General features: G+C 40.2%; 4 protein-coding genes and 1 pseudogene across 5 annotated transcripts; 4 read left to right on the forward strand and 1 right to left on the reverse strand.

The window, feature by feature from the left end:
• The first annotated feature begins 1499 nt into the window (after nt 1-1499).
• On the forward strand, nt 1500-3957 carry LOC147856085 (uncharacterized). The gene is made up of 2 exons (XM_087329895.1): nt 1500-1929; nt 2924-3957. The coding sequence occupies exons 1-2, from the start codon at nt 1536-1538 to the stop codon at nt 3802-3804; spliced, it is 1275 nt and encodes a 424-aa protein (XP_087186021.1). The 5' UTR covers nt 1500-1535; the 3' UTR covers nt 3805-3957.
• Nucleotides 3958-6039: 2082 nt separating this feature from the next.
• On the forward strand, nt 6040-10765 carry LOC147856086 (DNA ligase-like protein). The gene is made up of 12 exons (XM_087329752.1): nt 6040-6698; nt 6845-6899; nt 7023-7122; nt 7246-7405; nt 7623-7718; nt 7787-7849; nt 7952-8091; nt 8173-8788; nt 8929-9037; nt 9141-9205; nt 9331-9492; nt 10140-10765. The coding sequence occupies exons 1-12, from the start codon at nt 6111-6113 to the stop codon at nt 10425-10427; spliced, it is 2442 nt and encodes an 813-aa protein (XP_087185878.1). The 5' UTR covers nt 6040-6110; the 3' UTR covers nt 10428-10765.
• Nucleotides 10766-27402: 16637 nt separating this feature from the next.
• USP (UDP-sugar pyrophosphorylase) lies at nt 27403-51131 on the forward strand. Of its 2 annotated transcripts, none has more exons than XM_087329160.1 (18): nt 27403-27502; nt 29286-29340; nt 29462-29566; nt 32195-32311; nt 33308-33448; nt 34079-34178; nt 38006-38133; nt 38285-38356; nt 41774-41838; nt 41942-42002; nt 42517-42634; nt 48463-48587; nt 48659-48735; nt 48980-49085; nt 50117-50176; nt 50265-50345; nt 50453-50692; nt 50789-51131. In XM_087329160.1, the coding sequence occupies exons 2-18, from the start codon at nt 29287-29289 to the stop codon at nt 50957-50959; spliced, it is 1821 nt and encodes a 606-aa protein (XP_087185286.1). In that variant the 5' UTR covers nt 27403-27502; nt 29286; the 3' UTR covers nt 50960-51131. The 2 variants fall into 2 exon arrangements, with proteins under 2 accessions (XP_087185286.1, XP_087185287.1); XM_087329161.1 differs by having other exon boundaries at nt 27440-27502; nt 29267-29340.
• On the reverse strand, nt 34917-37249 carry LOC147856088 (uncharacterized). Its single transcript, XM_087329162.1, has 2 exons — nt 35807-37249; nt 34917-35410 (listed from the first exon to the last, which is right to left on the reverse strand). The coding sequence occupies exons 1-2, from the start codon at nt 36331-36333 to the stop codon at nt 35035-35037; spliced, it is 903 nt and encodes a 300-aa protein (XP_087185288.1). The 5' UTR covers nt 36334-37249; the 3' UTR covers nt 34917-35034.
• A 17201-nt stretch (nt 51132-68332) lies between the features above and the next one.
• On the forward strand, nt 68333-68971 carry LOC147856089 (secreted RxLR effector protein 161 pseudogene; annotated as a pseudogene).
• The last annotated feature ends 3118 nt before the right edge of the window (nt 68972-72089 follow it).

Raw genomic sequence — 72089 nt, forward strand, 5'->3', positions numbered from 1 at the left:
TTTGGAACATAGTTTTAATTTCATTTGATATAATTTCATCATGAACAATGTAAATTTTTTGATCTGGATTTTGACCTCTATAAAAAAACACAATTAATAGAATGGCCCACTTAAGTGGGTACCCACTTAACCAAATGGTTACCGTATTACAAAGAGGAGGAGAAGGTGCTTATGTAGTGAGTTTTGATGATTGGAAAAACACCTAATTTTTGTTGTAAACCAATTGTCTCATGGGCCAAATTTGGCCTTAGAAGACATTAATATTTCTTTCTTTCTTTCTTTCTATGTTCTCTCACTACAACCACCACTTGGAAAAGAGGTGGAGACTTAACTACGTACTAAATATGCATCATAGGACTTAACTTCTATGACACTCAGTTTATGATACAAGGAGATGGGATGTTCACACACTTGAGTATTCTTGAGTTGTGTTCCCACACTAGGGAGGTTGAGTTTAATCCTCAACAATAACCTATTGTATTTTATCGTCTAACAACATGTTAGTCATTATAGTGTCGAGAAACAAATGTTATATACCCCTCATACTTCTTGAGATAGGATCACTTCCCATTGAGATCATGGCCATTGCATGGATTTTTAAGTACAATAAGGTTCAAACATGTCCTCATATCACAAACTTTCTATAATCGCGTAGGAAGCAAGAAAATTGATAAAAAAGACACATAAAAGATAATATTTGTGAGTGCAAGATATGAAAAAATGGTTTGGATGATGAGAGGCAACACACTTCATGATGCATCAATAGATTCCTTTGTGAACGAAACTTTTTTGGAACACTAATGTATCATGACATGGGGAAAATGTGGAGGCTCACATTTAACACATTTTGCATGACTATAAAACCATGTTCTTTGCCGAAAGGGGAAACTACGCCCTAATACATGTTAGAGCCCATTCGACTATATGACATCCGAGCCATTGCTTCCATACAACTTTGTTCAACTCACTTTCATGTGACATGAGACATTAGGGCACGAGTAACGAAAGTCGTCAACTATGCACATTTTCTCCTAAAACAAGTTTGGGAGTTTGTGTGTGTATCATATTTCAATACAATGCTCCACCTTTGATCACATTCAGACTATGCTTTCCACACATCTTCAAGACAACCCAATCCTAACATGAATTTATCTCACAATCATAGTATACACCTCAATCGTGACATTCATGAATAAAGTTCATGAACATCGATCGAGGGTCACAAGTTCTCACATTTGATATGTATTATGTGAAAACATTGTATTATATTTCTTTTCCATTTTTGGGCTCCCCAAGACGATAACGAAATCTATATAATATATATATGTATATGTATATGTATACATGTACATATATCTCTTCCTAAAGCAATCGACAATGTAAACAGTCTTTAGTTAGGGGACCCTACAGCAATGGGCAAGGGTAATTACTTGTAAATAAACCCTAAACCCTACGAGAATGGTGTAAATTAACCCTAAACCCTCGCCTCTCTCACACACACCCACAAACCAAATAGAACTAACAGAGAGGGAATCATGTTGTTCCTGTTCCGACAAGGTGTGCACAGAACCATTGGTACCCCTAGGGTTAGGGTTAGGGTTAGGGTTAGGGTCAACCGTAGCATCCGTCATCATTCCTCCTCATCAGGAAGAGCAGGAGGAGGACGAGATAGGGAAGATGCTGATGCTCATGGCGATGGCGATGGCGATGTGAGCGATGTGGCTGTGTTCTGGGACTTTGAGAATTGCCCCGTGCCATCGAACCTGGATCCTTTCCTTGTGCGCCGCAACATTGAGAGAGCTCTGCGGAAAGATGGTCTATTCGGTCCCATCTCGCTCAGAGGATATGGAAACATCCAAAACATCTCTAGGGCTCACGTCCTCGAAGCTCTCTCAGAAACTGGAGTTGGCCTCCATCATGTGCCATACGGTATACATTCTTTCTCTGATCTCTCCATTTACATAGATTATCATAACTTTTAGCTCTTCTTAGTTTGTGCTTCATGAGGTTTTGTTCTTGTATGCGTGAGAAAACGTACATTGTAACATTTTTGGGTCTCTAGAGGAAGTTAGTGTATATTCTCTTTCTCTTTCATGCAATGAAGCTTCGTAGAGAAATCTATGGCTATGATTTGCTTATTGGAACGAAGCTTTCGTTTGTGCATTGTTTGTAAATTGTAATTTGTGAGGTCATTGTCTTGACGTCATTTCCCAGGAGTAAATTTGTTGATGTGAACCAATTAAATTGGTGGTATCCTTGATCTCGACCTGATTTTTCATTTTATATGAACAAATCATGAAGACACTCTTTTGGGAGCCAATGGTTTGTCTGCACAATCTTAAACTTGTATAAACGAATGCAATGACAGATTCATTGATTTATACTTCAATCCATTGTTGTGTAAAGTCTCTTATATGACGTGTAAAGAGAGCAGTAACTTTTTCGATCTATTTTTCTTACGTACAATGTGTGAAGGAATTTCTCTCACATTAGGCTAGTTTAGGTTGTTTCTTTTGAAGTCATCTTCTAATGAATATGAGAATGGATTAATTATATGTACTGTGAACTCAATCCATCTACAGTTCTTTCATATCGTAAGATCAATCTTATTGCCTATTTATGTTCATTGGAGTTACAGACATATAAACAGTATGCTACTTTCTATTTGTTTTTTGTGTGTGAATAAGTGTGTAATCATTGAAATATAATGGAAAGACAAGTGCTGGAATTTCCTCCCAACATCCACAAGGGTGATGTTCCACATGGAACATTCATCTGCATAGGCTTTGCCCAAGTCCAAAACGACTTGGAACCACATGATTCGTGTAAGAAAACAAAGGAAAAAATGTGTCCACTGGAGTTCTTGAAAGCAAGTATGGGGGTTTGGTTGAGTCTTGATCACATGAGTCTTTTTATTTTGCAGGTGGCAAAAACTCGAGCGATCGTGCGTTGCTGATTGACATGTTACTTTGGACAATCAAGCATTCACCTCCTGCTCATGTGCTTCTCATATCAGGAGATAGTGACTTCTCGATACTTCTTCATAAAATGCGAATGCTAAGCTATGATGTTCTCTTGGCAGCTCCCAACAAAACTGCAATGTCTACTGCTCTTGTAAATGCTGCTAATAGAGTGTGGGTGTGGCCTGATATAGCCATAGGCCATAACGGACAGTCAAGTCGTTCTTATTCTCAGGACACTACTATTGGTGATACTAATAAAAACAAGGGAAATATTAAACAGTGTAATGATAGTAATTTTGTTGAAATATATGGCTCGGAAACTAGTTCTAAAGCTGGATGTGAGGATATGGGTAAAGAATGTGTCTCTAAATTGTCTGAGGCACAATGCCTTCCTTCCATTATTGTTAACAAGATCATTAATATTGTAGAAGAAAGACCAGGGATTTCATTGGGCAGTATAACCAAAGAGTTGAGGCATTTGAACCTCAACCCTCGCTCATTTGGGTTTACTAGTTTTTACCACCTCTTAATATCAATGAAACAGCTGCAAACTAGCTTTGTTGATGGATTGGGCATGAAGGACAGAGTTACATTCTATTTGACCAATGATTCAAACAATGGTGTTTGTGAATCTGCACTGAACATGGAATGTGTAGATGTAGAAGCATCAGAGTCGAAAATTAAAGACCTTTTTGACCCAAAACCCGACGTTAACAAAGCTTCTGGAGCCTCCTGTGAGAAGAGTCCATTGAAGGAGGGTACAGATAAAGGACAGGTTGCCGATCCCAGAAGCACTGGTTCTTGGAGATCTTGGTTGGCTAGTTTGTTTAGAAATGCTTGAACATTGCTTCCGAGTTGTTTAGAAAAATATTGCATTGGTCTCCAAAGTCCTTATCATGGTGAATGTACTTATATTGATCACTTTTAATCCTTGTTATATGAATCCCCTCTTGAACCCATTGTTCGTATGCTACATGGAAGGGTTTTGGTTTTTCATTGAGCACTTCTACACATGCATACATTCACAAAAATGCCCTAAAGTATTAATCTCTCTGAGTGTTTATAATGTGTCTCTCCTCAAACACTAAATGAGTGGAGCTCAAATTTAAAGTCACTTCATAAATACAAAAACATTTGGTGAGCTGTAATATTTTGCTAATAAAAGAACTAGAACATCTTTCTTTCTTTTTTGACAAATTTCTATGATTGAATGGATCTTGTGGTGATAGAAGGGTTGTTTTTGTTTAGAGTTTTGATTGGGAGGTAAAACCCTTTCAAACAAGTATGGAATCAATACATGGTGTGCAAATGTGATGCCCATATTGTTGTGCTTGTTTATGGTTTCATAGTTCAGGATTTTTGAATTACCATATCAGCAACTTTGATGGACTTTTAATGGCATTCTTGTCTAGCAAAGTGGAGAAGGTACAAGTATACATGCAAGAGCGGTCAGGAGGGTTAAATGAATGCGAGGAGAGGGAGAACCTATATAGATAGTTGGTTGGCTAGGTGTTATTGACATCTCATGAATTAGGGAGCTTAAAGTTGATTGTTTTAGCACACATGGGGCAACATATATGGACTTTCACTTGACTCGTGATAGTTTTAGCAACCCTTTCTAGGATTGGGTATGAGCTATGGATAGTGATTGAGGGACAGAAAGGCATGATAGTTATGTTAGTGAGAACATTTGTATACATTTTTTAGATGGTATGCCATATTTTTAGATGGACTTAAGCATGGAAATATGTCTTTTATTGTGTCTTTAAATTAACATCTTGATTTTTGCCTAGCCTTATGGTTACAACTTCAATAAAATAAATACATGTAATTCTATCCTTTTTCAATTAAGAAGTGAGACCACATGTTTTTTACGTCATCTATTTATCATCTCCCAAAACTTCACCATTTTTCTGAAAATGGCATGTGTGATGTCCGATCAACAACTTGATTGATTGGTTGGGAGCTTTGATTTTAGTTGAAGTGCGTTTAGGATGATCCCTCGTGGAAAGAAATGGGTGATGCTAGATGATAGAAGTACCAATCGAATGAATTTATCCAAATGAGCTCATGGTTCTCGAGAATAACTTGAATTACATAAATTACAATGTTGGAACAACTTTTTATGCAATTGTCAAAGTTGAAAAAAGTTGAAGTCCTTCTACTTCCAATAATGTTAATCACCAAGATTTAGATGAGCATATCCAAGTGTAATGCTTGTATGATTTTTGGGTCTCATCGACACGATATGTATGTAAACATCAATAAATGGCATATTACACACAAATGGCAACTTTATTTTGAACGTTGAGTTGGAAATGGCAACAAACGAGCAAAAAATATAGAAGTCGAGGGTTTGACAAAAACCTTGGGGGTAGCTACCAAGTTTTACACAAATTCTAGCTGAACGTTGAGTTGGAAATGGCGACAAACGAGCAAAATATAGAAGTTGAGTTCAACAAAAACCTTGGGGGTAGCTACCAAGTTTTACACAATTTTCAGTTGCAATGTTCTATATGTACATCAAAGTTCAAAGAGAAAAAATTCAAAAAGTTCACACGCACATGGAGATGAAACAAAGATAAGGAGTGAAATAGGGAAGCCAACTTGAACAGTGAAGTGGCACAAGTTGACGTGTTAGATGAGGCCTCAATAGATGGAGGAGCAGATGACAGGACAAACACACATTCGCAGTAATAGCTGCCACACCAACGTAAGCAGGTCACGAAGGAATATATTTGTCCGCATGTGAATGACAAACCAAAGCCATCGGGAATGTGTTAATTGACGGGTAATTTATTTGCTCCGGGAAGGACAGAAGCAAAAGGTGATATATGTAGTATAAATATGACCGTTTTTGGTGAAGCTTAGTTTTGGTCGGAGTTTGTGTGTTCCCCCCTCCAACACACACACACAAAAAGAAGAAGAAGAAAAACACAAGAAGAAGGAGATAATAAAATTTGGCGGGCGGACAAGTGTGAAACCGATTCTGAATTTTCGTAATGGCGCCAAGAGTTCTTCTGTAAAACGAACTGAAGAACACACAGAAGAAATAGATACAACAAACACACAGAGAGAGAGAGAGCAAAGAGAGAGAGAGAGAGAGAGAGAGAGAGAGAGAGAGAGAGAGAGAGAGAGAGAGAATCCATGGCCTCCATCGACAGCGACGACGACTGCTTCCTCGCTCCTGCACAGTTCGCATCTTCCACCCCCCCTACCATGTCCCTCAAACGCCTCACGAAGAAGAAGAATTCCGCCGTCTCCTCGTTTAGTCCTCAGCAAGATTCAAAGCCGGAGCGTTTCCCTGACATAGGGCTTAATCTATCCTCTCCTGGTTCTATGTCTACTCAGAGATCCGATGATAATGATGGAGATTCTCGAGGTTCCTTCTCCTCTCCAGCTCTCGATGGATATGTTAGTGAATGCAGCGATGATGAGCTCATGCCTGAAGTAGAGATAGAGCAAGGGGATTACAAACATGTGCATGTCGCATCAGATGCAGAGAAGGATGACAGCGAAGATAGCAAAAGTGTGCAAGACGACGATCATGGAGATGGAGATTCTGACGGCGATTCAGAAGAGGAATTTGTAGATGAGGACGATGAGCTCGCAGTATTAAACTTGCTCGATAAGAGAAGGAATTCTGGAGTGATGAAGCCAGATTCCGCCACAGAAGCTCCACTTCCAATCGATCAAACTGAAGAACAGCACGACCTCAATACCAGAACGAAAAAAGTATGTCTCAATTCTGTTGGTCTCTTTGCTCTACGATCGGAAATAAAAAAAATCATTACAGCTTTCACATTTTAATTCAGAGCATTTGAAGCTAAACACATATGTGAGAGAAACCGTAATCTATTTCTTTCTCGTATGTCTGTTAGATGAAAGCGTCTGACTTGGAAGAGATACATGCTGCATCACAACGTCTCCTTCGAGGTTGGTACTCCAAATATTTTGTGTGTTTCAATTTGCATTGAGCAAATGGTAATTTTCTCAGATCCATTGTGCAAAAACCTTTTTCATTGTGCTTATAGAATTTTATTTTATTTTTCATTCCAGAAACTCCAAATGCTTCTTTCAAGCCCCATGTGTTGTCTGCAAAACCTATCTCTTCTGTTCTTGAAAAGATCAGGTTAAGGAAGTTACAACTATCTCAAGGGTGGGTACATTTATAAGTTTTTTGTATCATGATGTCATGCTAGATTCATAAATCGATGTTGCTTGCAACCTTGCACCTCCATTTGTACTTTGAACTTTATTCTCTTTCTTATATGTCTAATAGGTTGGAATCGAGAAATAAACATCTGATTCCAAGGAAACAAACTAGTGCTTCTACAGTGGAAATAGAAGCTTTGAAGGAAGACTCCAAATTGTTGAAGAATATGATGTCTTCAGAAGAAGCATCAGCAGATCTTAATGATCCTTGTGCACAAGAAGATGAGGTGAACTTGAATAACTAATGCTGGTCATGATTAAATTAGCTGGAAATATAAGCATATTTGCACAGAATAACTGATGATGCCATTTTAAGGATGCCAACTTCAATAATCAAGAGTTAAATCCAAAATGATTATCTACCAATAGCAAAAAAACTTCTTTTGAAAAGAATAAATGCCAGAAGCAGTCAGTGAATGCTTCCATTAAACTTCTTATTGTCAGGGTAAGATTGTTTCCACACCGGTGTATTCAAGTGAAGAGGATGCTTCAAATGCGATCAACACACCTGAAAAACAAACTGAAAAGCAACCTGATATTGTAAGTTGTCTAGGTGTTTGGTTTCTTGAGTTATGGGATTATGACATTAAATTTCATTTTGTTTACAGATTTCCAGTGCTACAATCCTTGGAATTAAAAATTCATTTAGAGCACCTATGGAAGACACCCAGGTTAGGTGTTGAACTGCAACTAACCTTAATATTATCTATAATTAAGAAATCTATGCAAGTTCTGCGTTTTATATAAATCTTCTAGTAATTGTCACCTTTCAGGATTTATTCTCACATTCTCAATCAAGCCAGGAAGATGTCCATGTTTATGGATTGTGCTCTGAAGATGATGGTAATAATGGCATACAAAATGCATCTGTAAATCTGCATTTTGATACAGAAACTCAAGAAGATTATGGAAAGTAAGTATGGTGATGGTGCATCATGTGTACGTTTGTTGAGGCAATTCTCTTTTTTTATATATTCCAATCTTCATCCTGTAGTTGGCAAGATGCAGATGACAACAAAGAGAATATGGCTCCAGCAGGTGTTCCTGTACACATTGATAGAGGTCCGTCAATCAGAGCTTTAATTGATGATGAGGCCGAGGATGAAGATGAAGACGAGCTTGGGTTAGAGGATGATGAAGAGGAAGATGATGGGCACGGCTTAGGAGACATGATAGTCGAAGAAACGCAAGAAGAGAAAGCTGAAGCTAGGAAACGTGCCGAATTGCACCGCAAGTGGCTAGAGCAACAAGACTCTGTCACTACGGATGACATCCTTCTGAGGTTAAAGAGTGGATGGAAATCAACTGAAAACAGAAAGCGTGGATTAGAGTTTCTTGCTGATGATGGAGGTGATGATGATGATGATGTTCACCACATCCCTTTGAAGCAGTCAAAGAGAGCACAAGAACATGTAGGTGGTGACAATGAAGATGAAATGCCTGATGAAAATGAAGACAGTCGAGATTCAGCTGTGTTAAATGTAGATCTCCCAATGGAGGAAGAAGCTAAAATATTCAACACTTTTGAAGATGATGATGATGCTCACGAGTCTTCGGATGATGAGGAGAGAGAACATAGAATCATGCGAGAACGTTTTCTTCAAGACTCTGTAAGTGTGCAAGTAGACAGAAAGGGAAGAATTTCAAGCTTCAAAGCTGTATTAGTGTAATGTATAACTGGAGATTTGAAATCTGACATTAACTTTTAAGTGTAAATTTAATTTATCAACCTATGTGTGTATGTTTGAAGGAGAAGCAGGGAGAGTTCATGTCCCCTGCAGATGATGAAACTTCAAGGGAAGTCTTTGTGCTAATAAATAAAGTCAACATAGCTTCCAAGACCAAGAAGCTGAGAGCAGGTATATCAAAATCAAACACCATTTCTTGGATAGAAATATGGAACTCTTCATTGATTCTCTGATTTATTTGACATTTAAATTCCATCATATTCTTATTTTTCAGGATCTGTTGATTTGAGAATCATAGGTGGTGGAGCTTCTAATAGCAACAGTAATTCTGGGTTTAAGGTATGGGAAGCACTTCTCAAAATTTAAACCTCAAGGAAATGTATGATATGGTAGAAAGGCATGCTAAACTCTAATAGTCTTCGTATTAATCACAAGCTTGTTTAATGGGGTGATGAACAATGCAGGCATCTTTCTTGAGGAGGAAGACTACTTCAGGTTTTAACTCAGCTCAGAAGCAGAAGAAGCAGGGTGCTAATAGCAGCTCTGGTACACGCTCTTTCATATTTGGGCGTGATGATAGCAATAGCAGCCATGGCTGTGCAGATCACCAACAACGTGAAGCTATGGTATTCTTTCTTTCCATGTTCCTCACACATATTTACTAAATTCTTTAATGCAAATAATTTCTCATATCTTGAAGACCAATAGGGTTTTCTTTCTGTGAGTTTCATTTTTTTGTGTAGACAAGCATAATTGTTCTTGGGCCAAAGATTTTGGGATGTTATTTTTCATTTCTTAGCTGGTAAAAAAGCCTAGCATTCCAACTAGTATTATTCTTTGCTGATATTTTTGAACTTGGACGTACTTACACAGAAATTTTGTTGTATTTATGAATATTAATAAGTTTCTATGTAAGTACAATCCAATCTGTTTTATGAACTTTTTGGAATCCCTGTTTTTTTATATATAGTTTTGGCAGATGAGAACCAATGTTTACATGGAGAACCCACTTTCATAGAGCAATAATAGCCCATTTAAGTGTAATCATGACATCTTTCAAGTGATCTGAATAGATTAATACATTTTGCTAGTGAATTTAGAGTTCAGTTCAGATCTAGACATTGATTGTAACCCTAATATGATGCATATTACTGTAACTTCCCCTAAAAAGGATAACAATCTATATGTTCACTTCTGACAATGATTTATTTTTATCTTCTGTTGGTAAAAATGTAATATATGTTAAGCCCTTGCTCTTTCTCACTGGATGCAGGTGAACAAGGAGAATCTTGAGCCACCATCATTATTGCCTACATCATCTTCCTCTTTTATCATGAAAAAGGTGGAAGCTACACCAACAAGGAAAACTATGAATACCACCACATCAAGGCTAGCTAATAGCCCTTCATTGTTTGAGATATTGAGAGGTCAAAGCATATCAAACAATGATGCTCACTCTCCTCATGTATTGATGCAGCAGAAAACCTTCGAAATTTCTCCCATTTTCTCAGCTTTTAGACCTACAAAGGCAGCCACTGTGAACCGTTCTCTTCCCAAATAAAATAGGTTTCATACATTAAGAAATGTGTACGTGACCAAGTCATGTCATGTATTCGTTCCCTTTCCTTAAATTTAATGCCCTGATTTGCTTTGAAGTGGTCTTTCATGAAGTCGATTTAGCTTCATTTCAGCCACAAGGTGAATTTGCAATCCCTAAGAAAAGATTGCTTAGCTATATAACCAAACTGTGCAACAGGAAAAAATGATCTCACAGGTGAGTTTTCAATCCCTACGAAAAGGATTGCTAAGCAATATCAACAAGCCTTGCGCCACACGAAATATGTTACTGTGCAGGAAATGCCATGGCTGGACTGACGTTGAACTTGCTGGCTTATTATTGTTCTTCGGTCAAAGACCTAATATCATTCATTCTAAGCTCTGATTTATGAGGTGAATGTTTCCATTAAAAACATTGCCGATGTGTGAATTGATTGTAGCGTGGTTCTTTGTTTGATTGTTGATATGGGGTACATTATAAATATAGCCAAAAACATTATTTGATATATAAAAAGCAAAGCAAAGAAGATTAAAAAAAACACATAAAAGATTTCTTTTTGAGTTATTGATAGATGCCATTATGAACAAAATAGTGTCCAAGTTTCAACCATGGAGCACTAGCATTTGCTTAATGCAAATTCCTTGGTGAATGAGATTGTTTTTTGTAAATGCTAATGAATCATGGCTTAGGAGAGATGTTGAATAAAACTACAATCTGAGTGTATTCATCTATACATGTTGGAGCTCCTGTCTACTCTACTCTACTCAGGTCATAAAGTTGATGTTACAGCTTTGTTAAAAGGACTTGTCAATTCTACATGGTTTACCTAGAGCAAATTTGTAAGAGTTACAATTTGTTGCAATGCATCATCTTCAGTCATGTTTTTTGTTTGCTCATAGCCTCTACATGTTTTGTCATAAACAAGTTTTCAAGTTGAGCCGACTTTGATTGCATTTTGTAACATGCCTACATATTTCTCTCATGTGCCCTTAATTTAACACATAAGTATCTCCTATTATTTTGCTAGTTTTAGTTATCACACAACCTAGAAATGATTGGGGTTGGATTGACAACATAACTTGAAAATTTTGCCATGCTTTATTTTGTAACATTTAGTGGTCTATTCCTACACATTTTGCCATGCTTTGTGGAACGAGGAAATCGTACACATCGATACATGTTAGACCCCATACCGTTATCTGCCATTCGAACCATTGCTTCCATGCGACTTAGCTCACATGCATTGTGATGTGAGACATGGCATTGGGGCACAAGTCATGAGAGTGGTCGGCTATGCACACTTTGCCCTAAACAAGTTCGTGAGTTTGAGTATCACACTTTGATACAATGCTATGCCTTTGATCATATTCGACCATGCTTTCCACATCTCTTCGACCGAGCCCAATCCTTGCATGAATTCCTCTCACAACTACAATGTGCACTCTCGATTGCAACATTCATTGGTAAAGTTCTTGAACATCAAGAGTCACTACTCACTTTCACATGTATAACGTGAAATGTAATATTTTTGGTCTCATAGGTCATATTTGACCTCCTACGACGTTAATATAATCTCTCTCTCTCTCTCTCTCTCTCATGGTATACCCTTACTTGAACACGTACAAGACTCATGGCATATGTTTCACAATAGATGTTGCAATATGTTTTGTATGTCTTCCTATGGATTTATTAGAAATTTGATTGAAAAAAGCAATATTTCTTCAATTTCAATCCAAAGTGTATTCCCTTGATTACATAAAGCTTGTATGGAACATAAAATGGCAATGCTTTCACATAGTGGTTTATTGTGTAATGTTTTTATTGCCAAAGAAAATTTGCCCCCATTAAAGAAGAATTTCTTTTAAGAAAAAGTAAAAGTCTATCTTAGAATTGTAAAGAATATTAGATTGTAAGGGCACCATAGTTATTTTAGGTTTTATTGCCAAGATTAAGCTTCTTTTTTGGTAAGGGAAAGTCTATTGTGTTGAATAAATAAAAAAAAGTTAAAAGCATATCGTGTCTATTATAGAGATAGACATCATTTAGAAAGACACCATCCTTACATTTTCGATTCCTAAGTAACCAAAATTTCTTTTTATGACCTTTTTCATGAAGCTATAAAACATGTCTATTATTTTCTACAACCATTGATGTTACGAGCATGACCATATAATATCCCGTGGTGAGAATTTACCGTAGTATTCTATACACGTGGATAAGTGTGAGGGTTAAACGAGAGTGTAAAGAAGGGGAGGATTACTTTTAATCCTCGGGATTGAGGCAACCCATTAGGCCAAGTGTGAACTTGCTTGGGGGCCTTGGGTATCGCTATAAATAAGAGGCCTATCTACCATCATTGGATCATCTTATTGACTACGTTGAGAATCTGTCTTGTGGTGGGTCAACTCTTGTAGCGAGCGCGCCAGCACTAGGTATGACTCGATGCCACAATGGTGGTATGGGACGCCGATCGAGGCTCGAGTCCGTCTCGGGGTGGTCGGGTGGATCGACACCCTTCTTTCTCTCTTTCCTTTCTATCTTTTTATCTATCTTTTATCCTTATCTAATGCTTACATTAGTTCATATCTCTAATAGTTGGTTTCAGAGCCTATGTTCTAATGTTTCTTTTGTTGTCTTGTTGATTGATGGTGATCGATCGATGTGCAGTCAACCTTGATCCAGACAACGATCAACAAAGGAACTTCGGTAACTCTTTCCTTAATTTTTTTTCTATTTTTTTTTTCTCCTATCTAATCATGTGTATAGTCTATATGTAATTGTTTTCATTACTTCAATGATGTTGTAGTGGTAATTAATTGGTTGTATAAAACGTTTACATATATTGAATATGTGATTAATGTCGTATATGCACGAGGTTAATACCTCAATTGCGTATTACGCTCACATACATATGTTACGTATGCGTATGAGGTCAATACCTCGATTTCGTTGTAAATGATATGCATTTGGTCTCGTATGCCTAAGATGTCAATACCTCAATTGCGTATCATGATGAACCCTTATTTTTGGATGTTTCGTGTGCGTAGAGGGTATATGCCTTGATTACGTATCTCGATTACATCATTTCTGGCTATTTGATGTAACGATTTGTTTAATGTACACATATGTAGTCATGTGTATATATATTTGATCGTATATATGTGATAAGTAAACATACGTGTATATTTGATATTACGTGATTTCTATCGAATGTTGTCCTTGTCGGGAAAAAGATCTTGGTGGCCGTCCTCACATTTTTGTGAGAATGGGGTTTTCACCATGCCTTTTTCAACAATTTTTTGTTGACATCCCCGTTGGTCACTTCGATATTTCGTTACGTAATGAAACAATCATAGCCACAATGGTGTTGAGTACGTAAGGCTTAACCCACTTGATGTGAGGTCGCTCTTATGACACACATATTCAACATCCCTCCCTCATTACATGGATACGATGCCACCATGAGATCATTCTTACGAAAGGCATTCGTAATTACGAGACTTGAGGTTAGGTAACGTACCAACATATTTTTTAGTAAATGAGGGGGAAATAAGGACTCATGACATATATGTTTCTTTTAAGAAAACATATATGGGCAAATGCCTCGCATATCTCTTATACGCATAAAACATTAAACATTTAAGAAGAGCAACCTACTTGGTTGGCTCAAGTGATTAATGCATTTGTTCTCAAGGTCTCGAGGTCAAATATGACCAAGACCATACAACATTGTTGATACATATGACTATAACACATGTTTAGACTTGAGGTCTAAGTGTAGTTCGGGGTCCTCATAATAGGACTTAAAGAGCCGAAACCACATATGTGGGCACTGAAACATAGTTTATTGTTAACATTTTTTTCGTGTATAAACTACTCATGATGCAGACATACATGGTTGAGCCTCGAGGAGCCACCATGAAAAATCGATATAGAGATCAGGGAAAGACATTCATTTGTCACCCCCATGGTTTTTAAAACACCTTTGTGTTACCATAGTAACCTGATCTTGAACCTAATCTCATACGTCTAGAGGGGTATTGACGTGAGATCATGATATCGAATAATGTTTGCCCATGATATGTTTACATCACGACATGATATTATGACTACTTGTCTAACCTTATCCTATTTCTTTGCCAAAAATAACCATTCAATGGCTCAAAATAACGACCCGATGTCATCCGCTCAAGCGGAAGGAAATCAAGGAAATCCTCCTGGACAAATGTCAATTGAGATGTATTTTTCGCAAATAACCCAATACCTTAGTTTCATCGCTCAACAGATGCCCGACCTTCGGCAATCTCAAAGTGCTCTCAAGGCACGTGTCATTAGTTTACGACATGAGACTAATACACCTAATGAGCGACAAGGTGAGCCATCGTTTGTCGTTAAGCCATTTACGGGAGAAAAAAAGGAAAGAACCGAAGAAGCAATCTGCATGTGGCTGGGCTGATGGGAGTCTCATTTTGAGCTCTATCCCACGCCAGATAGTACGAAGATTGCATATGTCGACCGAGAACTAGGGGGTAAGGCCGCCACTTAGTGGTGTGGGCTCCGAACTTTGGGGAAATTGCCCGATACCTGGACAGATTTTGTCATAGTTTTTAAGGGCCAATTTCTACAACCTCCCTCTCGAACCGAGGCAGCTCAAGCTTTAATGAACCTCTCTAGCAGGAAATTTTCTTCGCTAGAAGACTATGTCCACCATGCTAGAACCCAAATCCAAAAATCGGGTCTAGAAGGGGACAATTGGTTAATAGCTTGTTTTGTCAATGGCATCCCCAATTCAGACTATCATTGGATAGTGCACGACAAGGATCCAAAATCCTTCGAAGAGGCCGTTGAAATAGTTCTTCGCTATCAACGCACTTCGAAGAAGGACCACAACAAACCCAACGAAGCGCCCGAGACTAAGTAGTCACAATTCGCTGGGAAACGCAAGACACCCAACAAATTCATGGATCACGATTGTAAGTGACAACATCCTTTTTGCATATTTTGCAAAAAGAAGGGTCATACAAAAGAGCAATGTTGAAAGCTCCAACGGAAAGAGCACGGCAACAAAGCTAATGTTGCAGACCATAAAGGTCAGATTCCTAATGTCCTTCAAGTCTATACACATCATTTAAGTAATTGTCAATGTTCTTTCCCTCACTATGTATTGGGTCCCAATGATTTAGTACGTGCAAACGGGTATATCAATGGTTCTGCCGTACAATTTTTGTTTGATTCGGGAAGCTCACACAACTTTGTGAATGATCGTTTGGTTCAGATATGGGGAATCCAACCCACCGTAAGTGATCATACCTATACGGTGCACTTGGCTAATGGAAGAGTACAATACATCAACGGGGTGATTCATTCATTAGGACTTTCTATTGACACTTATATAGAGGAAGTAGACTTCCATGTAATGAATCTTTGTACCACTGATGTAATACTAGGTTATCCCTGGTCCTATAATAAAAACTCTTCTTTATCTATTGATTGGGTTCTTCATTCAATTACATTTGTACTGAACGATTGTACTCATTTTATTCAATGTGTTAAAAAACAATCTCTTTCGATTGTTTCCTCTCCATCAATATCCACGTTGTCTTGTTCTACTCTATTTTATTGTGTACTTGATCCAGACATTCACGTTTACAATATCGATAATGTCTCGGTTCAATTAACATATTTTGAACAACAACAACTTGATGAAATCTTAAATGATTTTCGTTATGTTTTTCTGAGTGAACTACCAAATGGGTTACCTCCTAAACGTAATATAGACCATCATATAGATATTGTACTTGGCGTTGCACCAATAAGTATACCTCCTTATCGCTTAAGTCGATCCGAAGAGGATGAGGTATCTAAGCAACTCAAGGACTATTTACAAATGGGTTATATACGTTATAGTAAATCTCCATGGGGTGCACCAGTTCTCTCGGTTAAAAAGAAAGAGGGCACATGGCGTATGTGTATTAATTACCGACGCTTGAATAAAGTGACGATCAAGAATTCGTATCCATTGCCCCAGGCTGACGATCTAATTGACCGTCTCCAGGGAGCTCGGTATTTTACGAAACTTGATCTCCGTACTGGCTACCATCAAATTCGTATAAGTGACGATGATGTTCCTAAAACGAAATTTCGTATGCACTATGACCATTATGAGTTTTTGGTTATGCCTTTTGGTTTTACCAATGCTCCGGCTACATTTCAACAAGAAATGAATGACATTTTCCGAGAACAACTTGGAAAATTTGTCGTTATTTTCTTGGATGATATTTTAGTTTATAGCCGTTGTCGTGAAGAATTTCGGCCAGAGGCGGAAACCGGGGAATATCGGCTACATCGGCGGAGTGCACCATGTGCGCTCACCCTCGTATAATTGTGTGGATAATAGGAGTTAAGTCGGGACGAAGAATCCCATGTAAATCAGGATTTATCCCACATTGTAACGCATCCCTCTCCTTGTTCTATAAAATGAAGGGATGGTCCCTTGTAGAGGGGTTGCCCATTTTGTGTTAGAGGGTATACCGTTAGATTTAGGGTTAGTTCTTCTTCTTCTTCCTCCTCTTCCTCGCGGTGTCGGTTGACTATTGAGGGTTGTTTCTGCTCGGTCTCCTATGCAAGACCCCGCTCTGCATGACGAGCCCGAGAGCTCCCTGGACGGCGGCTTGGTTGTAGACTGTTGTTGTAACCTACCCTAGCTTGGTCTGGCTCGAAGCCGGGGTTGTATTCTTCCCCTTGTAATACTTACATTTGCGTCTGTCTGTGTATATTCGTGTCTCTGTTGGTGTCGGGTGCTTCCCCTTTCCTGCGTTTCCTGTACATAAGGGCGTGAGTCGAGTCGGCGTGCGTATGTGTGTGTGTGAGTCGGTGTCAAGCGCGCACTCCCTCTCTTTCTCTCTCTCGTTCGGTTTCTTCCGGAACGCACCCAAAATCGTCTTCTCGACTTCCCTTCTTCCCTAGTCCGAGACCCCTGTGGTCCCGCCCTTCTACACGCACGCGCGAAACTTCGCGACACCTTTGGTGAACCCAACATGAAGAGTGGCAAAGGAGAATGGAGTCGGAAGACGACGACCTCGCGGAGATGGTGGCCGAGTGGTGTTGGAGTCTGCACGAGTGGTGATGAGGCGAGAAGAAGCGCAACAAGCGGGTGAGCAAGTGGTCGAAAGAGTCAGTCGTTTCAACGGGGACAAAGTCCCATCTTACTTGGAAGCCTACAACGCGGAAATGGAGGAGCGAGACGTGGACGAAGCGTTGAGGCTGGAGTTCTTCTGTCGGGTTGTCGCCGTCCGTATGCACGCGGAAGTGAAGGAGCTTCGAGAAGCTCATAGTTCGTGGGAGGCCTTTGAAGAGGCGCTCCGGCAGGCATATGGAGGACGGTGGAAGAGCCGGGGACGGCACGACTTCGACTAGTGGGTAGCGTCGGCAAAGACCCACCGGGGCGCAACGAAGGCGTTCGGAGAGTTCGAGCGACGGCTTGCTCGGCTCCCGGAGCGGGAACAAGGTTTGGTGGGGGCGGACAAAGTCCTATTGTTCGTTAGGTCAATCGACCGAGCGGAACGGGAGGCCATCGGGATTGAGCTCGAAGACGATGAGGGAGCGAATGGGCTTACGGAGGACTGGTCGAAGGTCGGAAAGGTGTGCCAACGGCTGGACAATGAGCGGGCCGAGAAGGCTAAGAGGAAGGCACGCGACGGCATGCCATCACAACGGGAAGAGGCAAAACGGCAAAGAGAGGCGGCAAGGGTCAACGTTGGGGCCAGGATTGCGGAGGCGTACGCAACTCTCGAGGCGATGCTCGAGGAAGAGGAAAGATCGAGGCCGCAAGCCGAGACTGAGGAGACGGTCCTGCCCCACGCGATGACGGAAGATCGGTACGACGGTACGACGGGAGAGGGTGCGGAACAAAATGCCCTCTCGACTTGCGGAAATAGAACGGCCAAGGACGAGGCCGAGATACCGATCGCGGGATCGGAACGTTGGAACCAGAGGTGTCGGGCGTGTTAGCCCGAAACCCCGGTCATTGGAGAAGCAAGCCCAAACGGGGCTTGCGGGATCAGTAAGGAGACGGCCGCCGACCACGAAGAGCCGGTGGCTACGCACAAGGGCGTAAAACGGACGAGCGATTCCTTGCGTCTTCCCACGCTTGCTCCCGAGACGACAACAGTTGGGCCCGAGTGCCCACGTGAGCCCCAAGAGGAGGAAGGCGGCCGCAAGAGACCAAGAATCACCGGCGAGACGATACGGGGAAGGAGCGGACGAAAGCCCTCGAACCCGATTCCGGAGAACTCGGCGTTCGGGCCCTTAAGCCCAAGTGAGACCGAGGAGATGGATGACGGTATCGAGGAGTCCTGGCACAATGCCAGCGAAGATGGATGGGAGATGGCCCGCGAAAAGGTCGACGAAGAGACCAAGGGACGACCCGACCGGGGACCGAACCGCACGATGCTCCGATACGGGTGGAGCGTAATCCGGTCGTGGATTGTTCAATCAGGGCCGGATTCGGCATGAAGGTACCGATACAAGAGAGGGTGCGGGACGAGCCGCCCTCTTTTACATGGGGAGAAAGACCGATCGGGCGAAGGTCGGGAATTGGAAGGAAGGTGATCAAAGGTTCGGAACGAGTCTGGCAAGGTCGGCATCGGAGCCGAAACTCCGGACATTGGAGAATCAAGCTCAGGCGGGCTTGATTGATCACAGAGCGGATGCTATCCAACGACACCACTAAAAGGGGTGGTAGCCCAGAATAGTCTCCGAAAGACGTTGAGAAATTGGAAGGAAGGTGATCAAAGGTTCGGAACGAGTCTGGCAAGGTCGGCATCGGAGCCGAAACTCCGGACATTGGAGAATCAAGCTCAGGCGGGCTTGATTGATCACAGAGCGGATGCTATCCAACGACACCACTAAGGGGTGGTAGCCCAGAATAGTCTCCGAAAGACGTTGAGAAATTAGTTACGCCACATCTTATCCTGAGACTTCGGCTGTTCGGCCGACGGGGCAACGTAAGACCGAAAGAGATGGAAGATTGAGGAGGGAATGCAGCAAGGAGAGCGACGACGAGTTACGGAGAAGACGGGGGGATCAAGAGGAGAACGAAGACCGGTCCCATAAGATCCTCACACCAATACGGTTGTCGGCCCGAGTGCCGACGTGAGTCCTATAGGAGAGATCGGTGGCGACAGGAGAACGGGACCCGACAATTCGGAGAATGACGAACGGACCCGGGCGAAGCGGACTCCCGGATAACCATTCCAGGAGGGAGGAAGAGAGCAGGCCTACGAAGAGGCCGGGAACACGTTACGTCGGTACCACAGGAGAGGGTGTGGAGCAAGCCACCCTCTCAACTTACAGAAGAAGGAAGACCCGGGATAAGGGTCAAGGATACGAGGAGCCCCAGGAGGATCCTTCACACCGGGTCTAGAAACTTCAGCAGTCGGCAGCGCGATCGGCGTAAGACCAAGATACTGACGATGGCGGCGGGGGGGGACGAAGGCAAAGAACTGAGGGCGGGCAAACCAAGGTCCCACGAAGATCCTCACACCGACCCGACGGTCGGCCCGAGAGCCGGCGTGAGTCCTATAGGAAAGGACGGTGGCGGCAGGTGAACGTGTTCGGACGACGGAAAGTGGAGAAGGAAGGTATCAGGCTGGCAAAGTGGCTACGAACCGAATCGGACCGACCGGCAAGGTCACGAGCATAAGGAAGTCCGGTCCTACGGGATCCCCACACCGAACCAAGGACTTCGGCAGTTCGGCCAACGTGGCAACATGAGACCGAGAGAGAAGGTTGGTGGCGGCGGGAAACGGGACCCGGCAGCACGAAGGCAGGAACCGGCTACGCGGAAGACACGAGGAGAGTCGCGAAGGACTCCAGCAAAAGATACCCGAATTACGGCAAGCAGAGAAACGGAGTCAGGTCCTATGGGACCCTCACACCGATCCGGAGACTCCGGCAGTTTGGCCAACGTGGCTACGTGAGACCTAGGGAGAAGGACGGTGGTGGCAGGGAACAGGACCCGTCGACACAAGATAGCAGATCGGGAGTCGGTAAGACGGGGCTGGACGAAGTGCGAAACCCTTACCGGCCGGTTACAGTTTCGGAAGAAGCCGGTAGGGGCAAACACGAGGAGGTGTGTCGGGCTGAAAAGGGACAGCTGGGGCGGAACAAAAGTCTCGCAAGTGGCCGTCGCGGGCCGGATCGAAGCGTGACTACGGGGCGGTGCCGAACAAAGGAAGCGGAAGACGGCACAAGGGAGGTGCCGGGAACGAGGTGACAGGTGCATAGTGGATTGCATAGGGCCGGAGTCAGGGGATGACAAGAGAGGCCGGAGGAGGATCCTCCACACTCGCTTTGTAGAACTCGGTTGCTCCGTCGAAGTAGCGAAGACTGACACGGCAAGCCCGGGGGTGACAAGCTGGTGGGGGCGAGGGGACGACGGCAAGCGGAAGACTCGGGACCTGTTGCAGCAGCACGAAAACGGGAAGGGCCAAGCGGGCTACTACGGGGTGTTCCTAGGATGTGGAGGACACCGGTATGCGAATGAGCGGCGATGCACGATCTGGCTGGGAAAGGGGCTAACAAGGCGTGCAATGAGCCGGAGTACGACACAACCAGTGCCAAACAACGGATGAGGGTATGCGGCACACGGAGGTGCCAGAGTGGAAAGGCGGGCGCAAAGATGGGTTGCGCGGTTCGGAGGAAGCGCGTAGAAGGCCAAAGAAGGATCCTCCACACCGTTCCAGAGACCATGGCGGTTTGAGCCGACGTGGCGACGTAAGACCATGGAGAAGGAAGGTGGCGGCCGGAAGACGAAGGCAACACGAAACAACATGGGACGGCAATCAGGACGACACGAATGGTCGACCGAGGCCAAGCGGGCCACTATGGGCGTTCCTCAAGTGGAGGACATCGGGCATACAGCGGGAAGCGGGGCGTGCATACGGCCGAACAAGGGCCAACGGAAGTACGTGTACTACGGAGATCGCGGCGAAGGACCCATGGATGGGTTGAACGAGCCTACGGGGAGGTAAGCACGAAGGAAGAACTGAAGCCGACGGTTCAAACCGACAGCGAGCTTGGATGCGGACTACGGAAGACTGGTTTCTCACCGGCCGAAATCTCTCACCCTTCACCGGATTTGGCACGTACCGATGGACGTGCGGTTTGGTGGGGGCGGATGTCGTGAAGAATTTCGGCCAGAGGCGGAAACCGGGGAATATCGGCTACATCGGCGGAGTGCACCATGTGCGCTCACCCTCGTATAATTGTGTGGATAATAGGCGTTAAGTCGGGACGAAGACTCCCATGTAAATCAGGATTTATCCCACATTGTAACGCATCCCTCTCCTTGTTCTATAAAAGGAAGGGATGGTCCCTTGTAGAGGGGTTGCCCATTTTGTGTTAGAGGGTATATCGTTAGATTTAGGGTTAGTTCTTCTTCTTCTTCCTCTTCCTCGCGGTGTCGGTTGACTATTGAGGGTTGTTTCTGCTCGGTCTCCTATGCAAGACCCCGCTCTGCATGACGAGCCCGAGAGCTCCCCGGATGACGGCTTGGCTGTAGATTGTTGTTGTAACCTACCCTAGCTTGGTCCGGCTCGAAGCCGGGGTTGTATTCTTCCCCTTGTAATACTTACATTTGCGTCTGTCTGTGTATATTCGTGTCTCTGTTGGTGTCGGGTGCTTCCCCTTTCCTGCGTTTCCTGTACATAAGGACGTGAGTCGGGTCGGCATGCGTATGTGTGTGTGTGAGTCGGTGTCAAGCGCGCGCTCCCTCTCTTTCTCCCTCTCTTTCTCCCTCTCTTTCGGTTGCTTCCGGAACACGCCCGAAATCGTCTTCTCGGCTTCCCTTCTTCCCTAGTCTGAGACCCCCGTGGTCCCACCCTTCTACACGCACACGCGAAACTTCACGACACCGTACATTACAAGAATATGCTAAACATGTCTGCTTTGTTTTACAAACATTGCGTGACAAATAGTTTTATGTGAAGATCTCAAAATGTGAGTTCTTCAAGAAATCAATTACTTATCTTTGACATTTCATAACCGAACGAGGAGTTGAAATTGATCCTTCTCGCATTGAGAAAATCAAGCTTTGGCCCACTCTTCGAAATATTCGAGAAGTTCGATCATTCATTGGTTTTGTCGGGTTTGTGTGAAAATCCCTTCGTAATTATTCCCAATTGCCAACGTTGTTTACTGATCTTCTAAAAGGTTAAACACGTAAGTCTACAAAACCTTTTGTGTGGAATGCTGCACTAGACCTCGCCTTTAAGGAACTCAAGGACCTGGGGTGCAAGGCTCCTTCACTTCTTTTACCTGATCCTTCAAAACCTTTTGAGGTTGAAACCGATGCAAGCGATTATGTTATAGGTGCTATCTTATATCAAGATGGTAAACCAATAGCATTCGAGAGTAAGAAACTTGATTCTGCTCAATGTCGATATACCGTTCAAGAAAGGAATTATTTGCAGTTATACATGCGCTCAAAACATGATGCCATTATCTTTATGGAAATCGCTTTGTGGTAACTACGAATCACGAGTCCTTAAAATATTTTTGTGACCAACAAGACCTGAAAGGTCGTAAGGCACAATGGGCTGATCTCATCCAGGACTTTGATTTTTCCATACGATATCGTAAAGGTTCCATGAACATTGTCACTGATGCACTAAGTCGCATCCGTGAAGTTAACATGCTTAGCTTCACTGAAATAACATCAAATCTTTATGATCACCTTCGATGAAAGTATCCTGATGACAGTTATTTTGCAAAATACTGGGCAAGAGTTGAGTCTAGAACAGACACCACTACATCCTCGAAGGAATACTTCCACATTGCTAACAATCTGCTCTATCGTAATGGGAAGGTTTGTGCTCCAGATTTACCCAAGGTCAAAAAGAGGATTCTTTTTGAATGCCATGATGCACCCTCAGTAGGGCACCCTAGAATACATTGCACACTCATTCTCATCTCCACTAAATTCTATTGGCCTAAGATGCGTCCTGACATACATAGCTATGTGACTAAATGTCACCAATGTCACGTTAACAAAGCTGAGCGACTTAAAGCCGCAAGACTTTTACATCCCTTGGACATTCCCAATAATAAGTGGGAAAGTATATCCATGGATTTTATTGTTAGCCTTCCTCGCACCCAAAAAGGCCATGATGCCATCTAGGTTGTGGTTGATAGACTAACTAAAATGGCCAGATTTATTGCTACTAAAACCACGATAACAGCTCCTGAATTGGCTTACCAATTCGTTGACAAGTTATTTTGTTTTTATGGGTTACCAATGGATATCGTGAGTGATCGAGATCCAAAGTTTACTAGTGACTTCTGGATGCAAGTCTTCAAGAAGTTAGAAACTACATTGAGCATGAGCTCCATGGATCGTCCTCAATCCGATGGATAGACAGAATGAGTAAATCAAATTATTGAGGACATGCTTCGAGCATACGTTGGCGCAAAACCAACAAAATGGGAACGTTATCTCCGAATTTTGGAGTTTGCTTATAACAGCTCCAAGCATACGTCGACGGGATATAGTCCTTTTATGTTGATGTATGGTTTTCAGCCACGAGCCCCGATTGATGTTAATATACATCATGATGAGTTGCGAAGTATGCAAAACTTTCTTCGGGATATGCAAGATATGTTGCATATTGCATGAGATAATATAAAAACGGCTCAAGATAGAGCGTGTTTTTATGCCGATCATCATAGGCAACCTCGTGTTTTCAACCCTGGACAGAAGGTATTTTTACATGTACCTCACAATTCTAAGACATTGTCTAAGGGTAAGTGCGCTAAGTTAGCCCCACGGTTTTGTGGACCTTTTACAGTCATCAAACACGTTGGGTCATCAGCCTACCGTCTCGTTCTTCCCGATGGTGTTGAAATTCATCCAGTTTTTCATGTGAGTCGTCTAAAAGAACTTCTAGGTTCTAGCGACAATACAATTACAACCGAAACTCTGGTTACTACTGAAGAATTGTCTTCTAAACCACATGTATCAGAAAGAATTGTCGATGTTAAAACAAAAAAATTGCGTACTAAAGAAATCCGAGTATTTAAAATAAAATGGATGGATAAATCAATAAAAGATGCCACATGGGAACGCGAAAATACTCTCAGAACTAACTTCCCTAACTTTCCATTGCAAGAGTGTAATGTTTTAAAGAGGGGAGTATGTTATAGGCATGACCATATAATATCCCGTGGTGAGAATTTACCGTAGTATTCTATACACGTGGATAAGTGTGAGGGTTAAACGAGAGTGTAAAGAAGGGGAGGATTACTTTTAATCCTCGGGATTGAGGCAACCCATTAGGCCAAGTGTGAACTTGCCTGGGGGCCTTGGGTATCGCTATAAATAAGAGGCCTAGCTACCCTCATTGGATCATCTTTTGACTACATTGAGACTCTGTTCTTGTGGTGGGTCAACTCTTGTAGCGAGCGCGCCAACACCAGGTACGACTCGACACCATGACGGTGGTATGGGACGCCGATCGAGGCTCGAGTCTGTCTCGATCCCTTCGCTCGGGGGTGGTCGGGTGGATCGACACACTTCTTTCTCTCTCTCCTTTCTATCTAGATCTATCTTTTATCCTTATTTTATGCTTAAATTAGTTCATGTCTCTAATAATTGAGTCATTGCATATCAAGTGATGTGTATGGTTGAGGTAGGAATTGAAGCAATCAGTGTCATGTTGGGATTTTTGTAAAAACAATGTCCATTTTCGTTTTTCTCAACCATTGTGTTGACAACATTGCATGGCCATTTACAATGCAATATTGGGATTTAAATAGTGGGGTTTACATCATTGTGATAATAAAAACAAGCCACAATTTCGTTACCAAGTAATTAATTCTTACATTGAAGGAAACATATACACATCCATTTTTCTTTTACAACTCGAGGATTGAAAACGATAACATTGTCTTATAGCAAGTGTTTACATTGTAACTAGAAAAGGTAGTTTTCAATCTATGCCACGTCAAGGTTTCATAAAGAAATAACAGAAATAGGGAATTTGTTTCAATCATGTTTGGATTCACACACACACACACACACACACACACACGGGTAGGAGGAAGTCCAAGAGAAAAATCTGAGGTGAAGCAATGAACATGACAAGTGGGACATTTGTGTTTGTGAGTCACTTGGAATTGAGTTCACTTCATTGGTGGGTGGAAGACAAGACAACCCAACACTCGTTTCTATTTGCAACCAAATCATAACGAGGCTTGGTGAGGAAATCGCGGTCACGGGCGGTGCAAGACACGTTTGAAATGGTGCGTGCGATATGCAACGTTAGACCATTATCCAAAAAAGCATGCACCCAATAACCAACCTGGCTTTGAACACCAACTTTATCATGTCTAACCTAGCTCTCACAAGCCTCTATCACGCCTAACCCATGTACTTACACTTATACCTAAACCCTAAACCCTAAATTCTAAAGAGACAATTTTCTTAAAAACAAATCTAAGATTACCCTAAAATATCAAAAATATTTATCACCAAAACCTTGGTCTAGAATTAAATGTAAAAAAATGTCATCAAATTTTGTCACCAATTGTGCCATCCACAAATAAATTTGAAGGACCGAGCAACCATCTATGCAAGCAAGATAGGAACGTCAAAAAGATTGAATTATTAACAAGCTTTATCTGTCTCCACTTTAGGAATATATAAATAATAGGGTGTGCACTATCTCTAGAATGGGAGTAATCTTGATAGAGAATATGCTTGTTGCAAAGGATAATCAACTAATATAATCTTGTGAATAACTTGTTACCCCATCTAATCCCTCCATTAAATAAGTTATGAGAAGGAAGGTTGACGAGGTTGGAAGAAACTCCATGTCTTGTTACTACATTTCTGTACTAGGGCTCAAGAAATTGTGACCCAACATTGGCTTCAAACAACATATATCCATATGACAAGGTTGGAATGTTATAGTTTAACATCTACCAAGTTGTTCAAAGTAACACGGGAAGATAAGGTGGTTCATTTATGATTTGATATACAACATACCAAATCCAACACATCACAGATTTATCAACATCAATATTTACATTCCTTCTTCAATAACATATTACCGTGACCTTATACAACTTCATATCATCATATACCAAACTCTTCAAACCATAAAATATACCGAACTCTTCAAACCACAAAATATAAATAAGTCCATGTACATTTGTCAACATACAACATACCTATTCCAACATTAGAACAAATTTACAAAATGACTCCTTCATCATGGGCAGTGTGGTTATTACAAGCTTATCGATTACAATGGGTGAAATTACATGATGAAGATTACAAGCCTAAAATGGCAAAATAGTCAACTTTACAAACCTAAGAGCAAAAGTAATAGAATTTACACGCCCAATATTGCGTTGGCAAAATTGTAGATATTACAATGCCGAGTGGTAAAATAGTCAACTTTACAAGCCCAATATGGGATGACAAAAAACAGAATGAGGTTACACGTTGTGAAGGCCCAAAACACAGCGTGTCCTCTTAGAGATTGTAAGTAAGGCGTAGGAGGTTCACGTCATCATGACCGAACCAATCCTCAAATCCTTGTCAAATAAGATTTATAAGAACACACACTCGAGGATGACTATACAAAAACATAAATTATAAGACACTTACGAAGTCTACAGATTTGAGGCCTGTACGAACATGCCACTGCGCAGGTTAGACGTGACATGGGCCGCTTTTTGTAGATAGAGATCAAAAGCGCCTTTCGAAAGCTCCGCTGTGTTGTCGGTGACAACGATTTCCTCACCAGACCACTTTATTATTTGGTAGCAAATAGAAACATTGGTCACCCAAGTATATGTATGTGTATACATACATCATACATGCATGCATACATATATGATATATACATATTGATAATACATAGATATACATATACATATATGCTTTAAAACTTTTTTAAGATGGATAAAAAGAAGACACCCCTACCCTCCCCAATATACTGAACTCAAAACGAAACCCCTCTTCTCTCCGTCTCCGTCTAAGTCTTATTAGAGAAACAAGAACAAATTGCCAGGTACTCTCTCTCTCTCTCTCTCTCTCTCTCTCAGAGTGGTAGATTTCACTGTATCCATGGATCCTACTTTTTCCCCTGAAGAAAGCCATTCACGTGTCCATGCAAGTTATATATGCATAGACAATTGGCAAAGATGCACGTTACTAACGCTTCACGTTTACTTTGTGAAGTTTTTTTGAGCATTTGCATGATTCAATAAACAATCTTCAATGTGGATGCATGCATGAACTGCATGCGTGTTCTATTGAAATGGCGTTAATCAAGGTTTGCCTATTAAGGATTCGAAGAATATTTCAAACGTGAAAGATAAAAAAGATGTAGCTGATGGAAGTGAGCCACACATGCATACTCTATTCAAAGAATTGTTAATCAAGCTTTTTCTCTATAGTAAGGATTTGATCAGGATTCATACCAAATAAATAGCATTGAATTGGCTTCATGCATGTACGCATCTGAGATCTGTCAAAACCATTGTTGTCTTTATGTTAAGCGTTTTTATGCTTTGTAGGATATGTAGTATGTAAGATGATAACAAAGATACTTCAAATGGAATCATGCATGGATGTTCTATTTGAATCATTGTGGTTTCTACAGAAAGGACTAATCTTTCATACAATATGCAATATGAAAGTTGATAATAAAGAACAATGAATCGGATCCATCATTCATATGCTATTGAACATATTCAATGTTTATCTCTATAGTAAGGATTTGCAGCATGTCCTGTATAAAAGGTTATAGTAAAGAACCTTGCAGTGGCTTCCCTTACATGAATGTTCTGTTGAAAGAGTCAAAGAATTGTCTCTAGAGTAGGAATATAAGCATTGCACATTTTATAACATGTCCGTTATAGAGAGTTGTAATAAAGAACCTTGAGGGGGATTCGATGCATGGATGTTTAATTAATAGAATCAAATATTTGGTTCTAGAGTATGGTAAATTAGGATAGGATAGTAACCTTGAAGTGAATCTATGCATGTGTATATTCGATTGAAAGCATTCAAGGTTATAATGGTATTGGAAGAAGATTGGAAAACCTTTGTGTTAGTGGGGAGGGCACTGACTGGTGGTGGTAAGAGCTTACAATTTCGAACCTTTTGAGCAAAGACTATTAGCTGGGAAAATATGTGAAACACGACACTCAGGAAAAATTCACAACCCTTGCGTCGACTTTTGATGACACTAGTTGCAAGCTTGATTTTCTAGTTTTTTGCAAGGTTATTGGATCCATCTACTGAATAGTAGTAAAGAATGCCTAGTCTTTAAGATCTGCATTCTTAATACTAAAAATAAGGTGTGCATGCAGTAAGCTCAAGTTACATTAATCTTCTCTAAATGATAAAATATTTAGTGACCAAATATGATGCAAATATATCAGTGGTTAACCTAGCAAAGATCATACAATAATAAAATTAATATGAACTTGGCAATATGAATTTCATGAAGTTTTTATGAAGGTATTGGTAAAACTATTCACTTGGTTACCAACATGAAGTTTTCATTATGTACAAATGTTGCGTTGCGTCAGGGTAACACGTTTTAAATCATTTTTCAAATTCCACCGTAAGTTGCAAGTTTGGATTGGGCATGTGAACTATGTAAGCTTCTCAAAATATCATGTGTCTATTTTGATTTTTATAGTCCTTGGATAAACACTTAAATATCTACAATGTGTCTTCTTTTGACTCCCCACATTTCTCTAATAATTTCCTTTAAGCAGTAGACATGCATTCTTGTTTATTTGTTGATGTTTGGAATAATGAGATCCCTTGTCTGAGAGCAGGATGCCACAAGACACATTGCTTGGGGATAATACTAAGTTGCTCTCCACAAAGCAGGTGTGTTCCCTTAGATTTTTTAATTTCTGGGATTGATAGGTTGCAATGATTATGACATATAGTCTTATGGCCCTTGCTTAAGAAATAACTAAAATAGCTTGGTCTAACTACATGGAAACAGAGGATACTTGCTGATATGCTATTCCGACAAGGACAAGAACATTTGTTCACAGAGTGGCCTGCCTTGGGTATAGATGATGACAAAAAAATCAACTTTTTTGCTCAGGTTTCTGAAAATTAGCTTACCATCTCTCAATAATGGGCTCAATTGATTCAAATTGATGATTTTTGTCATTTCTATTTCTGTATTTTCTATGAAAAGTTTTCTAATATTCAAATGTTGCATTACATATGTTTCTTCGAAGATTCATAATGTCCTTATGACTATAGTCTTATATGTATGTATATAGGCATGTGCAATTGATGTTGGTTAGTGATAGAATTAATGTTAATCTGTGGAACCTAAGTTTTTTTCTCTTTGTGCTCAATGTTCACATATGACTTAACTGTCTTAGAAAGGAACCCTGAATTTATTTCTAGAAAACTCATAGTTGGTTTCAGCTTCATCACAATTTATTATAAGTCCCTTGTCTCCTATTACTGGAAAGCACATATCCATTAATATAAGAAGTGATTTCACTTTTGGTTGTAAGCATTTTAATTGTCAATTCCATTAATATATGAAGTAAATCACTTTCGTTAATGAGGATTATAATGCTAGTTCTGTCTCGCACATGCCACATCATGACATCGGAACATCTCTGATGTGATGTATTGGGTGAATGGTGTGTAGTGATAATTTTCTAGAGATTAAATCACTGCACTCATAGCATGTAAAGTTTTTACGAGGCTCATTGGATGGACTGCATTTTGATTACTATTCTTGTAGCATCAGACTAATTTGATTGTTTTCTGGCTATATTACTATTGAAGCATTTTGGCACCATCATAATAGCAGCTGTTAGAAAGTGATGTACATCCCTTTATTTTGCCAACCCAAACATGGCCTTGAGGTGGGGTGATTGTCATTGACTTTGTCAGATCTATAGTTTTGACCATCTTTGTTTGAGCTGCCTCTCTTGTTCCCTCGCCCCCACATGGAACTTCACACTGAAACCCAAGCTTCTCCTCATGAATGAAACCTCTCCACTTTCTACTTTTGAGCCTTCAGGTTTTGTTAGTAACCCCAACTTTGGTTGTCAACACTTTACTTTGTAGCACACAGGTGACTGTCTTGTCACCGTGATCATACTACCTATGGAATCCTGAAATCTTCTCCATCTTGTACATGGAATTGGACAAATCTTAGTTGATGGGCTGACACTGCTTAACACACTGAATTATGACTATCTTGTAATTGTGATCATGCTACTTGAGGAATCCTGGAATCTTCTCCATCTCGTAGCTGTCATTGGACAGATCTCAATTGGTTGCATATGTTTATGGGTAGCTTTGTGAGATTGGTGACAACTAGCCTCAATCTTGAACCCTTGAAAACAAGTGGTTGGAGTGTGTCAAAATTTGCGGGAAAGGAATGAATGGCACAACCATTCCAATAGTTTGAAAGACAGTTTGGTTGGCTTGCGGCACTTGACAAGACCATATTTGAGTCACGGAAAGTCCTCTTCCTTAAGGAGGTGAATGCCAGAGACAGATGCAACCTATGTTTGTCAATGTACTATTTAAAAAAGAGAGAGAGGGAGATATAACTTCATTACATTGGTGTGGTCTGTGAGAGCACAACCAATTCGAGGCAAAACCTTTTTTTGACCCAGATATGAATCTGTCTGGGGGAAGCCAGTCCTATACGAAGTTGTGATAATTAGTTCGATGAATCAGAAGATAAATAGTTTCAATTGTTTGTTTTTTAAACTTCTATGAAGTATGATATCTTCACTCCGCCTCAAAGGTATAGAAAAAATGCTTGTTAGGGATGAAAAACTCATAAATAATCTGTAGTGGAAAATGATCTGTTGAAAGAATCTGACAGTTTCAAGTTTTATGTGCTTATCTTGCAGAAGAAACTTTTTTGTTCAACATCTAGAGTGTTTCCCTTAAGCAAGTATTTTTGTATCTCTTTGGCATGCATCCTAAAGACCATAATGCTTTAGAATCATAAATTTGGATGAAATAGCAGTTGGGTGGCTAGCATGTAGCAGAGAATCTACCCTACATCTACGTGGCAGGGGCATCTTGCTGGGAACAAAGTATTCCTGAAACGAATACATGAATCCAAAAGGTGAATTAGGTGTATTAGGTTTGAGTGATGAATCAATTGATGCTGCCAGAAATTTCGGTACTGCTGTACAGAAGGAGACTCCCAAAATGGCAGAAGATAACAAAACGTTTGCACATTTCCTTTAGTTTCAGGCTTGTTCCAATCCACAATATGTCCCTTCAATCCCTCAATTTTCGTGCTTTTGGAAAATAGAGTTGTAAAACATCCTGAAACTCTTTTTCATAATTCCCAAAAACAAGCAAGCCTTTTTTGCTCCTCATAAGTTCTGATCCATACGAAAGGTATAAAAGGAATTGGAGGCTTTCACACAATTTGCTTCTGACCTTGTGGTTCAGGATGTTTGATGCATGAGATAGACTCTGAATCAGCTGATTTTTGTAACCATTGCAGCTGACTTTGTTCTTCTGCCTTCCCCCCCCCCCCCAGTTCAAGCCTAGATTGTTTTGGCCTTATCATACTGTAAACTTTGAATAAAGTATTGGTTAGGAAAAATGATCTTAACATATCAAGTAATAAAGTACTGTATGCACAATTGAGTATTGAAGAGTATACATTGCTTGTGTTTGGTATTTTTCTTGTGTTCAGATTATTCTGTTTATGAATTGTGGTAAACAGGTTGAAAAGCTTGATCTAAATTACCCTGGAGGACTAGAGACATATATCCAGAATGCTCGAACATTGCTTCTTGCATCCAAATCAGGGAAAAATCCATTTGAAGGCTACACACCTTCAGTATGTTATTCTACATTGCGCTCTTCTAGGAACACCGAAAAATAGAATAATTTCTCCTTTCAGATAATTTTTCGTTATCCAATGATTCAATTATTTAAATATTCTTTTACAACTTGAGAATGACAAATACAAAAAATGCTTCACAAAACAAAAACTGGTTCCCTTACATCATTAGAAAATCCCATATGGATATGTGAATGAAAGAGATTCTCCCAAGATTTATGATCGTTTCCTCTGTAGTTTCCTCTCGTTTGTTGGAACTTTATCTTAGCAAGGTTCCGATTATGTAATATAGGCATACATTTGTAACACTGTGTCTTAGCTGAAACATGCTTATTTATTCATTTCTAGAGAAGTGACATCCTCTCTATGTTTAAGGAGTTTGCATAATCAGAAGGACTTAGCTGTAAAAATATATCAAAGCAATCAATGATTAAGTCTTAACCAACTTTGAATCCACAAGTAATTGTATCGTCGAAAGTAGATTGAGTCTTTTTGACATATTAAAATTTTCATTGCAGTTTTAATGTAGTTCAAACTTGCGTCAATTAGAACTTCCTCATCATAGAGAAGGAGATGGACAATACCATAGGTCTGTTGTAGGTCATAAGAATTAATCACTAAATTAGAAAGGCATATGTGGTTGATTGAAGCGTAAAAAAAGTCGCAAAGAACCGGGGAAACTGCGAAGGGCAAGGAATCAATACACACATTTAAATTCTGTGAATCTAGTGACAACTATATTCATAAACATAAACAACGATACAGAAAACCGTTTCTCCATATTATCACCACAGATCACATTATTTTTCATTTTACGGAAGTATTAAGACCAGAAGCAATTATGACAAACTTAGGATTGATTTCTGCACAGAAGACTTAAATCATAGAAAGGGCATATGTGATTATCTCTTCATTAGAACTATCTTCTACGACTTAACTTCATCAAATCTAGCTAAGCAAGCCCGATACTGCATTTCCTTTTTTTCCTTCCAGGTACCAAATGGGGAAAGGTTGATATTTGGCACCAAAGAATTTGATATATTTGAACAAAGAGGCGTACAAGAGGCATGCAGGTCGGCTTTTGTCTTAGTAGCTGGAGGGCTTGGTGAACGCCTCGGCTACAGTGGTATCAAAGTAACTAATTAATCTTCGTCTATGAAGAAAAACATCCTTTATGCTGCAGATGCATGCCTAATGGATGGGTGCATGAACTTATTTCTACCTATCCTTTGTTCATGACAGATGAATGTGTGCCAATTTCCTTCACACTGCTCTTATAACTTGTCTTGTAGTTAATGGAATTTGAAGACATCGTTTTTAATTTATTGCATTTAGGAACAATAATCCCACTGTATGACTTAGTCTGATTGTTGAGGGTTAATGTTTGTAAATTTATTCGTGATAGAATCAGGAGCTGCTCTTGAAACAGTAATTATGAATAGAAGTAGGGATTCCTAATAGAGAGGGATTAGTAAAGAGCATAGTCAAATTGTCTCAACTTGTCTTAAATCCAGAATTATCCTAAGAAAATTAAGCAAGGGGTTTTAAGTTTTGTGACGACCTTGATATAAAATCCATTACAGCACTGCTGCATGACATTTTCATGAGGTTTCATACAATTTCTTGTTGATATAGTGAGGCTTCTTAATATGATATTACATTGTGCAAATAATGCGTAAAAATCTCGATTGCACTTATTGTTAAAATCAAGACTTTTTCACTGGACTTTTCATGTAGATTGCATTTTAAAATTGCAAATTGCAGATCGCATTACCATCCGAAACTACAACGGGGACATGTTTTCTACAGCTATATATTAAAAGCATCCTGGCTCTTCAAGAAGCAAGTATCATTATTAATGAAGGTTGAATTGTTCCCTCTTCCTTTCCAATCCCTGTAAGTTAATTTTTATGTGGATGAAAAGGCCTAGTGCATGATTTCAGAAAGATTGAAAGAAAAAGGATGTATTAATGTATTTCAATTGACCGAAATCTAACAGTATTATGTGCAGGTATATTGCTAAGTAAAATATTGTGTAACAGAAATGTGTATAAAAATAATTAGCGTCCAGGCTTATGTATCTCAATACAATTGGCAATGAAACATAGCTATCTTTTAAAAGGGAGAGACTTTGGAACACTAGATTGTAAAAAATGGCCCATGATATTGAATGAACACATGTTGAACATGAAATTCTAGCATTTACAAAGAAATGTCAACTGGGATTTGAAGGCAGTGACTGTTTACCCTAAATCCAAGATTATGGTGAGTCTGTGTATGGATGATGCAAACCCAACAGAAACAAATAAGCCATAAATGCGTTAAGGAAAATTTCTGCTTAGCAAGACAGAAAGAAAGAAGAAAGATATATTAACGTTTTTTAAGAGGCCAAAATGGCCAATAAGACCAAACAAGAGATTACATCTTAAGTGTTGTCTCGTCTTTGAGGACAACAAACCAACAAATCAAAATAAAATAAATATCACTCTGTAAATATAAAAGTAAATAAGATAAAAAGAGACGAGGGAAACTGATTTTTGGCACATCTGAGATTCTAACGTTAGATGTATTGTAACTTTTGTCTTCGAAAGATGTCTAGCATAGGTCGATCCAAAAGGGAAAGCTCTCTGAAGTGAGGGAAGTACCTGCGATGGCGGGAGATAATGGCTTTTATTTGTTGATGACAAGGGTGTTGAGGTCGTGGTCCATGGGGCCGGGGCCTACATGCACGACAAATTGCAATTTGCTATTGCCCGATCAATTGTAATCCCTTTGTTATGTCCTGGTTGGGAGCCCATTTGTGTATCCCGTGATTGACTTGTAGCATTAGTAGGAGTAATGGGGCTAAAGAAAGTTGTGATTGTTCTTTGTGGATGAGCTTGTGTGGATGTATTCTTCAACAACTTTTCCCGATGTCTCTTGAGCTCTAGCAAGAAAAGTCCTAGGCACCGTTGGTCCTCATATTCCATTACCTTGCGTAGCGAGCCAAAGCCTTGTTTAAAGAGGCAATGGTATGTCCCTCTGATTTCATAAAAGACACTAGAGTGACAAATGTAGTGTTCTTCAGATTCCACTCCTTGATGACACAAATTCTTTCTTCTAGAGGTATTCGTGTATATCTGCTTACCTCAATCTGTAACTGATGTGATGAAGTTCACAACTGCCCTATCACACTGTGCAGCGCATAGGATAGATGTATGTCCATATAAGGTGGCCTGATAATGAATCCATCCTCCAATGTGTCTTATAGTGGGCCATCTTTGTACCAAGTGATATTTTGGGGCTGTTTCATGTTATCTTGTTTTCCAAGTTAGTAATATCAGTTCAGATCACTCTATTCTTTTCCACTTGGTCATATTTAGATGGGGACAGTCCAAGCTATATTGGAACGTGGGTAGGGCATCTATACTCATGCCATGTGACTCGAACCATTGCTGCATTTCAGCATACCAACAATGAATGTCTCCATTTTTAGCCAGTTGTCTTGACGACATAAGTGCCAACCTTGGGTACCTTTGTTTAGGGAGCTCCCAAAGACGTTGGATAAATGTTGCTGATCGGAACAATGCCTTGGTGATTATAGGTGCTGCTCCCATCTCTGCCCGGATTATATCGTGGGGCACTGATGCTTTGCTCCTTATCATGCGGGAAATCATTGACACTAAAGGTCTCACTAAGTCTTTCCAATGATTTGCCTTGTTAAGACTCGGTCCCCATGTTTCTACTCCATAGAGAAGAGTTGGTGTGACAAGTGTATCAAATAACCATAGCTTAGTTCGTGGCTCTTGGAACTGCAAATGTGCACATCGTCTCTCAAGAGCACCAAGGGCTGCATATCCACGAGAAAGTCGGGCACAAGAAGCCTCCTGTAACGAGAACCTAGGCCCTGTAAATGTTACTCCTAGGTATGTGTAGGAGCGTGTGTATTGCACCTTTTCTTCTCCCAAGAAGAATTCTGGTTTTGATCTTGTTACCCATGCTTGAGTGGTGTTAAACACCATCACTTTAGTTTTATCCATGTTGATTACAAACCTTTGTCCGTACAAAATAGTTTTAAGGCATTGAGATGTCTTTGTAGTCCCTCCGGAGAGTCAGAAATCATCACAATAACATCAGCATATAGTAATATTTGTATAGCTATACTTGCTAGGCGTGCTCCCGAACCCCCAGATCGCTCTATGTAATGTGATACCTCATCTATATAGAGACCGAAGAGAGTGGGTGATAGTGGGCATCCTTGCTTCCCTCCGATTGTGCTAGCCACCGCCTCTGACAAACCCTTGGAAGACCGCACTTTTCTTGACACGGATTCATAGAGTGCATAGATTCCCCATTGCATATCTGTAGGAACATCAAGGGTTTCTAGCTGCTGCATAAGCCGAGCACGTGGCAGTGTCAAAGGCTTTTTGGAAATCCACAAAGCAGCAATAAATCCTCTTATTATGGGCTCTACCCTCCTCAATAAGGGCCCGGAGGGTCAATATGTGATCCAAAGTTGTGAACCCCTTCCAAAAGCCTGCCTGTTCAACTGAACAACAGCCATTCTGCTATGCCCATATACCCAATTCTGATTCTAGAATCGAGCCATATAGTTTAGCCAAGTAATGGCCAATCATGATTGTCCTATGGTTGCTTGGCATCATGGGTCTCCACTCTTGAGGATTGGCACAATGGTATGCTGAGTCCATCTAGTAGGGAAACCTTCACACGTGGTTCTATTAAAGATGTGTGCTAGCAATGGGAGCAAGGTATCACAGCCATAGATAAAGCGCTCACCCACCAATCCATCATGATCCTGGGCCTTCCCAAATTGTAGCCGATCAATGGCATTTCTTACATTTTGTGGAGTAAAAAAGGTTGATTCATGTGGGCGTGAGCCATGTGGGTGGGGAAGAGGAGGTTGCCCCGGGATATCAAGGTAATGGACACAAGGTAAGCATACCACAAACTCATCCATTCATACCAACTTTTATCTCCCAAGGAGCACATTGCAAAAGTTTGGCCAAACAGAGACCAGAAATAAGCAGTTGATTTTAAAGTAGAAGACCAGGATGTAGAAGGTCTGAGAGTGAATGAATGAAATCATCAATGACATCAAGAAGATCCAGGTCTTCTCTCTGTAAAGAAGTTGCATCTTGTACCCTTTCTTCCATGAACATAACAAAAAGAACAGCTATAGAAAGGAAGAAAATAAAATGAAGAATTGGAAGTTTCTTTTACTTTGAGGTTATGTGTAGGTAAAGAAGAAAAAAAGCCCAATATACTTGGAACTTTTGAGGGAGAAATTAGAGTTTCACATGGAGATAAAATCGACACTGATCTGGAGGAGAAATGTTCAAGTTTCAAACAGTCAGCACAAGTATTCATACAAAATGTGTACATTGTATTTTTTATGTATGGTTGTATGTGTTTCACACATGATCTTACTGTGTACTTTAATAGTAGTGGGAAACCAACCTTGCAGTTCTATTGTTTTATCATATAGAGGATCTGCTGTCATAGAGAACGTGGGTTATTTTCTTTCTTGGCAAGGAAGGACTGCAAAATCAATTATGTTTTTCCATTTCAATACAAACGTCAATATTCTGTAAACTCTTGTATAATTTTTACTGGAAACTCAAAGGTTGGCACACTATTAAATTTCGTAAGTTTCATCACTCGATAAAAAAACTTATGCAATACTTTTTACAGGAATGTCAGGCTGCCGTATTCCGTTAGTTATAATGACATCTGATGATACTCACCTTAGAACAGAACAACTTCTTGAAGAAAATAACTTCTTTGGAATGTCTCGTGAACAAATTCATCTCTTGAAACAGGTATGAACTTGTATAACCTATATATCTCAATGTAGCCTATCTTACGAAGCATTGTATTCATATTAAATATACCTAAACAAGTCCTATCTTGTTGGATATCTTATTTAGATGTTTGAATGCGGCTGATACCATATTATTTCCTATGACACAGGAAAAGGTAGCGTGCCTAGTAGATAACGATGCACATTTAGCATTGGACCCATTGAATCAGTATAAAATACAGGTAGTTTGCTTTAATACTTTTCTGTCAAATTTGTTTTAATACTTTTCTGCTGAATTTTGAATCCTCAAGCTTAAGGGTGGGGAATCAAGCTTTAAGTTGTTTGCGTTTAAGAGGTTATCTGACGGCTGCAATGGTTGCTAGAGATGCCTCTGCACATTTCCTAAAGCACTTGGTGGATCTCCATCTCTTCTACCTAGATGACAGAATTCGCTATTTATAATAGACCTATTGGCTGACATCAGGTCATGCAGGCCAACTCTTTAGGGTGAAGGATGTATGTTATAGGATGTATATGCTAAATACCGTTTTACTCGAGAGACAGTTGATGTGTATAGTTGTGGGGCACACAATGACACGCTTGATTTGAATCTTTTTGCATCCATAGAGGAAATCACACAAAGGTTGTCAAAGTCATTGCATTATGCCGCCACAAATGCCTTCCACATACCACAGTTGGAAATACACCCATACAAGGTAGAGCCGCCCATAATAGTTGGCATAGATTGACATATTCGCATTTGTGGGGTTTCCCATTCGAATGCATACGAATATGCATACGAATGCATGGTCAAGTATTCGTTTATCCCCCCCCCAAAAAAAGAGAGTCCAAGAACTCCCTCCTTTTTTAGTTTACTAGGATAAAAAAAAGGGACATTAAAAGAGGGACTATAAAAAGGCACATTAAGAGGGACTTGACACTAATAAATTTTTATAATAAATATAAAAGTATTCGTTTTATTTTTAATAAATAAATAAAATACAATAAAGGTTCATTAATTCCTCACTTTTTATTCTCTCAAAGATTATAGATGTTTTTATTTTGACATAAAAAATTGGACTTCACACTAATCATATTTCTATAATAAATATACAAATGTTTGTTTTTAAAAAAAAAAAATTAATTAAAATAAAGGTTCATAAACTTCCCCATTTTTTATTTGACACTATAAAATAGAGTTAATACTAATCATATGTATATAATCTATTAATGAATGATTGCTCTTTTTTTAGTGAATTAAATTTATTTAATTAATATTTTATATATTTTTGTAAAACGAATGGTTTTATAATATTCTTGGGGCCATTTCGTATTCTTGAATATTGAGAATATCACGTATGGAGAATGTGACGAATATCGTGCATGTGTCAATCTATGATAGTTCGTATGATACAAGGAGACACCAATGATTTGTGAGGAAGAAGAAGAGATCATGTCTGGCGATTTGACGCAAAGGTGTACTGGTTTCTAGGACAAAAAAGTAGATGACATTACTGAGCAGCCCTGCCTCCCCTACCCACGTGAATCTACGTTTTTTAGTTCACGGAAGATGAGAAATACCATTGATAGGTTATTTGGAAGGCCCAAGATCATGATGGATTGATAGGTGACCATTTTATCTATGTTTGCACACATCTTTAAAAGAGCTATATGCGAAGGCTTCCGTCCCTACTTGCAGGACGGAACATACCATTGTACTGATTTTCAAGTGTGGAGATCCTATGGTATCTAGCAATTATTGGACTATCATGATTGACCATTTCTCAGTTTAACTACCGAGTTTGATCCCAGATCCAGAATTGAGTGTATGGGTAAAGTAAAATGGTTATTACTGAGCTGGACAGGCAGGTTTTTGAAAGGGATTCACAATTTTTGATCACATATTGAACCTCTGAGCCCTTGGAGCTAGGGGCCCATACCAGGGGAATTTATTGTTGTTTTTTGGATTTCTAGAAAGTCTTTAACATTGTACAGTATGTTCACCTCATGCAGTGATTAGAAGCCTTTGGAGTCCCAAACGATATGGAATGGGGAATCTATGCACTACATAAATCAGTGTCAGGAAAGTGTGTAATTCTATTGAGTTGATAGAGGTCATGGCTAGTACGATTGCCATTCTTTTGGTCTTTATATAGATGAGATATCTTTACATAGGTAAAATGGGCAATTCAGGAGCATGCTTAGCAGGGTTAGCTATATTGATATTACTATATGCTGATGTCAGTATATTGATCTCTGACTCTCTAGAGGAATTACAAAGATATCTAAGTGCATTAAAATCATTTTGTATAGACAAAGGTTTTATGGTCAATCTTGATGGTGTTTAACATGACTCAAGCATGGACAATGAGATCAGAACTAGAGTTCTTCTTGGGAGAGGAAAAGGTGGCATACACACAATCCTATATGTACTAGGACTAACATTCACAGGGACTTGGCTCTCATATGACTGGCGGTTGTGCTCAAAATTCTCTTGGATATGCAGTCCTTGGTGTCCTTGAAAGAATATGTGCTAATATACAGTTCTGAGAACCACAAATGAAATTGTGGTGGTTTGATACCCTTGTAATATATGATCTTCTCTTTGTAATAGAATATTAGGAACTGAGCCTTCATAGCAACATAACTGAACAGATTCAGAGAGATCTTTAGTCTTGATGACTTCCTGCATGATATAATTTGGGCAGAGATGGGAGAAACTCCAATAGTTTGAACGCACTACCCCCATCTCAATTTGGCTTTGATAGTCCACAGCTGAACTTGACCAAAGTGGAAAGAAGAGAGTTATCCAAATAGTTTTCTTTAAATCAAATAATGAAAGAACGTAAATCAGCCACATGAGATCTCTTGGTACGAAGATTGCCCACTATAAGGTACTCTTTAACATGTCTCAGGATGGATCTATCATCATACCTTGGATGCACACCTATCTCATGTGTTCTGCAATGTGATGGCGCAGCGCAGCCCCTTTTCATTGTAGTTAAAAATTTCGATAGGCAGATATGCACACAAAACAATGGAAGAACAAATATCTTGAAACAAGGCTTTGGCTCACTACATGAGTTCATGGAATATGAAGAACGACAATGCTTGGGAGTGTTCTTGCTAGAACTTCAGAGATATAAAGAGAAGTTGTTGAATGACAACAATACAACCACATTTCATCAACAAAGAACCATCATGAATTTCTTTAGCGTCATTACTCATGACACAAGTCCATCATGGGTGACACAAGTGGAGTCGTGCCCAAGACACTTGAAAGGAGTTACATTAGATTGGGCAATAGCAATGTTTCATGTGCATAAGATACAACCATCTACCCACTGTCATAACTCTTGTAACTGATAAATAAAGGCCATCATCACCTGGCACTGAAGGTGCTTTTGCTTCAGTGATATCTTCATATTGGAGGCCCATGTTGGAGATTTTTCGAAGGTAGAAGTTCTAGTGTATCTAACTTTGCTATTAACAGAAATATGTAGATGTTACTACCATTGTTTTATTGTTTCTTTGCTGAAAACAGAAATCTATTCTAGTATTGGCACATAGCTTTTGACAACATTTTTGCATACACAGATGTATATCTACACTCTGGTGTTATTTTATATGAATATATTTCTAAATTTTTGTTTCAATAGACAAAGCCTCATGGCCATGGAGATGTGCATGCTTTGCTTCATCGCAGTGGGCTTCTTGCCACATGGTAAGCTGAGTATGTAAGTGAGATGGACTTCTTTCTATGTGGTAAGTATTGAGTATATGTGGATATTTTGTTTGTGAAAAATGATACATTTTCCTCCTTGCAGGAGAGAGCAAAACTTATCTTGGGTCCTTTTCTTCCAAGACACGAATGGGCTTCTCTTTAAGGTGCACAATCATTTATAATAAACACATGCATGGGCACATGCTATAATATATATAATATATCTGTGTGAGGCACTCATGAACGAAATGACAATAAAGACGATTAATTCATTTATGGTAGAAAAAATGAAGTATCTGGATTTAGAGACCGTCATTTTAGTATTTGTTCTCATTTAAATGTCCGAAACCCTGTCCATGTGAGGAATTACCTTCATTTCATAAGGCATCCATCTGTTAGAGGTTTAAAAGCTTTCTACGATGCCAAAAATCAGTTGTAAGAGTTGATAGGAACTGTAGTTACTGTGCTATATTAGAATGCATCCATAGAGACTATTGGGAGTATATATTGGGTAATTTTGTCTGGATATTCATTGTGTATGCATGTTGGTAGTTGAATGATAAGTTGTATATCTTATTAAACTGAAATACATGCTACTATCAATTCAATTGTTGTATGGCGGTGTAGATTCCTTATCAAGATTGTGGTTTTCTTTGTTTTGTTTTGGGCTGTAATCAGGCTATACCTGCCTCCCTTGGTGTCAGTGCTATAAGGGACTTAGATGTGAATTCTTTAGCAGTTCCTCGTAAGGCAAAGGAAGCTATTGGTGGAATTAGCCGGCTCACACATGAAAATGGTATGCAATATTTCATTGCTTACATTTAAATGAACAATATTTTATAACCACATATGGATTTACTATGGTTTTTGTATTTTCCACTATTCCTAGATTGTAGATATTGGATTTGCTTCTAGTTCTTTTCTAAATGGTCAATTTTAAAGAGTTTCATTTTTATTTTAACTCTCAGGCAGCTGTTTCTGCCTTAATATAGTATCCAGAAATACAGGTTGAATTGTTTCATAGTGCCCTGATACACTTCAGTCAGCTTTTTCAGAGATATAAAAGTATTTCAGCCATTTTGAACTTTATAATGCTCTGTATTGATGCTACTGTTTTCTGGAGGTCAATGAAAGCTGTGCATGTGTTTTCCAGTAGCAATGTTGAAATTTATTTATGTTCAAGAATAGAAGTTGGCAAATTTTGGAATAGATTTGAGAACTGAGCCCAAGACATGCGTGGAGAATAGTTTATTCCTCAACTAATTTACAGGGCAATTCTGTTGGAGGGTGGCAGCTCCAGACCTGCACTCTCTTTCATATTTATTATCTCTGTACTACATTCTCTCTTTTCTCAGATTCTTCTCTCTCTAGAATCTGCAACTCTTTAAATGGCTTCTCTCTCTAGAATCTGCAATGCTTTAAATACCTTTTCCAAGATATTCCCTTTTATTCCTAGTTTTTTGTACCTGTTTGGTAGTACAAGAGTCACTTAACTACCAAACAGCCATTTCACCCACATTCCCCAATTTTGTATAAATAGGCTATACCAGCCTCTTTTGTATAGTTTTCATTTTCTTTTTTGCTACTTAAAACAAGCTCTATTCCTTGGCTGTGTCTCTACTCTTTGCAACCATTTTTTCTACTGCTGTCTAACAGCCTTCTCACAGCTTGGCTGTGCCTATTTTGTTTTAAGTCTTCCGCTGCTGCTATTAACAACTTTTCTCACATGGTATCAGAGCAGTGAGGTCTCCATATCCTCAGCCTGATTTTTTTTGCCAAAGAGCACACAGACCTATCTTCTTTTATCCCTCCCTCCCAACCCTACAGAGGAGGCTCTTCTGTTTTCTTTTCCCCTTATCTGAGCCTCACCTAGCATCTAGGGAGAAGTAGAAAGACCCTGAGTATCTACTTACAACTGCTGTAAATTGTCCAACTGTAGCTCAAGAGGAGGATATCCATGGCCTCACATGCCACCATTGTTTCATCAACCATTCCCCAACTCCCCAAAGAATCCATCTTGGATGGGAACAATTACTTGGATTGGGAGCTACAAATAAAGACCTTGCTACAATACCATCGTTTATGGAATGTAGTCAATGGTAGTGACAAGAAACCACCAGTAACTTCATCCTCTTCAACCAAATCAGTTGCTGGCTCATCTAACGCTGAGATTGAAGCTTGGCTAGATAAGGATTCTCGTGCTCATGCTTTCCTCATGTTTAATATTAAACCGAGCATCGCTCGTCAATTTCAAGATAAAGATGACGAGACAGCCAATGAACTATGGACAACCATCAAAAGGAGGTATCATCGAGCTAATCATGCTCAAATGATAGCTATTGAAAGCCAACTAGCAAATCTCAAGATTCATGACACTCCCAACATCATGGATCAAATAACGGAATTTGTCACTCTCCAAAAGGAACTAGTTTCTTTGGGAAGCAAGTCCACTGAAGTTGAGTTTGTGCATCGTCTAATGATAAAGTTGCCTGAGTCATTCTCAGCCTTTTGTGACACCATTTCTCTTCTTCCCAACACACATGACATGAATACATTTCTTGGTATGCTACAAGATAGGGCAACAAGGAAGAAAAGTGCTCAAACTTCCAATGAGACGCTTCTACATGCGACAAGTAAAGGCAAGTGGAAGCAAAATGGTAACTCCTACAACAAACCCAATCCAAGACCGCCAAACAACCCAGCTTACAAGGAGCTCACTTGTCATTATTGTGGCTACAAAGGTCACATTCAGCCAGATTGTCGGAAAAAGAAAAGGGACAATGCTAAGAACTCTTCTTCTACCAGAAATCAACCTACACCGAAATCCAACTCGGCCCAATCAGCCAAAGAAACAGTTTTCCTTGGCATTGAGGAACATACTTCACATTTGGCTGGACCAACTACTTCAACCATCGATGAGTGGTTAGTAGATAGTGGTGCCACTTCACACATGACCTATGACAAATCCATTTTGCATGATGTGAAGCCTAGCTCTTCCCAAATCTCTATAGGAGATGCCTCAAGCATTGAGGCTTCATGTGTGGGTAATGTGGTTCTTGACAATTCTTCAAGTGAAGAACTTGTCGTTCTTCAAGATGTGCTACATGTGCCTCGCATCTCTACCAACCTACTTTCGGTTTACAAAATCACCAAGCAAGGTTATGGAGTCTACTTTGATAGCTCAGTTTTGGAAGTGATTGACACCAACAGCCTACAAATTGTAGCTAGTGGCACACAAGAAGGGGGTTTATATCGCCTAAAAAGCTCCCATAGCCCCTTGGAAAACTCCAAATCTCATCTTCTTCATCTTCTTCAAGGCTCTCATGCCTTGGTGGCACAAGAAGATCCCACGTTGTGGCATGCTAGGTTTGGTCATCTCAACTATGATTCTCTTCAAAAGCTCTCCTCCTCCCAACTAGTTGAGGGTCTTCCTATTTTCAAATCTCCCTATACCCCATGTGTTGCTTGTCTTCATGGCAAGCAACATCGAGAGCCTTTCCCTCATGAAGCCACTCACCGAGCAACATCTATCTTGGAGTTAGTGCACACGGATCTTTGTGGTCCCATGAAAACCACTACTCTTGGTGGTGCACGCTACTTCATGCTTATAATTGATGACTTCTCCCGCAAGGTTTGGGTTTATTTTCTTGTAGAAAAATCCCAAGCCTTCGCAAAATTTCAAGAATGGGTAGCTCTCGTGGAGAACGAGACATCGAAGAAAGTTCGAAAGATCAGGTCGGACAATGGTGGAGAGTTTATCTCCAAAGCTTTCCACCATTTCTGCTCTCAACGAGGCATTGCTCGCCAATTTTCTACACCCAATACTCCTCAACAAAATGGAGTCGTGGAAAGGAAGAACCGGACAGTCCAAGAGATGGCTCGTACGATGCTATCTCAATCTGATCTTCCTCTCTCGTTTTGGGGTGAAGCTGTCAACACAGCAGTCTACATCATCAACTGCTGCCCAACAAAAGCAGTTGCTAGAATGATGCCTGAAGAAGCATTTACAGGTGTAAAGCCCTCAGTATCTCATTTTAAAGTCTTTGGTTGTGATGCTTATGTTCACATTTCAGATCATAAAAGGACGAAATTTGAGTCCAAAACCAAGAAATGCAAATTTCTTGGTTACAGCACACAATCTAAAGCATACAGGTTATGGGATTTAGAGTCAAAGTCCCTAGTCATATCTAGGGATGTTCATTTTGTGGAGTCTCAGCCGGATGACTCTAGGATTTCACTTGAGTTCATGGTTGAAATCCAAGCTCCTCCGGAATCTCCTATTTTAGACGAAAATGTCTCATCTTCAAGCCCCCCATCTCCTCCTACTCAATCTCTAACTTCGCCAACAATTCAAACCTCTCCCTCAACTCCACTTGTTTCCACTCCCTCTACAAACCAGCTTCCACCACTTCCCAAGTGGCTTCAAGCCACCATTCGTGATTCTCATCTCTCCGATGCTGAACTTCATGAGTATACATCTGGTTCTCGAACACGTAAGTCACAACGGCCTCTTCACTCATGCAACTTTGCCTTATTGTGCATTGTTGTGCAATCAAAAGAACCCACAACAGCAAAAGAGGCCCTTGTTCTTCCAAAGTGGAAAGCAGCAATGGAAGTTGAACTTGATTCCATTGAGCGGAATCATACATGGGAGCTGGTCCCACGGCCTCCACATCGACAAGTCATTGGATTGAAATGGATTTTCAAGACCAAATACCATGCTGATGGTACTTTGGATAAGCACAAGGCACGTTTAATGGCAGAAGGCTACTCACAAGTTGAAGGAGTGGATTATGAGGAAACTTTTGCTCCAACAGCATGGTACACATCTATCTCATGTGCGCTTGCACTTGCTGCTCACAACAAATGGGCCATTTTTCAAATGGATGTCAAGTCAACCTTCCTTAACGGTGACTGAAAGAGGAGGTTTATGTTGAACAGCCTCCAGGTTTCGAGATTTTAGAGCAGAAAAACATGGTCTACAGGTTACACAAAGCCTTGTATGGCTTAAAGCAAGCTCCCAAAGCTTGGCATGACAAAATTGATAGCTTCTTTCTCTCTCTTGGGTTTCAGAACTGTTATGTTGACAACAATCTCTCTCTCTCTCTCTATATATATATATATATATCTATCTATCTATCTATCTATATATATATATATATATTTCCCGCTTCCAAGGCATGCCATTAATCAGCTCCTCGGTCGACTCAATGTTTGATGGCCGTTCTGGAGCTGAGAGGAGGTGTTGGAGGGTGGCAGCTCCAGACCTGCACTCTCTTTCATATTTATTATCTTTGTACTACATTCTCTCTTTTCTCAGATTCTTCTCTCTCTAGAATCTGCAACTCTTTAAATGGCTTCTCTCTCTAGAATCTGCAATGCTTTAAATACCTTTTCCAAGATATTCCCTTTTATTCCTAGTTTTTTGTACTTGTTTGGTAGTACAAGAGTCACTTAACTACCAAACAGCCATTTCACCCACATTCCCCAATTTTGTATAAGTAGGCTATACCAGCCTCTTTTGTATAGTTTTCATTTTCTTTTTTGCTACTTAAAACAAGCTCTATTCCTTGGCTGTGTCTCTACTCTTTGCAACCATTTTTTCTACTGCTGTCTAACAGCCTTCTCACAGCTTGGCTGTGCCTATTTTGTTTTAAGTCTTCCGCTGCTGCTATTAACAACTTTTCTCACAAATTCTGCTGAATTTTGTACAGTTAATTAATATATGGTCCTTTTCTTCTAAGACAATTGCAACAAAAACGGAGAAACACCATGGAACTAGGTATTTGGAGGCAGGAATTAATAAAACAATAGAATAGGCTATAGATTGAGATATGCCAAAAATTGAGGTGCGAAATTGTGCATAACAACAGCATGAGATGCAAGGGGAGTAAGCAAATGTGGATGTGTTTTACCACTACAGACTGTTATTTGGAAAATGGAGCAGACAGAGTTTTGCCATCGCATGAACTGTGTGAGTTTTTGGAAACCAGAGAGCAATTCCTCCAACTGTGAACTTCAACTGTAGGAAACCGATTCCTGGTGCTATTAATGGGGATTTTTTAGATACCAGCTTTTGGCTTTATCTTTTGATATTTATATATTATATATACTACATATGTGGACGTCACGATTTCTGTTTGATGTTTCCAGTACTTGCGGTGCCTAAATTAAATTCTATCATCCCTAAATTAATTGATATCACGAAGGGTTGGGCTTCATAATGTATAGTCGTTACTTAAGTATCTTGTGCGGGGCTATTGTGGTAGGACTTATGAAGACTTGAGTGGTTTTTTAGTTCTTAGGTAGACTTAGAGCTCAAGTCAGAAAATCTACTTGGCAGCAAGCACTTTAAGTTTTTGTTCCTCTTCTCTTCAATCTTATTAGTGGGATACGTTATCTTCAGTTATGGAGAACTGACAAGTTGATGTAAAGTTATGGCTTTTAGTGATCTATGTCAGCAATTTTCGTGTTTATATCTGCATAACTTGATTAGTACCCCATCAATATGAATCATGTCATTAAGGAATTCTATGTTTTTCAAAAAGTATGTGGCCTTCCATTTACTGGAATGTAAAATACTGAATGTGTTGCCTCACAATTTACACCCTGTTCATTTTAAAGGTAAAGAAATGGTTATCAACGTAGAATATAACCAATTGGATCCTTTACTTCGAGCGACTGGCCATGCTGATGGAGATGTGAATGACGAAAGTGGATATTCCCCTTATCCAGGGAACATCAATCAGGTTAGTCATGTCATATTGACAATTAATATAAGCAGCAAGAGGAACAGATCGCTGATATTGTTTACTTGTAGTTGATAATAAAACTTGGACCATATACTGATGAATTATCAGAGACCAATGGACTAATTCAAGAATTTGTAAATCCCAAGTAAGCCTTATCATGTTGTATTGACTTCATTTGTACATGTGAGTTATTGTGGCAAAAGATAACTTTATGTACCTCATATTTCACATTTTGGTTTTCATCTATATCATTGATCTAATCCTGAACCCATTTCTTTGAGAAAGAATGGTCATATCAGTAGAAATGAAGTATTTCATTACAGAATCGGTACTTGATGCTTGTCACCACCTAAATAAATGCGAATGCGAGTTTTAAAACGGTTATCCAGGTACAAGGATGCAAATAAAACAGCATTTAAGTCTTCGACAAGACTTGAATGTATGATGCAAGACTATCCTCGCAGTTTGGATGGCTCATCGAAGGTTGGATTCACTGTAAGTAATATTTCACTCTCCCATTACATTGTTTTGCATGTAATGTGTAAGAAATCTATAATTGCAGTCCCCCTTATTAATATAAAAATGTATTTGCGAGAATTGTGAAATATTTGTGAGGAGACTCATGATGTACCATGATACAATCACAAAGACCTGTTGTGAGTCGTTTTGTGGAAGCTTTGTTGGTGACTCTATGTTGCTACATTATTCTCGAGGACCTTATGTTGCTCAAGATAATGCACGGTTTGGGCAAGAAACAGGAGGGTGGATTTCAAAGTCTGGTTTCTGTGGAAAGAGACGGAATGGTTGACAGTTTTTTCTACCATTTTAAATAATTAACTGGTTTTTGATACTTAAGCATTGCTGTATCTTTGATTTGATCCATTACATTGAACCTATGATGTAACCCTTGTTTGAAAGAGTCCATTAAATTGATCCATTACGTGGAATCTATTATGTATACCCTTGTTTGAAAGAGCCCATGGATAAGAGTATACGGTGAGAATGCATATAAAGTGAGTTTAAAACCCATCTTTGCCTCGATGAAGTTTATCCAGACTTATAACATCTGATGATGCCATGCAAACAGTGAGTTGCTAAAAATATAGTTATGTATGCACCGTACCCTTGAATAAATGTCGTGTGTTTCTAGGTTCTCATTTTCATCAATGACATATTTGTAAACTACAATTGAGCTCTGCAAAAGAGAAGTAACTCTCAAACAAGGGAAAATAATGCAATTGAAAAATAAGAAACAGGAGGGTTGATAATGTTGGGTTAAAGATGATTACCTCCACCATTTATCGCCTTCAAATGGTCTCCAAACGTTTCCAGAGATGGAAAATTGTGGGTAATACCATCATGTGATATGTTTGGACATTTTTTAAAAGGCTGGGAATTCCTAGGTGTATGTTATAGCCATTGAGGAGTGTTAATGCTGTGTCAGATGGCATGCATATTTTATCTGCATTAGTTTATGGTTTGAAGAATCAATGATTATGCATCAATTTTGATAATATTCTCTGTAGGTCATGGATACTTGGCTTGCATATGCACCAGTGAAAAACAACCCAGAAGATGCTGCAAAGGTAAATTATCTTGTTCTTGCAAAAGTTTCCGTAGCTAAATTGACCCCAAGTCTCAAGTATCAACATACTTTGTTTGGTGAATAAACAGGTGCCAAAGGGTAACCCTCCCCACAGTGCAACATCAGGAGAAATGGCCATCTACAAGGCCAATTCTCGTATACTTCAGCATGTATGTATACAATCATTAAATTTAGATTCAGCTTTCGGAATTTTGAAAATCTATTGCTTCATATGCAGTCTACAAAAGCTACATACTTTTTATTTTGTTCCATGCAGGCAGGTGTGAAGATTGAAGCACCAAAGATTGAAACCTTCAATGGACAAGAAGTGGAAGTATGGCCACGGATTGTGTGGAATCCAGAATGGGGTCTAACATTTGCAGATGTTAAGCTGAAGTTTAGTGGTGTCTCTTCTGTCTCTCAATGCTCGACTCTTGTTATCGAGGGGAAACATATCCTGTTTGACAATGTTAATTTAGATGGAGCTCTGATTGTTAGGGCTCTCGAACATGCAGAGGTATACCTTGCTTTTTCTGCATGGAATTTTGATTTTTTTTCTGGAGATACCTTGGTTCTTTTGGAAATATTTAATACTTAAATGATCTGTTATCAGGTTAAAATCTCTCATACGGATATACACAACTCTGGGTGGAGATTAGAACCTATTCTTTGTGAAAATGGAGATTTACCGGAGGAGATCAGAATCCGTGGATTTGCTATACATAAAGTGGATGAAAGACTGGTGGATATTACTCAACCTGGTGTTGTATGCATCTCTTCATGAGCAGTATAGAAAACCAATAATGGTATTGTCCTATTTCATGGATATATATTACTCAACCAAGTGGTAGAAAATGACCCAGGATATTATTGACGTTTATTCTTGAATAAATTTGAAGCTATAATAAAAGAATATCAATAATTTAAAAAACTCCACATACGGCAAATATTTTGAATGTGTTAAAGAGTTGCAGATAAATACATGAGATCAAAAGCAAACAAGTGGTAGTAGCAATTAACAATGCAATATATATGTATAATGAGGAAATTAGCACACCACATCTTTTTACCGTCATCAAGGTTTTAAGTAGTGACTTGCATTGATTTCAGTGCGTATTTTGATGTAAACATTGTATTAGTGGGAAAATTGATTATTATTGTAATGTTGGTTCATTTCAAACAAGTAATATTAGAGATATACTTATTACACTCCTAGAAGGGTTTTTTTGTTCCTATATATAGTGCTTATTACACTACTAGGATATTTTTTTAGTTCCTACATATATATAGCCCCTTCTTGATGACAATTACCTCACCACCCTTGCCATCATAGATAAAGGCCATTATCTCCTACCATCGCAAGTGTTTCCCTTGCTATTAGAGACCTCTCCATTTTGGGTCGACCCATGCTAGAGATATTTTGAAAACAAAAGTTATAATATATCTAACTTGAGAATATTACATGTCTCGAAAACTAGATTCTTTAGTATCTTTTATCTTATTTACTTTTATATTTACTTAGTAATTTTATTTTGTCATCATAGATAAAGGCTATTATCTCTTGCCATCGCAAGCGTTTCCCTCGCTATTGGAGACCTCTCCATTTTGGATCGACCCATGCTAGAGATATTTTGAAAACAAAAGTTATAATATATCTAACTTGAGAATATTACGTTTCGAAAACTAGATTCTTTAGTATCTTTTATCTTATTTACTTTTATATTTACTTAGTAATTTAATTTAATTTAATTTTGATTTGTTCTCAAAGATGAGACAACACTAACGATGTAATCTCTTTTGGCCTCTCAAAAGACATTAATATATCTTTGTTTCTTTTTAGCCATAACTTGGTCATGCGAGGTTTGATTTTGACAAGCTATGTCTTGAATGAAAGCTGACAATGATATCTATGATATCATGTAGGAAGATAAGTTTTGTAATTAAGTACAACAATATAGATTTCAAAATCTCATATAGTTTGATCTTTCGATGGCAAATGTTTGCAAGGTGGCCACAAAGTTTGGCATTGTGATTGATATTGGGCCACAATCGAAAAGTCTATTCTTATGGTACTAGAATGTTTTTTGCAAGTGGTGTATCCTTACTGTCTAGTGCTAATGGTTTTATATGTAGAGAACACAATAGAAATAGTGTGATTGACTATGTGTTATATTTTGAAGGTATTTTGAATTGTATACACAAATTCTCATTTGGTGAATGAAATTATGTGATTGATTATGAGTTACTTATCAAAGGTATTGCGAATCACATACATAAGTTTTTACTTGGCGAATGGACATTGAAATATGATCATAGGACTTATATTTTACCTTGACGTATGAAAAGGTTTGAGTGTGAAAAGCTCATTGAAGTTATCAAATAGCCATATTTGAGCATATACTTTAAGCAAGTACCGATGTATTATAATATAGTTGAAGATATGTTACAAATGACAACGAAATAACATAGTATAACTCTAATGGGAAGCTATCAAGAAATTTATTTTCTCATGCACAGATAAATGTTTTTTAGCCAAGCACATGCCTTGGAAAAGGCATAAAGAATTCTTGTTCCAAGAAAAAAATGGTTTAATAAGGAATTTATGAAGCTTGAAAGTGCCTTATAAATTTAAGGATAAGAAATTATCAAAAGTATTGTATGAGTAAAATAGACTTATTCAAAGAAAGAGAAGAATATATAGAGTTAACAATTTTTTGAGTCCAAGAGAGAGTACAATTAATGTGTTCAATTTTGGAGAAAGGTAAAGAGGAAATGTGTTGAAAGTTATGGTGACTTTTATGGACTTGTTTATGCATTGTAAAAACTTATATGCGCAATCAAATGTCGAGACGTTGGTGTAATATGTTTTTTTAAATTCACATTTGCCTCCCTTCTCTACAGTTGAAGATGTACACATAGGGCTTAAGAAATTGGCTTCTTGGTTATTCAATGCATAACGAATGTGTATCACTTCTATGTACCTCCCGGAATGTATATATAGATTGATGGAGTTATGCCTCCTGTCGATGTCATTAGCCTTGAGTTTAGACTGACGTTGTCGTGAAGTTTCGCGCGCGTGTGTTACTTGGGCGGGACCACGGGGGTCTTGAACTAGGGAGCACAAAGGGATAGAGAAGACACGATGTTTGCTTTACGACAAGACTACTTCTTGGGCAAGGGCTCGTTGCCCTTTTTGTGGGGCCGATGGCTTTCGTTGATCACGACTCATCGAGTTTTCGAGATCACCGCATGAGCCAAGTGATCAAATGGGTACAAGCAAAGATGAGCACGCAAAATGAATGCACAAGGGGACGAGAACACAAACACAAATGCCCGTATGTCTTTATGAGGAGGAGAGGTGCATGGGTACACCCGAACGCTTCCTCGTCACAAGACGTCGAACATACAAGGAAAAGGATGAGAATACAAACACGAACGCTCGTATGTCTTTATGAGGAGGAGAGGTGCATGGGCATGCCCGAATGCTCCCTTGTCACAAGACACCGAATGTACAAGGAAGACACAAAACACACACACAAATGCTCGTACGCCTTTATGAGGAGGAGAGGTGCATGGGCACGCTCGAAACGCTCCCTCGTCACAATACGGCCGAATGTACTACAAGGAAGACACATAACATACACACAAATGCTCGTACGCCTTTATGAGGAGGAGAGGTGCATGGGCACGCCCGAAATGCCCCCTTGTCACAAGATGGCTGAACGTACAAGGAGACGAGAATTAAAGAAAGAAAACACGAATGACATTGGCTAAAGAAGTAGATATGTAAGTTTGATTGCAATGTAAGAGTGCCCTTTATTAAATAGGGTTTGATTACAATGTGACAACTTCTAGTTAACCACAAGATCAACAAAACATAAATACTAAATGCCCTTAGAGACAAGAGCAAATCTGAACACCGAGCATGAACACGAAGAAGACGAGCACATGAGCACCACAGAAATGCCAACCCCAACGAACCACGACCACCCGAACGGCGAGCACACGGGCTCGCAACGACAAACGGGGGCGAAGCAACGCCTAACCAACGAGGCTCAGGCTCACGAGCACCGTAAACGAGCACTTCAAGTGCCAACACGAAGAAGATGAGCACGTGGCGATGAGGGGATGAAGGGGTATGAGATGAAGAAAAATGGTGATGATGAAGGTGAAGAGCGCCGAAAGAAAAATGACGATAGTCTTCTCCTCAAAATGTCCTCCTAAATGAGCCCCACTCGACCTCCTTTTATAGAAAAAAAAAGGAAGGGGGGTCGCCACATTCGTCTTCAATGCAAAAGGAAAAAAATTCCTTAAATCACGTTGCATTGTAAGACTAGATTGCCTTTGTGTGCACACACATTGCACATGCACATTTTGACCCCCCGTTTTGCCGGTTTTTCCCACACTCGAGCACGCCACATCACAACAACGTATACCCTTTTGATGGCGAATCGGGTGAAAGTGGTTGTCGAGCACCTTCGAGCTACTAGCTTGCTTAACATTTAGTACCTATTAGTACTTGATCTCTCTCTCTCTCTCTCTCCCCCTCTCTCTCTCCCCCTTGCTTTACTCTCTCTAATACAGTCCTGTTAACCAAAGAAGCTATATTATTGTTAACACCACTTTTTAATACAAAGAGGTTTAGCACCATACAAAAGGAGGAGATAAGGGTTCAGAATACTTAGCTCTTAACCCTAATCTCTCTTAACTGTAATGAACGATGGAGATAAAAGAGGAGATCTTAATGTATTAATAGAAAAGGAGAAACCCTAAGAATCAAGAAGGGAAGTCATCAAAAGGTGGCTTTTATAGCTTTTTATGATGCAAGCGTCTCCCTTTCACACTAGGTTGCCCATTGGTCTACATTGTTTCCTCTTTGGTTTGTTCTATCCCCCTTTTTCCTAAAGGTGGTTGAGCTCTGTGTCTCTTGTTGGGGCCACAATCTCCATAACTGGTGTGCCGAGTGTTAGATACTTAACGTCCCCCCCAACCTAATGAGTGCACACTCCTAGGTGCATTGCACACTGTGTGTATCATGGGCGAAGATGGTGGATTTGAAGGAAGCGGGTCAGCGGAGAGATGGGAGGAGTTGGTGTGGCTAGGGTTGGGGGTGTTGGATGGTGATGGGGAGAGTTGGATATCTTGCATAGGGTCCGTGGTTGTGGAGAACTGCTTGAAGGTGGTGCCTGCGTGTGAAGCATGGTTTCAAAATCTTGTTGGTAGAATGCAGGGAGGATATTGACATGAGTCCACATACCAACGAGTTGTCGCCTAGTTGGTTCTTTATTTAAGTCGAACGCTACTCCCCATGATGGATGGTTATGTTGTTGGGACTCATGTGTGTCGAGCGAAGGTGTTGGGGGAAATAGACAAAAGTGACTACAGAGGGGGGGAGGGTAGAGTTGAAGGCAACCCGAAGTCAAAGGGAACACAGAGTTGAAGGGAGAATAGAGTTGACGAGAGGGCAAAATCGAAAGCTCCTCTCTCTAGGACCGTTGAAGGTTTGTGTGGCGTCAAAATTATTTGAAAAATGGCAGGAAAGGTGGTGTTTGGTTTACTAGGGAATTAGGGAAACTGTATGGTTGGTGGCCTAACCACCATGCGATTAAGGGGTAGAAAAGAAAAGAAAAACAAGAAAAAGGGGTGGGAAAAATTTTAAAGAAAAAATGCTACTTGTTCTTAATATCTTCCCATGTTAAGTAGGTTGCCTCGCGAGCTTACGTAAAGCTCACCAATTGCTTCAAACGACGGTCATATCCCTAGTAGTGGGGCCAAATAATTGTGGCGTGTTTGTGTACCTCACCAAACATATCTATAGATCGATGGGGTTATGCCTTCTTTTGATGTCGTTGGCCTTGAGGCCGGACCAACGTATACCCTTTTACACCATATAAGAGGAGATTAAGGTTCGGCCTACTTAACTTTTAACCCTAATCTTTCTTAACTCTAATGAAGGATTAAGGAGATTGAAGAGGAGATCTTAGTGTACTTATAGAAAAGGAGAAACCCTAAGAATCAACAAGGAGCTCAAAGGTCACCCAAAAATGACATTTATAGCTTTTTATAAGGCAAGTGTCTCCCTTGCATACTAAGTTGCCCATTGGCCTAATTGTTTTCTCTTTGAATTGTTTGATCTCCCTTTTTCCTAAAGTTGGTTGAGCTTAGTGTCTCTTGTTGGCGCCACAATCTCCACAACCGGCGTGCAGTGCCGGATAGTTAACAGAATGAAATGCTCAAATGGATATAAAAGGAACCACGTGTATGGATGAATGATATGTTTAATCATGCATTGCGACATGGCATGCATTAGAATTGGGTCAAACCTTTATATAAAGGTGAAGATGTAAATAATATAAAAAAATTATCTGACTATCATAGTAAACTTAGTTATGGCAAAAATATTTGGATGTATGATAGATTCAAAGGTAAAAACACTTGGCTAAAAAAATAGAAAGCAAGCTTATGGACAAGTTGGCTTTTGGAAATGCCATAACAGTAAGGTAAGGTTTATATTGTTGGTTCATAGACCTCAAGAAAGTTTTTGATAGATCATCTTTGGAGGTGCATGGAAGAACTTTAAGTATTTAGTCACTTGAATGTGGTGTGAAACAAGGTCATACACTCGAGGAACAAGTTAGGTAGATGATCTTCGAATAGATCTCACGTGCTAATGGGCGTGTCAGTGACGTACTTTGGGTAGAGCATCCACACCGCAAGTTGGTGGTGGTTTCCGCGATAGCTACCACAAATTTTTTTCTCCAATCGCCAAGGACAATGCATCATCGAAGAATATGCGTTGAGTGGCCACTAACACCTTAAGGGCAAACATAATTTGATGTAATATGTCTACGGGGAGCAATGAACAACTCTGATAACCATGACGTAGAGTTGGCGTAGACCATTAATGCATGAGCCATATGTGGTGGTAAAGTGTGGGTGGGGTTGCTAGTAGGGGTTAGCGGGTCACTCTCAACGGTTGTGAGTGGGCGGGAACCGTTGAGAAGTAGAGGGGGATGTTCCATTGTTGCTTTAGCCGTTCGCTAAATTGCAACGTCCTTTTCGAGTGCTTTATATTTGTTGCGGTAGGATCCTATTGCTATATTAGCACGGTTTGTAGCATCGCCTACCTTTTCATTTAGGATAGCTTGTGCTACTTTAAGCATGTTCACTTCTACCTAGAGAGCTTCAACATGGGCTCTAACTTGAGAGAGTTCTTGTGTTTCGTTAACTTTAGCGAACTCATCCAGAGTGGAGTCTAGTTAGGTTTGTGGCGCCTTACGTGCGTTGATGTGAGTGTGCTCAACTTGGGAGTTCTTAAATGTGAGTTGGACAAATTCCATTGTGTGCAAGGGTCGCTCGCTTCTTCTATTTCTCATTTCCATTTCCATTTCCATTTCCATTGTGTTGGAAGGTATCGTCGTTGAGAGTTAGTTGGAGGGTATACTCGAGGGAAAGTTGGCTGTCCCGCATTTTGAAATTTGTGGCACGACTTAGAGGACTTGGGTGGGGTGAGGTTGGCACATGTTATTACGACGTTTCTTCTTCATGGCACGCGTGCCTCAGCTAACAATTCGTGAATAAGACTAGAGAGACACAAGAGCTCTTCTTGAAGGTCCACCCTACAACGTTGGAGCGTAGGAGTCTTTGTACCTACAACGTTGCTCATGCTCTCTGTCTTGATGGCTACTTCGGTGCTCTTGAATAGCAACAGTATATATATATATATCTTTTAAATCAATCTCGCTAATTGTTCTCCGAGTTTGCAGCCTTGGAGATCGTTGGGGGCTGGCTGGCTGGAGGTGTTGTTGTTGTTGTTGTAATGGGATTGTCCGTTGCTTGGAACTGTAGCCTTTCTTCCGCTTCTGCTGGAACTACTGTTGTTGTTGTTGCCTTGTTTGTACTCCCCTCCCCTCTCTGTCATCACAGAAGACCACCTCCAGCTCAGGTGGCTATAATGGTGGTTGCCTCCATGAGTGGTGCATTGAGGATGTCCGCTGGGTTGAGTCCGGCGTGTGCATTGGCCGAGTTGGTGCTGTGGCCATGAACCCAATGATTCAAGCAAGAGAAAACATGGCCAGCCTAGACCGGTCCATAGAATCGGTCGTCGATTCGGAACGATGGGCTGACTCAATGGAAAGGTAAAGTCGAAATGTTGATAAGAGACATTCCGAAAGTGAGGAAACTAACCGGCTTTGCAAGAGGGATGCTACCAAGTCTCAATGTCGAGGAACTCGAGTTGCAAATGGAAAGCTCGAAGGGCTGCTCAAAGTATATGGCCTGGACGACTCCTTGAGAATATCGAAGAAAGACTTTATGGATTGGATTGAGCTCCTTGGAAAGGGGAGAAAACACCACCATGATACTTCGAAGAGTTTGTGAAGCGTTTCACTTGTCTTTTGATGATTGATAGGACACGAGCAACATGAGCAAGGTCTTATTGTTCCTTAAGGTGGTGGATGCATGAGATAGGGAGAAAGTGGCTCTCCTCCTCGAGAATGAAGATGAACGAGCCCATAACAATTTGGGCCCGCAATAAAAAAGTGTGTAGTTGCTTCGACAAACGAAGACAATTGTACGATGGGGTCTCGTCAGGCAGCCAAGCTCTTATAAGGAGAGAGGCGAGTGTCGTGGAAAACACAACAGCCCCAGAAAGAAATGTGATGGAAGGACTGGTCGGAGGGTCAGCAATCGATGAACTCACGAAGATGGTGGGGGATCTCCAGATATTCGAGAGATGGTGGGTGCTCTGCTCAAGTTCGACGACCCAAGTACGTATCGAGGTGCTTGTGGTGCGATGACTTGGACCACCATAATGTTATACATATATCCCCCATACATGCTAAGTGTGAAAAGGTCAAAACTGGTCTTCCACTTAGTAGTGTGTGGGGAGAGAGTTTGGTGTGTGTGTGAGTAAAACCCCTCCGAGACATAGTGTGTGAGGTAGAGTATACAACCAACGTTTTCTCTGTTTTTCCCCTTTTTTTCGGAAACAGAGTTTTTCTTCACAGAACCAAAATTCTCTCTTAGCTCTCTATTCTTCCGTTTTATAACAGTGGTATCAAAGCTTGGGAGATCACAATAGAGAGCTTGGGAGTTCACAATACAAAGCTTTGGAGATTGTAGTAGAAACGTTGGTGATTGGAACCGCTTGGTTGTAGCATCTACTTGTTGTTGGGCATCTCCAGCATCTTCGACATTGAAGAAAAGAGCCTGCTATTCACAGGTATTTCCCCTGGTTAAACTCTCACGTTTATTCGCCATTTGCGAAACATTTCTGGTGGAAATAAGCTGTGTGGGAGAGACCCCTGCCACATTTGGAAGAGAGAGTTGGGATCAATGTGAATGTATAGCAGAGCAGATGCCTACAGTTTGTGATTTGGGAGATGTATGCTAGTCAGTATCGTTGATATTTTGGAAGTTATATGCTTTCAGTGGTGCGTGTTATACACAAGAGTGCTATAAGTCTTTTTTGACAGTTTGCAACTGATATTTTGGAAGTTGTATGCTTTTAGTGGTTCGTGCTACACACAATATTGGTATCAATTTTTGACAGTTTGCCATAAGCTAGTTAGTTACTAGTTTTTGTTGCCCAATCGTATTTTGTTGCATGATACTCTCGTTCACTCCCATGGAGTCTGAAATGTTGGATGCATCTAATAACACTTCTATTGGTTAAAATAGTTCAAGTAAGAACTATTCATTTTTGGGAAAGGATCATATTGAGATCCGAAAATTTGATGGATCTAATTTTGCTTTGTGGAAGAATCAGATGCGTGATGTATATTGGTTCAAAGAAGGCAAACGAGGCCTCTAGGAGACAAAGCGAAGAAGCCAGATGACATGGATGATGATGATTGGGAGGAACTTGGTGCCTTGACCATGTCCACTATAAGACTGCACTTGGTGGATAGTGTCTGCTTTATTGTTTTAGACTGTAAAAACTCCGAAGAACTTTGGAAAAAGTTATGTAATACCTATGAGAAGGAAACTGCAGCTAACAAGGTGTATTTGATGAGAAGGCTATATGAACTTCGTATGAAGGATACAAATAGTGTTGGATCTCATTTAAATCAGTTTGATGCATTATGGTTGCAGTTGCAAGCTCAGAAAATGACCATGGATGATGAGCGGAAAACTGTATTTTTGCTATGCACATTGCCTAGCTCATGGGACACATTTTGCACCGCTATTAGCGCTAGTGTACCAAACAGGAAATTGGTCTATAATGACATAAGTGGAGCACTATTGGGCACGAAGAAATACGTAGGAAATCTATGGTTTCCTCACAAGTTGGAGAGGCATATAATGTTCGAGATTTTGGTTATGGCAAGAACCAACAACATGGTAGAAGCCATACCAGAAATAGTAATGGAAATCATGATAAGAGTAGAAGTAAGTCTAGGAAGAGACCTGTGGAATGCTATTATTGCCACAAGAAGGGTCATATCAAGAAAGACTGTTATGCCTTGAAGAACAAAGAAAAGGAAAAGGGTAAAACTCATGGTGATGGGCATGTTAAATAGTTGACTGGTTCATCACCTTTGGTGAAGATAGAGGAAATAAATGTCGCATGTGATGATGGTGTTGACATCTTGGTCATGGATGATGATGCTACCTATGCTGAGGCTAATATTGCCCATGCGCTTGCCCATACATGGTTGTTGGACTTTGGTGCTTCATTTTATGTGACTCCACATAAAGAGTGGTTCACACGATACGAAGCTAAACCACTTGGTACAGTACGACTTGGAGATTCACATCAATGTGATGTGATTGGCATTGGAGAGGTCATGGTACAGTTTTCTGATGGCTCTCAGTTTACTGTACAAAATGTACGCCATTTGCCTGAGCTAACTCGTAGCTTAATGTCTATTGGACAACTTGATAACATTGGTTTTAAAGTGATATTTGCTTCCCAATCCTTTCGTATTACGAAAGGAAATATTGTTATTGCCAAAGGGAACAAAGTTGGTTCACTTTATCCTTTAGTTGTCCATCAAAAAGAGCATCTTTTGACAGTCACAGAACAACCTATGACTTGTATTTGGCATGGCCGTTTAGGCCACATGTCTCATACTAGAATGGAAACTTTATCACGTTTTGGCTATTTACCCGTGCTATCATTTTCTAATTTTTTAGTTTGTGAGCATTGTCAATATGGTAAACAAACGAGAAGTGTATATCAAATTTGTTTTGATTCTTCTACTCAACCCTTGGATCTAGTTCATATAGATGTATGTGGCCCTATGCTTACTAGATCATTGGGTGGAGCTTTGTATTTTGTTACATTTATCGATGATGGTACAAGAAAGGTGTGGGTGTAACCCATACAGGGAAAGGGTGATGTATACCCCATATTTAGAAAATGGCTTGCCTCGGTTGAGATTGAAAAAGGTATAAAGTTTAAGGCTTTATGTTTTGATAATAGAGGTGAGTATACCTCTCATGGGTTCAGAGATTTTTGGGAGTCTAGAGGCATACATAGAGAGTTTACTACCCCTTACACTCCGGTACAAAATGGTGTGGTAGAAAGGATGAATAGAACCATCCAGGAACGAGTTGTTTCTATGTTGCATCATGCAAATCTGCCGCAAGGTTTTGGGCTGAAGCAGTTCAAACTGCAGTCCATGTGATAAATCTATCACCTAGTACTGCCAAAGGCTTGAAAGTGACGCAAGAGTTGTGGATAGGAAAAATCCCAAACTATGATCAGCTTAGGGTATTTCGACGTGAAGCGTATGTTCACGTTCCAAAACAGTTAAGGCAAAAACTAGATTTTAAGAGCAGAAAATGTATTTTCCTTGGTTATGGCGTAGATGGTCAATTTGGATATCGTTTGTGGGATCCTGAAACGCGCACTATAGTCAGAAGTAGTGATGTCATTTTCAATGAAAAGATTATGCATAAGCAGCCAATTAAGAAAGTGGAAGTGAGGAAAGTGGCGTTTCAGGATGTTACACCCTCTATTAGTGTGCAAAAGAATAATTCCACACTTATGCTGAACAATCCTACAAATGTTCACCCATATGAGGATGTTCAAAATGAGGATGCATGTGTACAACCTGAAAACAATCCGACTCCGGTTTAGCAACCAGTGAGACGATCTACTCGTGTCTTTAGGCCGCCTGCTAAGCTCACGGACTATGTGATGTTAACGAATGCAGGTGAAGCTTCTTGCTATAAAGAAGCTATGCTGGCTAGTGATCATGCTAAGTGGGAGCATGCCATGCAAAGTGAATTGGACAATATTTATAAGAATGGTACTTGGGATTTAATACCTTTGCAAAAGGACAGGAAAGCAATACCATGCAAGTGGGTATACAAGTACAAGTATACGTCTGATAGTGTTTCCCCAAAGTATAAAGCACGCTTGGCAGCCAAAGGTTTCAAGCAAGAACATGGAGTTGATTTTGATGAAACCTTCTCTCTTGTAGTTAAGATGACTACATTACGTATGTTTCTTTCATTGGCTACAAATCAGGATTTGGAATTAGTCCAAATGGATGTGAAGATTGCCTTTTTACATGGGAACCTTGATGAGGATATTTTTATGGAACAACCAGAAGGTCATTAAGTCTCGGGAAAAGAACATTTGGTATGTAAACTCAAGAAGAGTTTGTATGGGCTTAAGCAGTCCCCCAGATTGTGGTACCAAAAGTTTGATGCTTTTATGAGGTGCACTAGAAGCAATGAGGAGCCTTGCCTTTATATGAATTTTTTTTCACATGAGAGTTCCATTATGTTGATACTCTATGTTGATGATATGCTTATCGTTGGTAAATGTGAAAGTGTTTTTAGAATTCAAGTCATTGAACACTAGAAGAATATAAAGTATGGATAATTCACATTTGGAGGCTAAGAACACGAACCAAGACCTTAAGAAGAAGTCAAAAGTAAAAGTAAGATACATAGAGAAAAGTAAAAAGAGAAAAAGCGGGCCATAAAAAACAGTAAAAAAGGAATGTTCATAACTCTTTCGTTTGTAACCCAAATATCCCGTTTAAATATGTGCTAGAAATCTTGTAAAGAGAGCTATCTATATCTTTTTAAATCTCTAAATTTGGAGCTCGGATGAGGGAGATATGACAATTAGAAGGTCATTCGGTCATAGCTAAAAATAGGAGATAAAAAGCTTCTAAAAATAGTGTGAACGAGGAAGAAGAAGAAAATTATAAAAGAGGAAGTGATAGTCTTAGAGAGGATCCTAATAGAGGAGGAGGGATCCTAATAATAGAGGAGGGATCCTAATAGAGGAGGAGGGGTCCTAATAGAGAGGGGGTCCTAATAGAGGAGGAGGAGTCTTGGAAGGAGGGGCCCGAATAGAGGAGGAGGAGTCTTGGGAAGAGGTGTCTTAGTGGAAGAGGAAGGGTCTTAGTAGTGGGTTTGAGTGATTGGAAGTAAGAAGGTCATTGGTTTTTTAGTTCAATGTGGAGTTTATCTCCTTTGTATGGTATTGATAATTGAATATTATAACATTGTTACCCCTTTCTCATCTTCTCTACCTTTTCTCTTAATCTCTTGAGTCTCTCTCTCTCTCTCTCTCTCTCTCTCTCTAATTCATAGTTATCTTGGTATATATAATCTATTATAATTCACAACTCCATCTAATCGGTTTGATCAAGCCCTCATATAACAATGGAGTCGAAGGAGGCGAAGCCATAACACTTCCTATGGCTCAGGTTCCTATAATTCCTCATAATGTGAATCTTCTTAATTTTATTGATGATAGTGATAATGCTTTTGAAGTAGCTCCTGGTGAAAAGGACAAGGGCATCACAAAAGGAGAAAGAAGTTGAAGGAGAATCTAGTGCCTCAAGACAAAAGAAGAAGTCTAAGGAGAATGAGAAAGAGGAGAAATTGAGAAGGAGACACTCGAGAAGGAAGATCAAGATGGAGGATATTCCTATGGGTGAAGGTGTAGAAGCTTTCAATTTGAAGCATGAGTTGATATCAAGTGGACCAAGGATAACATGGAAGAACTTCTCCAATTATCTCCCACATTACGAAAGGAGTGGGGGCAACTTGCAAATATTCGTCAAAGTCGGAAGACTGTGCATTATGTGGGGATCGTGCAAGTAGAAGATCGAAAGGACATACGTTCAACCATCCCGGTCTCCATCAAAGGGTTTCACATCAAAGATGCCTTGGTTGATAGTGGTGCTAGGGTAAGCTTGATTTCTGAATTTTGGGTAAACAAAGTGGGAATTCCTATTAGTAGGTCATCTTCGGCAAGGGTGGCTGTAGTCGATGGTGGAGTGGTTCATTGCACTGGCATAGTGGAGGATGTGGTCATCAAGTGTTTTGGGGTAAGCATTTCAATGTATTTTCATGTAATACCACTAAAAGGACCATCATATTCTTTGGTACTAGGAAGACCATGATGCAAGAACTCAAATTTGTCCAAGATTGGAGCAAAGGTTTGATGACCATAACACCATCAAAAGGAGTGAACATACATTATGATATGTGACAACAACGACTAAGTGAGAAAGAAGAAGATGGAATAACTGAATATGATAGCGGGTCCCCATATGAAAGTGATGAAAGTGAAGATTCCTCATCAGAATGGGAAATGACAACATCGTATGCCGTTTTGAAGGAAGAAGATGATGAAGGAGGTTGAATTACTATGGAGCAGAAAGAGAAGATGGTTTCTAAAGATCTTAAAGGGCAAGAGAGGCAACAATTTATTAATTTGATTTCAGAATTTCCTAATTTTTATTATTAATGATTATGCTCATATTAGGGGTGTAGATGTCATCCAACATCACATAAATTTAAAAGAGGGTACAACTTCAGTTGCACAAAAGTTGCGAAGGCTAGGTCACGTGCAAAAGGAGACCTTATTAAAGGAAGTCAAAGCTTTGTTGTGTGCACAATTCATTTACCTAGTGGAAGATTCTGAATGGGTTTCACCCATTGTGGTGGTACCTAAAAAGAATGGAAAATTGAGGGTTTGTGTTGATTACAAACCTCTAAATGCGGCTGCCAAGACGGATCACTTTCCTCTCCCTTTCCAAGCTGAAACATTAGATGAAATTGCAGGTCATGAAATTTACTTTGTTTGTGATGGCTATTCACGTTATTTTCAAATTCGTATTGCAGAAGAGGATCAAAAGAAGACGACATTCATCACTCCATGGGGATGCTTTGCATATCGACGACATCTCGCATAGACTGTGGTGTTTGTCATTCCAAAATTGTTTGAACTTTTGATGGATCAATAGAGATGCCATTTGAAGAGACTATGTACCCCAAAAATTCCACTTAACATTGGTCGAAACTACACTTCTCCAATTTTGCATAGAGACCATATTCTCGCAACCGCTACAGAACTTGGCGAACGTGTATCTCATGCTCCTCTTGAGTTTTTGAGTATATCAAGATATTATCCAAGTAAACTATGATGAAGATATCGAGGAAGTCTCGAAAAATGTCATTCGCCATATGTTGGAAAACTACTGGTGCATTCGTGAGAGCAAATGGCATCACTGTATACTCAAAATGACCATAGCGAGTGTGGAACGCAATCTTCCATTCATGCATAGGAAGAATTCGAACAAGGTTGTAGGCACCTCAAAGAGCTAACTTTGTGAAATATTTTGCTCTACTGAGGCATTCTAGAAGGCTTGAGATCAATGGTAGAGCATATTGGTTTCGAATAGTCACTTTATTCAAGGCCCGATAATCCATGACCATATGAAGCGCACCACTGATCAATGGTAGGAGATCGTGAATGTTGGATAAAAGCATTTGCCAGGTTCTCATCGATATATTCTCGAAGAACCTCTAACTCTGTGGGCGAAAGGTTATAAATTAGCCCCCATGGAGGCTCTTTTCCAGGCTGCAAATCAATCGGACAATCATATGGTCGATGCTCTAGTAGTCTATTCGCCTTCACCTTATCAAACACATAAGAGTAGTTGGAACCCCAATACTTGTGAGCTAGATGAACCCCCAATTCTTGTGAGCTAGATGAGGGAGTTGCTAAAACCGTGAACACCAACATGTCTTCCTTCCTTCCATCCTCACGTAACTGATGCATAGAGATTGTGAAATCATGTGGGGTCCTAGATCCTTTGTTGGAGTTTCAAGAGACTCGAACTATACCGTGACCTCTTCAATAATTCTTTTTCTCCAATCAATAGTTGTGTTATGTAACTCAAACCAAGGAAGACCAAGAACTAGAGAGTGCTCTCGACTACTAATGATGTTGAATGAGATGACACGAATTGGTTCAGACTACAAAAGCCATTACCTAGGACTACACGAATTGGTTCAGACTCTTCGACTATATCACCTGATGCGATAGGGCAACCATCTATGACTCCTACAACTACTGGGTTCGGGAGCTTATTCAAGAGGATGTTTTGGGTCAATGCAAATTTGCAATCCATGAAACAAGAGTTGGCTCCAGAATTTAGGAGGGGAGAGGCTAGGACTCGATGACATGTAGATGTGCTAAGCTCTACTTGTGCAGAAAAAACTCTACTAACTTGATTTGATGAAATGGAACTACAACTAGGTACTGACTCTACATATCTAGGATGGTCCAACCAAATGGCTCCTATTTTTCCCGAACTTATTCATTTAACACATCCTCTAATTGGCTCAAGACATCAAATCTATTCTCATGGCATGGTCTATAATTAGGCTGGGTTGTCATGTGCACTTGGTAAACTTGACGATTGGGTTTATGTGGAAAATTCACAACTATATGTCCTGGACCACCACAATAGAGGCATAGGCGATGCGCCCGACGTCGTTGTATCTCAACATCTGATAAGGGCCCTCGACGTTGTGTTGACTCTATCTCCATTAGAGTGGGACCATCCCTCTTAACGGGTCTGGGAACTTCTGGTGGTGTTGCGACTATTGAAGCATACGTCTGTTCCAGTTGGCGGCGTAGCATTTGTTGACGTTCAGAATGTCGCTCAAATAGATGATTATCACATCGCACAGCTCGACTAATGGCCTCTGTAAGAGACTTTGGATCTTCGTGGAAAGTAAGAAGAAGATATTTGACATCGTTACGCAAACCCTGGCGGAATTGATCCATTCAGGCTGCTGCCAAGAGACGGAAATCTGCTACGTAGGCCGAAGCGGGATGATATCCTTGTTGAAGTCTTTGAATCTTGTTTATTGCCGTCCGAGTGCTATCGGTGTCTCCAAAACTAGCTTGAAAATCCTTACCGAATGCCTTGAAATCCTCCAACAATGGTGATTTCTTCTCAAGAAGTGGTGCAAACCATGCTAATGTTGTACCGCTTAACAAGGTTCCTACTAATCCCACACAAGCAGCATCAGTTGGGTACCGATTGGGATGTAACTGAATTAGTAAACAGACTTGATTAAGGAAACCTTGAAACTGAGATCTGGTACCATCAAACTTGGCGGGGAGGCTAATCTTTGGTTCCCTTGGGGAGTTTTTAACCCTTGCCGCTTGTTCTCGTAATGTTAATATAGTACTCTCGAGTTGAGGATCCTCATACTGATGAGCTTTCTCGGTACTCACTTGTTGTAGATCCTTGAGTAGCCTTTGATTTTCTTGCTCTAATGCCACAAACTTAGTTGTGAGCATGTTGAGCTCAAAAAGGACACACATATACTGTTGCTTGCTGACGGACTCCATAATTGATGGGGGAAAAGAAAGAAGGAAAAAGAAGAAACCTTGCTAGGGTTATTGGAAATGGAAAAAGAAAGGATTCAGTTCAAACTGTCGTGACTCGTGAGTAGGAGAGAGAGAGAGAGAGAGAGAACACTTGAAATGGAAATGAGATTATATTATGAGGAAACAAGATTACAAAGAGTAGGCTAAGGGCTAAAGATTGGTGTTGAACCGACTGAGTTGTGATGAATGAATGGTCACTTATTTATAGATCCTTATGGAGTATTCTAGAATGTTCTAGAATATTTTAGATATTTATGATAATAAATATAATCATGAAATATTCAAGGATGTTCTAGAATAATCTAGAATGTTCTAGAATATTCTAAATATCTCGTAATAACTAAAAATATAATTATTATAATTACACATCATATATGTTATAGTGATGGTTAAGGGTTCAACACATAAACTAAGAAGTTGTGGGTTAGCATATCTTCATGATAGTCTCAGGCTGAGTACATATTGAAAGTGCTCAAGAGGTTTAATATGGAGAATGTAAACCCGTTGAGCACTCCATTGCCTACATATGTAAAATTGAGCACATGTGTTTGCCCCACGTCTGATGAGGACAAGGAAGTCACGTCGAAGGTTCCTTATCAATTCGCAGTTGGGAGTCTTATGTATGCCATGGTGGCTACTAGACCAGACATTGCATTTGTAATGGGAGCAGTAGGTCAATTCAGGTCAAATCCTAGTAAGAAACATTGGGATGCAGTCAAGTTGATATTGAGATATCTGAGTGGTAGTAAGGGTAAGTGCCTTTGTTTAGGTAAAGGGGATGCCTCTATCATTGGTTACACAGATTCAGATTATGCCGGATGTGCTGACAGTAGGAAATCTACTTCAAGGTACATCTTTCAGATTATGGGAGGTGTCATTTCTTGGAGATATCTTCTTCAAGAATGTGTTGCATTATCAACTACCGAAGCAGAGTATGTTGCAGCTAGCGAGGCATGTAATGAACAAGTATGGCTTTCTCGACTAGCTTGTGACATGGGTATACCTCAGCATGTACCCAAATTGTTTTGTGATAGTCAAAGTGGCATTGCTTGGCTAAGAATTTGGTATATCATTCGAAGACCAAAGATATTGGAGTGCAATACCATTTCATTCGGGAATGCGTAGCCAATGGTTGCATTGGCCTTGAGAAGGTTGTTTTTCACGAAAATGCCGTAGATGCATTGACCAAGGCCTTACCACAACGTGCGTTGGATCATTGTTGTCACTTGATGGGAGTCACTTAGTGCCTTATGTTACACACTTGTCGTGTACATTGTGTAACATGCCCATCAGGTGGGTGGTATAGGTCTAGTTCTTGTACAACTCAACCTTCCATTATTCGTACTCCTAGTTTAGGCCTTTTAGTGGGAGATTGTTATACATGTATCCCCCATACATGCTAAGTGTGAAAAGGCCAAAATTGGTCTTCCACTTAGTAGTGTGTGGGGAGAGGGTTTGGTGTGTGTGTGAGTAAAACCCCTCCGAGACATAATGTGTGAGGTAGAGTATACAACCAACGTTTTCTCTGTTTTCCCCCTTTTTTTCAGAAACAGAGTTTTTCTTCACAGAACCAAAATTCTCTCTTAGCTCTCTATTATTCCGTTTTATAACACATTAAAGGGAGTGCGAGGACTTTTGGGAGGCCTTACGGAGGAACATCATCTACTTTTTGAACAACAGGTCTACTCGACAGAGAGTAGGTGCCCCTTGGAATTAAACCAAGGCCACGGAGGAATGAAGAGGTTAATGGAAGAGGCTGAAGAGCGGTATGTGCAACTAGTCCACTACTCGGCATCAACCATGATTTTAGTATGGAATGAGCAAAGTGCAAAGAAGAAAAGAGGTTGACTTTTGGTCACCCATCCTTGGAAGCCTCTCTAAGGGGAATCTCCGTAAGGAAGAACCGAACCAACAGGAGAAAAGGGTCCAAGAGGCGACTAGATCGAGAGATTTGGTAGAAGAGAAGATGGGCTTAGTAGAAGCCACCTGTCATAACTATGAAGTTTTGGTCAAAGAAAAGAGTACAAGGAATCATGAGGGAGATATGATACCAGAGGTGCACAAAGAAGGGAGGAGCCAAACCTAACCCTAGCACACAATGAAAAGGGGAAAGAGAAGGGAAATCCCTTGAACTTCAAGTTTTGCTCGGAGATCGAACAAGCAACGAACCTAAAGAAAGTGATGGAGGAAAGGATCCTCAATAATCATGTAGATTTTACTCTGCAAGAGGTCCTCGACATAACAAAAAGAGAGTTCCACAATGCCATCATCGACAATATGAGGAGGAAGTGGCTCTCGACCACGCAAGAAGGGATGAAACCCATGAACATGAATGTTGTGTCAATTGAGGTGCTCGAAGTTGATGAGGACTATGCAAACAATCACTAGATGAGGCCACATTGGGGAAGGGTGTCAATAGAAACCTTTGCAAGGATAGGGGACGTTAAAGAGCCAATGATAGCATTGAGAAACCATGGATCCGAATCAATCTAATGTCTATGAACTTCTACGAGAAAGGAAAGTGGCCGATCGACACGAAACATGACAAGAAGATTAGAGCGGCGACCCGAGCAATGATGAGCTAATGGGGCTTGCCCAAATGCATAGGTGATGGTAGGGGACGTGGAAATTGACCAACGCTTCTTCTCTGAAGATACACCCTCTCATATGGTCATCTTGGGCGAGTCATACATAACGGCGACTTGTATGGAGACGACGGTGCTAGACAATGGGTCGGCATATGCAAGGGTCAAGAAATAAGATGGGAGGAATTCAGTCCAATGCCTTACAATGGGGCCCAACCATGAGTGTAACCGAGACTCCTCAAAAGTAAAAGGTAGGAGGAGTTTTGATGCAGGTTATTAAGACATGAGACCACAATAGCTTAGTGTAATCTTATGTTTGTTATATAAATCTCTAGTTTCAAACCTAATCTCGTTAAATGTTGTTCTACTACGGGAGAGTGAGAATGAAAATGAAAGTAACTCATGTGTTAAAAGTTGCTCTGGCATTGAGTTCCCCTTTCCTTCGAATTGTCGCTTCCCTTGACTCCTCCGAGCTCTTGACTCCCATGAGCCTTTGACTCCTACGAGCCTTCAACTCGCGAGGAGACTTTGACTTCAAGATTTTGACTTCCCAAACATCCACTCCCTCCTAGTCCTTCTTCCTCCCTAGTCCTTCGAGATTTTGGCCATGCTCGAGTAGCACATGCATGCACGATTATGAGACAATGTGTGTACCAAGCAATGGTCGATTTGCCGACGGTCGTTCCCCTTGTCCATGGTGGAATTGGTGGATGTAGTTGTGTTTAGGAATGCGCAACGTGGCACATGTTTTGTTTTTGTTGTCCTCACATTCTCATCAATATTGTATTAGTCTTGGCAATGATTGTATTGTGGAACCATACAAAATTCACAAGAGATTTAGGCTGCACTCGCCACTCATATATGTGTGTATGGAATTCCTGAGCCCAATTCATGGGTTTAGGGTCATATCCCATTTCATGACTTTCCCAGCTACATAGAGAATACTACTATGGAGCCTATATCTCCGATTTGTGCGATTGCGTGGCATTTGTCATGGAGGTTCTTAGGTACTTCGATCAATCATCATCATTCCCATCCTTTGAAATCACTCAAGTTACTTGTGATAATTTCTAGTATCACCTTTGGCTGTTTCTTCTGCTTCTTCTTGGTGAGGGGAGTGTTGTTGGTGGCGAAGTGTAAGGTATTGCGGATGTCAACAACAACGAATTTGAATTTGACTAGGTCGGTATTGTCAAAAGGGTGCATACTTACTTCCGTGGTCCATGGGTCATAGCCTTCCAAGAACCGTTGGAGTAATTTTGTGATGACTCCACTAGGGCTTATACCAAGGAAATATTTAAGCTCAAGTTGAGCTACCATATCGAATATTGTGGGCTCTTGTTATTAGAGTTGTGTGGCTACTTTTGGTAACCGATATTTGCATTCCAAATCGTGGATATTGGTTTTGAAAATTAATGACCCCCCACATCCCATGATCCGGAAAAAACGAATATTCAAGTTTGACAATGTCAGGAGACTGTTGGGCTAAAAGTCCCACTCTAACCACTTGTATCCTAGTGTGAACATGTGCTCACAGTTAGGGCTAAGTTACCCTAACTATATAAGTGAGAGACTAAGCATTGTAAAAAGTGTCAGTTCGGAAGTTAATGCAATACAATATTCTTTTGAGCACATAGTCATTTCTCTTTCTCTACATA

This window comes from Azolla caroliniana, unplaced genomic scaffold (assembly GCF_043228905.1).
Source record: "Azolla caroliniana isolate FFs.n. ecotype wild unplaced genomic scaffold, voAzoCaro1.0.p SCAF_13, whole genome shotgun sequence".
NCBI lineage: Eukaryota > Viridiplantae > Streptophyta > Polypodiopsida > Salviniales > Salviniaceae > Azolla > Azolla caroliniana.

Bases quoted from the DNA above. Each gene is read 5' to 3' on its own strand.
- USP (XM_087329160.1), top strand. From the start codon at position 29,287: ATGCCACAAGACACATTGCTTGGGGATAATACTAAGTTGCTCTCCACA. The intron at 32,312-33,307 runs GTATGTTATTCT...TTTTCCTTCCAG, and splicing joins TTGAAGGCTACACACCTTCA to GTACCAAATGGGGAAAGGTT. The intron at 34,179-38,005 runs GTTGAATTGTTC...TACTTTTTACAG, and splicing joins AAGTATCATTATTAATGAAG to GAATGTCAGGCTGCCGTATT.
- LOC147856088 (XM_087329162.1), bottom strand. From the start codon at position 36,333: ATGGATAAAACTAAAGTGATGGTGTTTAACACCACTCAAGCATGGGTA. The intron at 35,411-35,806 runs GTCGTCAAGACA...TACCTCTAGAAG, and splicing joins TACCCAAGGTTGGCACTTAT to AAAGAATTTGTGTCATCAAG.
- LOC147856086 (XM_087329752.1), top strand. From the start codon at position 6,111: ATGGCCTCCATCGACAGCGACGACGACTGCTTCCTCGCTCCTGCACAG. The intron at 6,900-7,022 runs GTTGGTACTCCA...TTTTCATTCCAG, and splicing joins ATCACAACGTCTCCTTCGAG to AAACTCCAAATGCTTCTTTC. The intron at 7,123-7,245 runs GTGGGTACATTT...TATGTCTAATAG, and splicing joins AAGTTACAACTATCTCAAGG to GTTGGAATCGAGAAATAAAC.
- LOC147856085 (XM_087329895.1), top strand. From the start codon at position 1,536: ATGTTGTTCCTGTTCCGACAAGGTGTGCACAGAACCATTGGTACCCCT. The intron at 1,930-2,923 runs GTATACATTCTT...TTTATTTTGCAG, and splicing joins CCTCCATCATGTGCCATACG to GTGGCAAAAACTCGAGCGAT.